The 72,089-nt window shown below is 37.7% G+C and overlaps 3 protein-coding genes across 3 annotated transcripts; 1 reads left to right on the top strand and 2 right to left on the bottom strand.

The window, feature by feature from the left end:
• Positions 1-15,828: 15,828 nt before the first annotated feature.
• LOC146625377 (cadherin-10-like) lies at positions 15,829-34,535 on the bottom strand. The gene is made up of 11 exons (XM_085362027.1): positions 34,326-34,535; positions 27,516-27,810; positions 25,496-25,615; positions 24,205-24,372; positions 23,882-24,063; positions 23,021-23,274; positions 21,900-22,036; positions 21,684-21,805; positions 20,553-20,661; positions 19,635-19,886; positions 15,829-16,319 (listed from the first exon to the last, which is right to left on the bottom strand). Exons 1-11 carry the CDS (start codon positions 34,533-34,535, stop codon positions 15,829-15,831), a joined length of 2,340 nt encoding a protein of 779 aa, XP_085218153.1.
• On the top strand, positions 34,534-38,325 carry LOC146625376 (uncharacterized). The gene is made up of 6 exons (XM_085362170.1): positions 34,534-34,581; positions 35,471-35,597; positions 36,205-36,267; positions 36,849-37,041; positions 37,159-37,291; positions 37,888-38,325. Exons 1-6 carry the CDS (start codon positions 34,534-34,536, stop codon positions 38,323-38,325), a joined length of 1,002 nt encoding a protein of 333 aa, XP_085218296.1.
• Positions 38,326-38,549: 224 nt separating this feature from the next.
• Positions 38,550-40,343, bottom strand: LOC146625375 (uncharacterized). The gene is made up of 5 exons (XM_085362169.1): positions 40,289-40,343; positions 40,140-40,205; positions 39,906-39,952; positions 39,592-39,740; positions 38,550-38,872 (listed from the first exon to the last, which is right to left on the bottom strand). Exons 1-5 carry the CDS (start codon positions 40,310-40,312, stop codon positions 38,550-38,552), a joined length of 609 nt encoding a protein of 202 aa, XP_085218295.1. The 5' UTR covers positions 40,313-40,343.
• Between the last annotated feature and the right edge of the window lie 31,746 nt (positions 40,344-72,089).

Genomic DNA, 72,089 nt, shown 5'->3' with positions numbered 1-72,089 from the left:
TTATTTTTAGCAGACACATCATGGGTTTTTGAGGATGCCAGTTTTCCCATTTCTGACACCCTGCTGTCTCGCTTTTGTCACTTTCCTGCCATTCCCAATTTTGTCATTACACCCTCCTGCTGCTCAGTTGCCACCCTCAAGCTCCTTTCTTGACATCATCATGGTGCTCATATGGCACACACGAAGAAAAACCAACACACACACACACGAGAGTGTGCATTTATATCTTGAAATGTCCTAACTAAATATTCAGGCCTTTTAGCTGTATTTAAATAAGTGGACTTAAGGATTAGGCATGTTTGGTATATTAACAGAATCAGAGCAGGACAAAAGCATATAAGAGGCTTTTATTCTCCCCCTCTCCCTTCTTTTATAATTCTTATTCGTCAGGAACCTGGAGGTCAAAGCCGCGAAGAGACCAGCTATGAGTCGAGTCTTTTAGTGAGTGGATAAAAAATGTGCAAGGATAGTTAATTCGCTAGTACAAAATAGAAGAATAATGACAGATAAATACTGTTCATGGCAGGAATTTTAAGTAAAGCAAACAAAAATACTGAAGTAATTGCTTGACAGACAGGCCTAGAGAAACTTTTTGGAAATTGGACAATAGGTAGTTGTACTGTAACTCATCTCTATATGTTACTCTTGTACTAAAATCCTGAATAAGATCCCATCTAGTATTTTTTATAAAAATAAATACATTTGATCTACTTAGCTCATCAGTAAAATAAATGGTCGAGTTGACCATTACTTGGTCTGCACTTGCCAGTCTCCGGGACCAAGAATTTTAAGTACTTCTGAAAGTTTTTTTCCTAACTACTTCATTCACCTCTCAACTATATCTTTTGAGAGACAGCAGGTAGATGCTTGAATACCCCAGGGAACTTTTCTTCAGAAACAGAACAACAGAAATGTCAGTTCATAGACTCTGGGCTTTGTGGCTAAACAAAATCAAAGCTTTGAATTTTGTTTTCTTCTTTTTTGCTAACCTTGGGATAAACACCTGGGCAGATTTCTTTCAAGATCATAGGACTGTTCTGTTTCTGGTCTGGCTTTCTTTGCAGTGATTGCCACAAATATGTATTGCCGTGAACTGGATTATGAAAAGGCGCTAGTTAGTAAGAAGAGAAGAAACTGCTGTATTGCGGGATGTCTGTGTTGAGCTTTGGGCAACCCATGGAGCATTTTATCTGGCTGTGCAACCTGGCCGGATGGCATTCTCTTGGCATACCATCCTTGTGGCTGGCCACTTGGCTTGTGGCCCAGGGATATTTGGCCTGCTGCGCATAGCAGAATCACCCCACCCCCCTAATTCCCATCTTTACCTCTCTCTCACTCTCTCTCCCTCTCCTTGCTCTCTCTGGCCACTTGCCTAAGGACAACTGCAGTGCTTTGTGTGGCCTAGCGGGTCTCTTTATACTGGCTTTGTGGCCATGGCTGGTGGGAACACAGTGCCATGATAGCTACAGACAGCCACGCAATTATACAACATAGCCAGTCAGTGCAAGGTGGTTTTGCATTGCATGAGGGCCCATCAGCTGTGACTTACCAAGGCACTGGTGTAATTCAGTTATAGGGATGGCCTTGGGTAGTGCAGAATTAGGGGACATACAACAGCTTATTATCCACCTCTCTGACTGTCTATCAAACTGATAGCTCACTCTTAGTGGCATCTCATTGACATTGTATTAAATGTCCTGTGTCTGCCCTGCTTAATTGAACACAGAATTACCCTATTTGGACACGCTTAGCAGAATGGAGCTTAACGAACGTAGAAAATAAAAGATGAGATCCGAGCTGACCTCTGGAACACACTCCATACAACAAAAGCTTGGGGCTGCAATCACAGAGATTGTCTAAAGAAGGAGGAATATACATTTTGTAGTCTGTCATGTGCTGGCACTGCACAATACATAAACTTGATGATCATTCATATGTTCTATGGTCAAGATTTTGTTACATTACAAAGGTGTAAGATGGTTTGAAGAAGTACAGTAAGGATCCTAAATGTTATAAACTTATGTAATTTATGTAGCTTTTATTTAGGTTTTTTTTAATGGGTTAAAGATGGGTTAGTAAAGGCTTTTCTAGGCAGATTCAGAGAGGTCACATGGACTGATATCTCGTAAATTCTTCACTGATGGAGGGTATCTGTCTCTTCTGTGTTTGCACTGTAAGAGGGGTCAAAGTAAGGACAAGTCAAAATCAAGAAATGTAATCATCTCTACAAAGGGTATATGGTATGGGGAGCGTTTCATCTGTGTATCCTGAAATAAAATGTCGATGATCATAAACATTGATGGTGCAACTGATATACCGCACCTAATGAAAAGGCCTCCCGAACTATTGCTGCAATTTCAGCACCTTGTGTTGCATGGCCACTGTTTTATCATTGTTTGAAGCACTGAAACTCTCTCTTAATGAAGCGTGAATTCAATCGCTGCATGGCAGAGACCTAAATGGAGAAACGGTCATTCATTCATTCATTTTTCATTCATTTATTTATTCATTTTCAGGCACAACAAATACCTATATTGAACATAAAATACACAAAACAAAAAACAAAACTTGCCTGAAAAAGGAGTGGGACGAAGAAAACTTATTAAATCCCACCCCTATACTCACTCATCAACAAAAAAAAACAATAAACTTCCCGCAGCTACGCCCATCATTGCATACAGACCCATCAACAGCCCCGGGCAGATACAAGCATCTAAGCGGCAGCTCGCAACCAACAATTAGAGCCTTCATAACTGAATACAGAATATATAAATTATAAATTGCATTACCACAGGTAACAGGCAGTAATAACTACAAGTAACAGACACACATACATATACATACATATATATCTACACACACAAGTACATATATGTACATACATACGCACACTTTATTTTTTATTTTTTATTTTGGAATCCATACCAGCAATGGTAAGAGGACAGACATTACAGAGCACACTAAAACCCATCATTGAGTATACTGTGACCAGACCAACTGTTTGTAGAGAAATTTAAATCTATGAATATTTTTGCATTGTTTCAATTGTAAACTCAGACTGTTCCAGATTTTCACACCACATACAGACACACAAAAACCTTTACGGGTTGTTCGAGTTCTGGGTAATTTGAATTCTCCAAAGCCTCTCACATTATAAACCTTTTCTCGAATTTCAAATCTAGTTTGTAAATTTGCCGGTAAAAGTTTAGTAAAAGCTTTATACAAAATTATGGATGTATTGTAATTAACCAGATCCTGGAATTTAAGTAACTTTGCCTGAAGAAAGAATTTGTGAGTATGATCTAGATAACCAGCCTTGTGAATAATACGCAGTGCTCGTTTCTGTACTGTGACTAATGGATTAGTTGTATTTTTATATGTATTTCCCCACACTTCCACACAATATGTAAGATATGGAAGAACCAGGGTACAGTACAGAGTACGAAGTGCATCTTTATCAAGGAATTGTTTCACTTTGTTCAAAACTGCGAGGCTTCTGGAAATTTTGGTTTTTATGTGTCTGACGTGGGGTTTCCATGAAATTTTGTTATCAATTATAACTCCCAAAAATTTGTTTTCACTCACATTATCAATTGGTACACCTTCAATGATAATTGGTAATTCTATATTATATTTTAAATTACCAAAAAACATTGCTTTAGTTTTATTTATATTTAATGATAATTTATTTATGTCCATCCATTTTTTTATTAATTTTAGCTCCCTGTTTACAGTCATTACAAGATCAGTATAATCATCGCTACTGAAAAATATGTTGGTGTCATCTGCGAACAGTATGAGTTTAAGTACTTGAGAAACATCAAAAATATCATTTATGTATACATTGAAAAGTTTTGGTCCCAACACTGACCCTTGGGGAACACCACATGTAATACCAAGTTTCTCTGAATGGTAATGCCCTATGCTAACATATTGTTCCCGACCTGTTAGGTAACTTTTTAACCAGTTACCAGCTTTCCCTCGAATACCATATCTTTCCAATTTATCCAGTAAAATTGAGTGATTGATTGTGTCGAAGGCCTTTTTGAGATCAACAAAAATACCAACTGCATATTTATTTTTATCCAGTGTATCAGTAATTTCTTCTACTGCCTCAATTATCGCCATTGAAGTGGTTCTTTGCGTTCTGAAACCATACTGACCAACATTTATTATTTGATGTTTTTCAAGGAATTTTTCTAATCTTGAATTAAAAAGTTTTTCTAGAATTTTTGAGAATTGAGGCAGTAGAGAAATAGGCCTATAATTGGTAAAACTGTGTTTGTCATTACTTTTATATAGTGGTATTACTTTCGCAATTTTCATTTTTTTTGGAAAACAACCGGACTGAAATGATAAATTACAGATATATGTTAAGGGACTAGCAATATTCAGAATAACCTGTTTAACTACAGACATATTTATGTCATGATAATCCATTGAAGACTTACTTTTACATTTTAATGTGATATTTATTACTTCTTGCTCATTTGTAGCTGAGAGGAACAGTGAAAAGGGATTTGATTTTATATTACTGATATTTTCATTTTTATGACACGGGATGTCCGCTGCTAGTTCAGGGCCAACATTTATGAAGAATTTATTGAACCCATCGACAATATTACTCATGTTGTGATTTTCACCATTTGCATCAGTAAAATATTCAGGATATGATGTTCCAGAAGATCCTTGTTTAATTAAGTTGTTTAACACATCCCAAGTTCCTTTTATATTGTTTTTATTTTCATATAATCTTCTTCTATAATAAAGTTGTTTGCTCGTTCTTATAATATCAGTCAATTTATTTCTATATGCTTTATATCTTTGTTCCACTTCTTTTGTTTTTACTTTGATGAACTGTTTATACAGATTGTTTTTCTTTTTGCAAGCATTAATAATTCCTTTTGTGAGCCAAGGACTTTTTATCTTTTTTTTCTTTGTCATGTGTTCGTTTACAGGACAATGTTTATTGTACCACATAGTAAAAATATCTAGAAAATTATCATAAGCCTTGTCCACATCTGACTCTTCATACACCGAACTCCAATCTTGTTGTGCTAAATCGAAATTGAAGGCATGAATTGCTTCTTCATTTATTGTTCGCTTTGCTATCATGATCTTGGTATCTATTTTTTTTAAATCACAGTCACACAAAGTAAAAACTGGTAAGTGGTCAGTTATATCACAGACAAGCAGACCACTATTAATTTGGAAATCCATGACATTAGTAAAAATGTTGTCAATAATAGTGGCGCTATGTGAAGTTATTCTGCTTGGCTTTGTTATTGTTGGATATAGTGATAAGCTGTACATTGTGTCAGTAAAGTCATCAATGGCTTTTAACCTTGTTGGATTTAGCAAATCAATGTTAAAATCACCACAGATAAATAGTAATTTTTGGTTCACCGAAGCAAACGTTTTTTCTATCCATTCATTAAAAGTGTCAATACTTGAACTGGGTGTCCGATATATACAACTTATTATAACATTTCTCTTTTTTTCATTCATGATCTCAATAGTCAAACATTCCAAAATTCCATCAATAGCCATAGACATAGTTGTTACAACATTATATTTTATAGAGTTATGAACATATATAGCAACCCCGCCGCCCGCCTTATTTAATCTATTCATGTATTTTAAATCATATCCATTCAAACAAAAATCTATTCCTTTATCGACATTGAACCAAGTTTCAGTGATGGCTATAACACTAAAGGGGCGAGAAAATTGTTGCAAATAGTCCTTAATGAAATCAAAATTAGAGTACATACTTCTGCTGTTAAAGTGAATTGATGAGAGCTTCCCGTCTAGGTTAATTTCTTTTTCATATTGTTCCTGAGTGAAATAATTACAATTTTTAACAAAAGAAGAGAGAAAGTTACTTTCAGAATCTATTTCTGGATCTATTATATTATGCTCCTTATATTCACAATCTAGATCAATTACTTTCTGTTGAAGAACTAATTTCAACGTGTCCATGTCATTTCCTGGTGTAATTGATACATTGGTGTCAGTTATACTTGTCCAGATCCTCCATGTTCCTCACTATCAGTACTTTTGCCTCTTCTGGTGTCCCGTTTAGCTTAATGAAAATCTTACAGTTTGTTACCCATGTATGTTGTATTTTACCGTTCTTCTTCAGTTGCCTTGCCCTCCTCGCGATGTCTGCGTTTTTTCGTGTCAGATGCTCATTAATGAAAACGTCCGTGCCTTTCAGTTTGCGTCCTTGTTTCAGCAGTGCGACCTTGTTCTTCCGATTGACAAATCTCATAATGATGGCCGGCAGTCTGTCACTCCTCCTGGGCAGTGAGTGACATGCTTCTATGTGCTCCAGGTCCATCTCTATCCCCTTGCTTTGGAGGAAGGACGCCACCTGTTGCTCTACCGAGCGGGTCTCCTCGTCGCTGGGCTCCCCGACGTTCCCGGCCACCGCGCGCGCGTACGAGCGCGGCTTGATTTTAATACCGCTGATGACCACGTCGTTCGTACGGGTGTACTGCTCCAGCTCATCCACCCGCCGCTCGAGATCCATGATCCGTCTGTCCTTCTCGGCATTTTGGAGGCGTAGCTGTTTTACCTCCTCCAGAAGCCCCAGAAGCAGCTCCTGCTTCCTCCTATGAATGCATAGGTTTTCAAATGTGCAAAATCAATTTGTGGTCCTCATATAGATAGAAATGTATCACATCTGATAACTGCAATACTTACAAAGTCATAAGGTGGGTAATTATTTACCTTCTTGCCAAATTTGCACTAGTATAATGTGCAGAGGGACTTTCTAGGTTACCATAAAAATTAGAAACACCGGAAACAGCTAGGTTGTTTCATTTGCAGAAAAAGACTGTTTACTATTGTATGGGAGGATATCCGTAGGATTACTTCTTAGGATGACATATGTGGCAGAGATCCAAGAGGCCCGAGGCCCTGACATGATTTACACCTACTGGCCAAAGAAGTGAAATGCACTCCATGAGCATCTGGCAGCACAAATGGACCTGTTGCTGATGGATGAGATGCTGCCCGAATGGCTATCTGTAGATTGGACAGTCCTGATCCTCAAGCATCACCAGAAGGGACTCGTTCCACCCAACTATGGTCAATAACCTTTCTCCGCAAGGACTGCACTACCAGAAGGCTACATTGAGGGCTTTGAGGATATATACAGCTGGGAACCATGAAGAGGCCACTATAGGAAAGCCGCAACCACCAAATTTGATCACATGCTTAGTGAATACCTTAGGCAGCAGAAGCCCGAGCAAGAAGAGGAACCATGATGGAAGGACAGGCTCCTCCACAGCAGCATTCAAATGCTAATTTTGAATTTGATGGCAGCAAATCGCTTGCCATATGATTTGATGAACATGGCATAGAAAAATTGTTAATAAATTGTTGTTATTTTATGACACATAAAAGCTATATGTGTGTAGGTACAGTGGGGCAAAAAAGTATTTAGTCAGCCACCGATTGTGCAAGTTCCCCCACTTAAAATGATGACAGAGGTCAGTAATTTGCACCAGAGGTACACTTCAACTGTGAGAGACAGAATGTGAAAAAAAAATCCATGAATCCACATGGTAGGATTTGTAAAGAATTTATTCGTAAATCAGGGTGGAAAATAAGTATTTGGTCAATAACAAAAATACAACTCAATACTTTGTAACATAACCTTTGTTGGCAATAACAGAGGTCAAACGTTTACTATAGGTCTTTACCAGGTTTGCACACACAGTAGCTGGTATTTTGGCCCATTCCTCCATGCAGATCTTCTCGAGAGCAGTGATGTTTTGGGGCTGTCGCCGAGCAACACGGACTTTCAACTCCCGCCACAGATTTTCTATGGGGTTGAGGTCTGGAGACTGGCTAGGCCACTCCAGGACTTTCAAATGCTTCTTACGGAGCCACTCCTTTGTTGCCCGGGCGGTGTGTTTTGGATCATTGTCATGTTGGAAGACCCAGCCTCGTTTCATCTTCAAAGTTCTCACTGATGGAAGGAGGTTTTGGCTCAAAATCTCACGAGACATGGCCCCATTCATTCTGTCCTTAACACGGATCAGTCGTCCTGTCCCCTTGGCAGAAAAACAGCCCCATAGCATGATGTTTCCACCCCCATGCTTCACAGTAGGTATGGTGTTCTTGGGATGCAACTCAGTATTCTTCTTCCTCCAAACACGACGAGTTGAGTTTATACCAAAAAGTTCTACTTTGGTTCCATCTGACCACATGACATTCTCCCAATCCTCTGCTGTATCATCCATGTGCTCTCTGGCAAACTTCAGACGGGCCTGGACATGCACTGGCTTCAGCAGCGGAACACGTCTGGCACTGCGGGATTTGATTCCCTGCCGTTGTAGTGTGTTACTGATGGTGACCTTTGTTACTTTGGTCCCAGCTCTCTGCAGGTCATTCACCAGGTCCCCCCGTGTGGTTCTGGGATCTTTGCTCACCGTTCTCATGATCATTTTGACCCCACGGGATGAGATCTTGCGTGGAGCCCCAGATCGAGGGAGATTATCAGTGGTCTTGTATGTCTTCCATTTTCTGATGATTGCTCCCACAGTTGATTTTTTCACACCAAGCTGCTTGCCTATTGTAGATTCACTCTTCCCAGTCTGGTGCAGGTCTACAATACTTTTCCTGGTGTCCTTCGAAAGCTCTTTGGTCTTGGCCATGGCGGCGTTTGGAGTCTGACTGTTTGAGGCTGTGGACAGGTGTCTTTTATACAGATGATGAGTTCAAACAGGTGCCATTCATACAGGTAACGAGTGGGGGACAGAAAAGCTTCTTACAGAAGACGTTACAGGTCTGTGAGAGCCAGAGATTTTCCTTGTTTGAGGTGACCAAATAGTTATTTTCCACCCTAATTTACGAATAAATTCTTTACAAATCCTACCATGTGGATTCATGGATTTTTTTTTCACATTCTGTCTCTCACAGTTGAAGTGTACCTCTGGTGCAAATTACTGACCTCTGTCATCATTTTAAGTGGGGGAACTTGCACAATCGGTGGCTGACTAAATACTTTTTTGCCCCACTGTATATTAAGGTTTTAGAGCAGCATGCTTCAATCCATACTGTGCTCTTCATAAACACGTTTATTCCAGCAAGCTAACACCAAGCTACATGCTACATTACCAGCAACGTGCCACCCAGTTAAAACAAGAGGATAGAGGATTATTTCAAATTCTTGTGGACTTTTTGCTCAACCATCAATGATTTCTCTAAAAAAAATTATCGTGTATAGACTGGACATAAATAATTATTGCTGTGAAATTTCAGCTTCATATATAAAAATACTGTCTGTTGACCCTTTTTTCCCCCACACTTTTTCTACACTTCCACACAGTTTTTGTTCTGTTTGGGTTTGATTATGTAAGGATATTTTTGCTTTTGTAGTAAAACTTGACATACACTGTTAAAAAATGTTAAAAACAATAATATTTTGGCAGCTGGGGCGCCAGAAAAGAACCATGAAATAACAGACTTTTACCATCACATACAAATGCTGCATACATTATGTAGTTACTTGTGTAAAAACTATGAAATAAACTGTATGTGTGTTTGATTATATTATTAGTTAATCATGACTGGAATTGCAGAAAAATCCACTAATCCACACATTAAGAAAATGTCAAAATACTTGCCAATAATTGTCAATACTCATCAAACTAGTAACTAGGTTTCAAAATACATTGATCTAATGATGGTTTTTGATTATACCATGTCCAAATGTTAATCCATAACATTTTCAAGGAAATTACAGGTAGTTTTTCAAGATAATTTGAGAGAAAATGATCCAGAAGACAAAGGAAACTGGAGCAGCTAGCTTTAATCAAGTACAAATGAGAAAACACTTGTCCCGGTTATTGTTAAAAGAGAACATGTGATGCCAGCATCAAATGGCATGTATTTATTAAAAACTACATAACTATAACTAAGAATAGCCCCAACTTGTAATATTTTGTTTTTGTGTGAATGTTACGTAGATATAAGCTTTAATGAACTGTAAATGATTCATTTTGTTCCATTTTATATAGCAACCCAACTTTGTCCCAAGTACAGCTACAGTATATTGCTTATGCTGAACAGGCTACAGGACAGGCAAGTGCAGCCTATTAAGTTTAAAATGTATATAGACTCAGAACAACTCCCTTTGTGTGTTTTGCATTTTGGAAGATGCCCTGTTTACAAAATATTGGAGCTGCTTTAGCTTAGTGTACAGCTCATATGACATCAGAAGACTTCTTGCTGCTCCCCAGTCCTTGTTGAAAGATCTCTAGTGCCCTCTGGTGCTTGTGTGCTATCCTTGCAAACTTAATCTTATAACCCAAATGCCAGACTGAAACACTATAGGTGTGAAACAAATGCACTGAATCAAGTTTTTTTATGTAGTTGTGTTGACGTTGTAACTTTGATTGTTCAAATTAGTAGTTTTTCAAATCTTATGTATTTTTTCATAGACATTAAAATTCAAGTTGAATTTTCCATTCTAATTATACTTTTTTTTTGAGTAAGTAATACTGGCCATAGACAAATAAAGCATTCAGCAGTTTCACTCTTCTAAAAAAATATTTCATGTTAAATACATCTGCATACATCTGGTTGAGGTTCTGTTTCCCTCAACCAGATTAGATGCCAATTTTACTTTGGTACTGTATCATTTACATAGTCGCCAGGGCGATAGCATTGCAGAAAACTGCATACCTCAGATAAAATATCACATATATTGCACAATTGTAAATAAAATCACAAAAGTAGTGCGTCATCTGAATGTTGTTGTTGGAGTTTTCCAGGAGATGGAGCCAAATACTAATTGAAGATGTCTCTTGTTCACATGGTAATGTGCTGTATTCTTAAAGCACATTATTGAACAACATTTTCAGAGATGGCAGGTTAATACTGTAATTCCTTCCACAGTACTTAACAAACCAGCACTGCTGGACAGTACTGAATATCTGCTTGAAAAATTCCCCATTAAAAATGTCATGATATCCCCAAAAAAGTGTAGTAAATTGTGTCTCAAATCCACACTAAATAAACTCTTGCATACCTAATTAAAAGAAAAACAAAAGACAGGCGCGTGTGCACCTGTATTGTATTAATCCTGACAGGAAACCATTTCATTGGCAGTGATTAAAGAGTCATTACGTATCATCTCAGGTGCTATATGCGTGTTTGTATGCATGCACGCAACAGAGATAGCATTCACCATTTCTGAAGGCAATTACATTTCCCTTAAGGAAATTATCCACATGGGTTTGAAATATGCAACAATTTGTTTGGTCATTAAGATGCCTATTCAGAGCTGCTTTTGCTTGTAATTATAACAAACTAGGCAGTATGCCATGTCACTGATGCATTCCCTTGTGCTCAGAAGTAATTTTCCTTTCCTGAGGGGAAAAAAGCTGCCTTGTGGTTTTTTTTGTTTTTTATTTTTGTTTGTTTTTTTAATGTTCAACCCACGTCCATGACTACTAGCCAGTGATGCACTGAAATTGCTCTAAACCTGGAAAAGTGGCTCAAAGTTGGTAACCACTAAAAACACGCTCAGGACAGGATCTTATTAGACATAAATTACGTGAATAATTTCCTACTCATTTCAAAAACACGTGCTTTGAAAATGGTTCATAATCTCAAAAGTCCACACCTTATAATAGAAACAAAGCAGGTGTCATCACATGTCAGGACCCCAGGATTCAACCAAGCTTCACAGAATTATGTTCTCCTCACAAGGCCATACAGGGTCATGCTGTGACTTCTCTGGCTCACATACATGTGACAGTCTGTCCTAAGGTGTACAACCTGGCAACAAGGGGCAAATCTATTTCTAATCCAGACCGAATATAAAATGGATGCAAAACATGAAATTTCGAACAAAGAAAAAGTAACATCAATATAGGTTATAGCCTTAGATGTTGGTTTTTCCAGCACTACATGTTAAAATAAATTCTGTTCATGATTTCTTTTAAACATTCCACAGCACATTTCTGACATCAGTTCATAGTGGCACATGGGTGTTTTCATTTCTTTCAGTTAGAGTACTAAAGTGGGTTAACTTAGGCCTTTACAAGAAGCCAGATGGACAGTTACATCATCAATGTGTGTTGGGGAATAAAAACTGAAACAAGTCTCTTTAGTTACAGTTTAGCCATGAAACACAGGCAGCGTTAGTAACTGTCTGCTTGTTGTTTGGGAAAATGTTGTGCAAGAAAGGACATTTTCTAATAGAGCAGGCACTGGTCAAGAAAAAAAAGCCTCAGGCAGTTCGCCAGTGCTGTCACATCTTGTCTGCATACCAATATTTCACCTGCATTATTGATTGCGGTACTTTGAATCTTTTAGTCTTTCTAGCCACAATAGACCCATAAAACACATCATGCATTATGAATCATGACACGAGGCCTGTCTCTTACAAGCCTCGCAGGGGGCACAAAAACATCCTCAAAGCTTAAGACTTGAAGTTACTGCATTAACCTGGTGCCTGCAGCCTGGTTGTGATGATCTTTGAGCAGCTGGCCACAAACAATGGGATAGCACCTTAGTAAGTTGGAGCTGAACTTAAGGTCATGGATGTAGCCACTTTGCAGCAATGAAAATGTTGAAGAATAATCACTCCACACTGGGCACATGTGTCTGCACTAGAGGCCAAATGCAGAATATTTCCTTTGATTCATTGCACTGGTCAAAGAATGAAATTCATTTGAGAGGCAAAATCATTTCACAGGCCTGCTTTCCATTCACTGATGAACATTTATGACTGTAAATTAGTGTATTTAGAATGGTTTAAACCCTTCCAAAATGAACTAAATCTATCAACAGCAGAAGAAAGATGTACCAAGCATCTATGCATTGGGTTGAAGTGACACAAGTTGAACTAGGGCTGGGTTAGCACCCTTTGTTTCCCAACAAGGTGTAACAAATCAGCGTAACTTCTGTTTGAACAGGTAGTTTCTAAGAACCGACAACTATTCGTTACAGCAACCTGGCAGGAAGTGGAAGGTAAAAATAATAATAATAATAATAATGGATTGGATTTATATAGCGCTTTTCAAGGCACCCAAAGCGCTTAACAATACCACTATTCATTCACTCTCACATTCAGATGAGAGAAATGTGACAAGTTAAAACAGGTCTATAAGGTCTACAGCTCTATAAATGTACCCCTGCAAATTCTGTGGTAAAACACTTTTTTTTAATCACATTTTGCAATATTTGCTATGTTTAGCAGTGAATGTGACATTATATAAATTATAATTCAAATATTTTGTGCTCCTAAAAAAATGTCTTTCATGGATCATGAATTTCAAGTATTTTAACCCAAGATCTGATGTGTAGGAAACATTTATGTGTCTCAAGACATTTGTTATAACCATATTGACTTGCTATCTGCTAGATCATAATCTGATCACAACAGCAGGCTGAAATACTTTGTTTGATGAATAGCACCCATCATTATTAGGAGCTGAAAGGTGATCAATAAGAAAAACGTATGATTACAATTATGCAGCAGTTATGCTATGTGCTGTCTCTAAATCATTGTGGTCAAAACTACGCCGGAAAGTTAACAAGAGTTGCTTGCTTATGGTTTTGTACAGACCTTGGATCCACAAGTCTATTTTTTCTTTTTTTTTTAAAGTTAACAAACTGTCTGCTCTCACGTACAGAAAAGTCATGACCACAGATAAAAGGGCAGACGCATTGTTTCCTTATGTTGACTGCAGTCTTGGAAAGCACATTGCACTTAACAAAGTGCCTAACACAAAATGTCTACATCTATTAAATCAAATAAAAGTTAATCCAGTACAGAACATGTTGGAGGTGTTGGTTGAACTTTTTATGAAGTCTTTGCACAGAATAGAAAATTTAACATCTCTGCTTTCTACTCACTGAAGGTTTTATAGCTCTTATATTGGATTTATTAGCTTGCACATAATCACCACTTAACATTATGCAATTAATAGCTGCCTTATGAAATACATCTTTGTTGTTAGGGATGACGGACAGCTTGTACATAACTAAATAGTTGGTACTTCTACAGAGTATTTGTAGGTATCTTTCAAAATGGTTTTAAATATTGGAATTTTCAGTTTGCATAAGAACCATTGAGCTGTTTTGTGCTATGAGAGCTTCAATTTTCATGTCTTTCATTCTGATATGGTAATAGCTATGATAGGACGTATGATGGTATTAAGCAGCCATTACTGTAGAGCCATGCAACTTCCCTTTGCTCAGCTTTTCTTCAGAGGTAAGTTACTTCAGTTGCACCTCTATTGTTGTCAAGAAGAAATGTGTTGATCTGCAAAAATGTTTCAGAACATAAAAATATAAATGACCAGACAGGCATTTGACAACTGTTTTAATTTGCAAGTACTTCCTCTTGGTGTGGTTGGAATACTGAAAAGTGCTTAAAAGTAGGACGGCACCTACATAACTGGCACTACAGCAGTGAGATTGTAGGTGTTAAGATCTGTAACCTAATGAAGCAACATAAGAAAGACATTGATGGGAGGTTCTCCAAAGCCACCCACTGTTACCTTCTATTAAAAATAAAATGCAGATCAGTGTGAAATAAACTACATAGAGTTTGGTGTAATGTTTCTAGGAAAACGCAGTTTGCTGCCCGCAAGGGAAAGGAAAAAACAAAACCCAAATACATTTTCAAATCCAAACTTTCGTGAAAATCCAAATGAAAATCAGAAGAAGTGAGTCTCTGAATTGTGTACTTTTCTAAATACTCCATATTTCTCCAAATACAGATTTATCAGGATGGTGATTTATAGCACAACTACCCGCTTCTTACACTGTCAGTTATTTTACACATCATATCTGCCAAGCCCAGTTTAGTACCTCTTACAGATTTGTTCAATTCAGACAGTTTGTCAATATCAGATCCAACATGTTTTTACTCAGTGAATAGCTACAGTTCTCTGGTTATTTCTGTATTTCATCACAAAAGCAGTTTAATGAACCACATTAGTTGAAATTACGTAACTGGAAATGTGTGGTTTCTTTTTTACATTGTTTTATTAAGAAAATAAGTATAAAAATATAAATATAAAACAATATGACTCAGCATTCAAACAGCATGAATTCAGTGTATGACAGTTTTCTACAACATACACTTTCCATTACATGTTACACCTATATGATGAAATGAATTCACAGTTTGACAAATAAACTGCACCAACCATTCACATGAACATTGCTTGTCAAACAGATATAGCAAATAGTATATAGGATGTCCATCGTTAAAAACATTTTGTACATGTACAGTATTTAATGGAGCTGGCTCGAAAAGCCATTCGACTCCATCCCTATCCCACCCAAACCCAGTCCGGTACCATTAAACATTGACAGTATACAATACTACTATCGCTCATGTCAATTACAAAACACATTGTCCACATCATTGTTCACAAAAAATCCTAAAATTCAAAGGCATCTTTACTGATTATGACCAAAAACAGTAAAACTTTGAGATTTATACTGTATCTCCATTAAGAGAAAATTCTGCACAGTTCAAGTCTTAATTTTCATTTTAGCATCCACATGTGGATAGCAGTGATTTTTGTTTAAGTGTGTGTGTGTGTGTGTGTGTGTGTGTGTGTGTGTGTTTATTTTTGTGCCTGCACACACATTTATGAGAATCAAATGGACAACTAGTTAACTAGCAAGCTAGCTAGCAAACTAGACAAACAGATAGATAGCTTGATAGGCAGACAGACAGTCAACTAGCTGGCTAGCTAACTGACTAGACAAATAGCTGGCTAGCCAGATAGCTAGATAAACAGACAGAGAAGCATGGACTTGGAAAAGAGAGACTATCTTTGTCTAAGTTTCTCTGCCAGGGCTCTTCCCTATGTACATCTCTGCCAACTTTTTGAATTGTGGTCCCCAGTTGCTGAGGTAATCATATTCCTGGTCCCCCTCAGTGGCAGCGGACTCCAGGGAACTGAGGGATTCTGCCAGTGACCCAGTACCCTCATAAGCATACGTGGCCAGGGAGTCATAAGGGGGTGCTGTTGGATCTGAATCATTCTCCTGAAGCCTCCCATTAATGAAGTCCCTGACATCCGTGTTATCCTTTATAGGTGATGTCCTCCGAAAGGGAAACAGCATTTCGGGTATGATGTCCCTGCGTAGCTTGTTAGCATCCATCACCTCTGGGTTGCGCAGCGTGCCAATATCAAAGGCCTGAGTGTCCTCCTCTCCACCCCCTTCATCGTTGTAGCTGACAACGTTGTCTCTGACATCCTCTTTGGAGATGATCAGAGGCTCCTTCTTCCTCTGTCTCCTCAGGGCAGCAAACAGCACCACAATCACTACACAAGAATCAGCGGGAAATGCAGAGAGAGAAAGCACAGCATAAGATGTCTGCCTCCGAACATGTGTCATGCATTAAAGAGCACAGGAGAGCAAAGGCACATAGGGGAAACACATTTGCTACCAGTGACAAATCCTCAACACTGCCTCAGGCATTCACCTCCTATTATTGAAGATTCAGTGAAAAAGCTTTTTATTTCTTTCCCCCTTGAATGTTACATTCACTGTACAAAATGCACGATGGTTAGAGGACCCTTTTTCATTCTCTAACATGCATCCTCATCTTTTTTTCTCCCCAGTAGTAAAAGAGAATAGGAGATTGCAGAGTGAGCATGTTTTCAGTGAGTGACAGTTTTGGAAGAAATGTATTATTTTAAATTAACCTGCTATTCATCAGATAAAAAGATAACACAGGTAGCATAGTATTCTACTTCCATCCCACTTGGACGTTAATTTTAATGCCTTCAGGCTATATTGCTGAGTAGTGTACTTTAGGAACATTTGTGATTGACCAGCGTCATTTTTTAAGGAGATGCAGCAAGATATGGACCAGCTATGACGAACTGCTCCAGCTCAGTGCCTGTCTTTTGGAGTCAAGCAGAGGTGAATGAGACAGTCTGTCAGGGAGCTTCAAGCGCGAAAAGTGTTGGATAATGAGCAGATGTCATGATATTTTGCTCAAGAGGAGAGTGCAGAGTTTAACCTTCAGCACACTAAATTTGTGCAATGCGGTCTGCCCTGACAGAATTTAAAATTTGGAATTAAAGCAGACAGACACAAGAAAATCTGGTAGCTTGTATTAGAAATTTAGTCACTCGAGGAACACACCAAACTCCAAAGCAATATTTTGACAGAAGGAAGGAGGAAAAGGGTCAAATTCATCTCATGAAAAAGGTTAGGGACAGAGGAGTAAACACATACACATTCATGAGGACAGATCTGTACTTGTCTTTTATTTTGCCCTCAGCAGTTTGCAAGGAATCCTAAGCCTTAAGTGCTTCTATCAAGTATTATGCTGACAGAGGAGGTAAGGTTCAGTGATGGTTGAAACCCATTACTTATTGGACATGCACTTAAAAAAATACTCCTACATGTTTTTTAAAATTCTCCTCAGTAGAACTGCTACTGCTGTTCCCTGACTGCGGATCACAAGGACTTCTGAAAGAAATGCTTTATTACTTAGGAAGGAGCATACAACCTTACCTCCCAGAGAAATACCGACTGTTTAGTTAAGTGGTTTTTTGTCTTAATGAAAGGTGCCTAGAAGCACCATTGTACTCCTTTTTGAGACAAAAGTAATTATGTTTGATTGTTCACATTTTAAAAGGAATCCAGAAAGACCCCATGTTGCACTTTGCTACCAGTTATATAATTTAAGATATTTTAAAGATTTTCTCAGGGTCCTTGATTCTATTTGTTATCCATACCAAATGTAATAGTCTGTTCAAATGTCTAAAATTGCATAACTCCTTGTGTTCTCAATAAGCTACTTTGTACCCTCAATTCTCCTTAAGGAGAACATTACAGTGGGTATTTTTGGTGTTAGCGTTTTCATCTCATTTAGTAACACTAGTTTAACACGTAACTAAGTTTCCATGACAACTGGAACCACCTGGTTTAAGTGCTGATGTGTGGCATCCTTGTACTGGCCACATTTGTTTGCATGGAACATGGTCACTGGTATTACAAAGGCAGGTTTCTATTTTAAACCTTTTTTGTATAAGCCATCTTCACTATGGTTTGCAAGCTTTTTATGGTCATCAGCCAGCTCATATGAAGTAGACTGAGGCACTTCACTCTGTTATTGTTAAAACAATCTGTAATGTTTGACTGTGAAATACTTAAATCAGCTATTCTTTAGTGCAGGATTTAATCATTGTTTTAACATATTAAGATGCTAAGCTGCTGCCAGTCAAAGTGGAGTCCCTAGATAGAGTGGCATCTTTTAGGGAAAAAAATTTGGGAGTCCAACCTTTTAATCAATTCCCTGTTTATAATGGCAGACCTTGTGATAGAAGAGAGATTCGGTTGTTCGACTCCATGCGGCCACTTAACAGCATGTACTTGAGCAAACAAGTCACTCTGGTCCATGTTATTGACTTTTTCAGCCAAAATTGCCTGCAGCATGATGCGTATAAGGCCTGCCTGGGGTGATAATTTTGCATTTTGGAGTTATGGTAACTGCTAATATGCCAAAAGAACAGCAAGTTCTCAACATAACCATGGTAGCAATGGTAATGAGGTTGGATAAGAAGTAGACAGATAACTAAACATGTGTACCAATGGGTTTGATGTGACCTTCAAAGACAGGTAAGCCTCGATTTAAAAAAACAAATGAATAAAAAATCTTCACAGACCTCTTCCAAAAAACAATGAATAAAAGTAGGATCAGCCAGAATTCTGTTCATTTCAATAAGTGCTTTACTTGTAACAATGTTTCTTAAATCCAGTTTCTTTGTTGCCACGTCTCATAAACCAAGAGTTCTTCCATGGCAACAGATGTTCTTTAGCTAACCTGATGATGCTGTGGTTTTCTGGGTTTCCACCAGAAAATCTTTTACTCCCAGCAGGTTTTACCTGGATCTTATTTGCTTAAAATATTATATTGTTTTCTTCACAGTAATCTCACTTTAAAGTCTCCTTACTGCTTTTATTGCTCACATCTCACCCCTATATTACACTTAAAGCACAATAATGTCTTGCCTTGTACATACACCTTTACCCTCAGTGTTTTTCCATCAAGTGGATACTTAAAAATATACTGGTTTTCTACTTTTTTTTCCACTGTTTGATTTTTGCTCATTTGTAACTAGATATGTTACACCCCTACTTTATAGAGTTGTGCAACTTGTTAAAATACGGTAATAGAGATGGAGCTGCAGCTGTTTTTATTTTGAATGATTTATAATTGTTTTCACTGACTTGAATTGAATATGAGAACCGAGTTGCTATTATTTGCACTGAATACTGTTGTGCCTAAATGAAGAAGCAAACATTACAAGAATAAGAAGTTAAAGTTTTCATGATCCCATGAACATCCATTGTCAGTGACCAAACTGGTCACTAACACAATAAAGCAGGCCTGGCTAGTTACCCTAAAGGGAAGTTAGTTTAAAATTATTATTATATTTATTTATTGTTTTATTATTTTTGGTCAAGACTTTTTACTTCTTTCATTAGACTCACAAAAAGCAGAGAGAAACCCCCCCCCCCCCCAAAAAAAAAAAACAGATTTCATAGGCACCTTTAGGCAACTGCTGTTGTGATTTGGCGCTATATAAATAAAACTGAACTGAACTCAAGAGTGAACTTACTGAGAAGGATGATGACACAGAGCAGTATGGCCACTAGAGCTCCAGTTGTGAAACCATCTGAGAAGGGCAAGACCTCAGGGTTACACGACTGCATGTTTCCACGGCTGTCACAAGCACACACGCGCACGATCAGTGTGCTGGTGCTGCTCTGAATGGGGTAGTCGTTGTCAGAGATCACTACAGGCAAGAGGTACATGCTCATCTCACGGCGGCTGAAACCTCCCCTCCGTGTCAGGATATTGGCAGTGTTATCTGTGGAAACATTCAGACCTTGTCAATGACGAGATTTTAGAATAGCTTTCTTTTTATTTCTGTAAATAAAGGCTTTTATTATAAAAGAGCAAATTGCAGCTTATTAGGTAATTATAGACATCTTCATTCAAAGGCACAGTAACCTGGTCCAAGTATGAAGTTGTGTTTGTTTGTTGAAATTGTGAATATTTGTCCTTGTTATGAGTCTGTTATGTCACATTATCTTACAGTATACATGCCATTATTTAAAGTCTTAGACTAAATGGAGAAAACTGAAAAAACATGTAAAGTTTTCAGACCTGTTACTGCATGGCTACTGAACAACCATTGCATATCTTGTTTGAAAAGCTTCATGAGCATTTCCACTTTCTTGAAAAGCAAATATTTTCTATTGTAGGGCAGATAAAATTAAAATCTGTTTGTAACACAGTGCAGTCCAATATATCTGACTGTGAAGGTTGGCATTTCCACTGTGCCAATTATCTTTCACTGCACAATAAACAATCAACTAGAGCTCTTCAAGAAAGAGTACAAAAATTACAACATCAGAAAAAAACCCTGTAATCGCACAAGGCTTTTGATTTTGAATCATTGTTTATTAATGAGGATGTATTTATGAATATTTCTAAGAGTAAAAATGGTAAAAAAAAGAGAAGAATATTTTACCTTCCCTGTCATCAATGGTAAAATTGGGATTGGTGGGACTTATACTAAACACAAACTTGTGTTCCACGAGAGATTCATCTGTGTCAACAGCACTTATTGTCTGAATCAACTGTAAAAAATCAGAACAAAAGGTTAGGGCAACGCATTAGAAAGCATATGAATATATGCAATTAATATCGTAAAACACTGGAATAACTTTTAAGACATTTGTCAGTTTCAGGATTTGGGATATTTAATGAAGCACAAATATGAATTATGAAGTAGTGTGGATGAGAATTGGTCCATTCACATGGCTACAACTCAAACTCTAAATTTAGACATTTAGACAGGGTCAAGATGACCAACTTAAGTTCAGTATCAGAATAGGGAAGAAAGGTGATGTAAGTGAATTTCCACATGGCATGGTTGTTTGTGATACATGGCCTGGTCTGAGTATTTCAGAAGCTGTTGATGTACTGGGATTTTCCTGTATAACCTAGAGTTCACATAGTATTTTCTAAAAAACGGAAACTATCCAGTGAGCTGCAGTTCTTTGGGAGAAAATACCTTGTTCATACCAGAGGTCAGAGGAGAATGGCCGGACTGCTTTGAGCTGATAGGAGGGCAACAGTAACTCAAACCAAACCAAGGTATGCAGAAGAGCATCTCTGAATGTACAGCAGCAGAAAACTATACCAGGCACCACTTCCATCAGTTACGATTAGCAAACTGAGGCTACATTTCGCATTGTCTCAACTAAAGTTAGACAATTACAATATTGGAAAAAGGTTTCCTGGTCTGATGAGTCTTGATTTCTGCTGCAAAATTTGGATACCAGGGTCAGAATTTGATGTAAACAGCATTAAATTTCCATGTCAGGTGCTTCCAGCAGGATAATACACTATCCCAAATAAATAAAGTAGTTCTAAAGCAGGGTTCCAACAGCATCCCAAGCCAATACAAGCAGCAGATTTAAATGTAATTGTGTCATGAAAATTGTGTCTGGGAACACAGTCGCATCTAAGTATTTTCTGTTGTGTGAATACTTATGCAATATATGCAGCTGACGAATTTGACCCTGTGCTTCAGTGCCATTTATATATATCCTTATTTTGCCCATGAAACCATGATAATGACGGAAACCACTGATACCTGTCCTGCCTTGACATTCTCACAGACAAATGTGTCGTAGGACATGGCAAACTCGGGGGCGTTGTCATTGACATCCAACACCTTGATGAACACTGGCACTCGAGTTGTCTGACGTGGATTATCTAAAATGATTACATAAAATAATTTCAGTTATTTACGGCACAGATGAAAAATTATTATTATTATTATAAATTGGATATCAAAAACAACAATTACTTATTTCTGTAGCCACCACAGAAATGTTGTGCCATTTGGATGTTTCTCGGTCCAGTGCTTTCAGTGTTGTGATGGTCCCATTCACAGAATCAATGTTGAACAGCCTCTCCAGATCTGTGTGTCGATCAATGGAGTATCTGCAAGAAATAACGTAGTTATTCATACCAGTGAGATAGAAGTGCTCACAAATCTCCAAACAGACCAAATCATGTTAACTCTACAACAGATTAGTGTTATTGTTGTTGTAAAATGAAGACCAGTTAAAAGTCATTCTGCTTGCACGGGGCTGTCTTTATGAGAAAAAACACACTAACGTCCTTATCTACTTAAAATTGTGTTTTACAAAGTGCATTAATTCCTGCAAAAGAAACTGCTTTCCAGGCTCCCCATTGTCAAAAGATGATACATCTTTCTGTGAGCCTGCTCATTTGTCATAGTCACCTTTCATACACAAGTGAAACTGGAATATGCAACACAATACGCCATGTGGCACTGGCCAAGAGCAGCATATCTCTGTGTCAGAGATGGGCAGGCGCCATATGTGTGGAACGGCGGCGCTGAGCTGTGTGAATCGATACAGCAAATTAGGCTCTTTCACTTTGACTTTGTGCAGTGCCACAGAGGGCTTACATAATTCCGGGAAATAAACAGTCTGTATTCACTTCACAATGCTGCCGCCATCTTCCACTGGGAAATCACCAGGAGGGACCCATGAATAATATTCTCCCCCCCTTCTACACTGACACATGGCTTGGCTGATGGATTAGATTTAACTAAGTGGGCACATTTTAATCCTCACTCTATAAAACTGATAAGAGGAGACTTTGTATTTCGTCCATGTGTTGCTTGTTTTTGCATTGATTTTATTCTGGTATAATTAAAGCTGGGACAATGAGTTTTGAAACAATCAAATTACTACAATAAAGCATTACACCCAATTGGCTGGTTAGGAAATCTTTGCTTAACAGGCCATTGATTGTTTTGCAAGTTTACAAAATTGCGAGTACCTAATTCCAGATGAAAGGGAATTTGTTGTTGTAGGCTAGGAAAGCTATTTGGCATTTTACTCAAAGAGTCTGGCACAGTGTAAGGCCTCAGCACTTCTGAGCCCTGTAGCATACTTGACTGGCTTGTTGTCAGCATCTGGGTCCCTGGCTGATACCACACCAACGAAGCTGCCAGCAGCCGTGTCCTCGTGCACCTCGATGATGTAAGGGTTCCTGGTGAAAATTGGGGGCTCGTCCACATCCTCTACCGTTACCTTGACCGTGGCGTAGTCTTTGAATTGCAAACCATGGATGAACCTTGCATCCAAGTAGGTATTTTTCACCTCCACTCTGAACTCGTAGTCCCTCTTAGTTTCATAATCCAGTGGCTAGAGATGAAAGCACATCAGAAGTCAAGCTGTAGACGTTTCCATTTAAAAAGAAAGGGGGAAAAAAACTATCTGCCTCCAGGATTTTGATGTGCAATTGATTGCTTTTCATTTGTCTGCCTTTATCTTAATCATATTCCAAATTCTAGGTTACAAATCCAAATAAGGAATACTGATCTGGGGATCTTTTGAGAGAATTTGTAGCACAAATATTTATATTATTCCTTTTACTACCTTAGGGTGATTTTACATTTCAGTTCAAAAATAGGCTGTCATATTCTTCTTACATCAAAACTGCTAACTAATATCTAATCTGAAACTATGCTGTCCTGACTTACTGTTTGAAGTTAAATGATCTTTATTTTAGATATTTTATATATCTTATGTCAAATTAAAATCAAAACCATACTTTTGGGCTATATTTCAAACTTTTTCCCAAATCTGGAATATTCAAACCAATTACAAAATGTGAAATAATGTAACTACTATTTTTGTCTGATGTTACAGCTATGACATTAGCTGGTTACTTGAACAGTGACTGTGGAAAACACATATAAAATAGTATAAGAAATAGAGAGAAACAGAAGATGAAATAGAATTGAGGTACCTTTTTTATTATGATGACTCCCTCCTGTGTGATTTGGTCAGTGATAATATTAAAAATGTCATGACCACCAACTATGGTGTACTCCATCTCAGCATTACGGCCCACATCTGGATCATCAGCCTTAATTCGCCCAATAGCAGCTCCAATCACTGTGGACTCGACAGCAGTCACACGGAAGGAATCTAAACATGACATTAAATGGGTAAATCTTTGGTTGCGTGCTTGCTTCATTAATCCATGATCATTTTTATTGTACATAGATACAAAACTCTTGTCTTAAAATGCTTTGCAAAACAATAAAGTACAAGAGGGAGGCCTCTTACGATTCGCAAAGCGAGGCGGACTGTCGTTTACATCAGAGAGAGTGATGCTGACTGTAGTGGTTCCTGAAAGCCCTCCCATCTGCCCAGCCATGTCTTTAGCCTGGATCACAACCTGGTAGTTTTCCTTGACTTCTCTGTCCATACCAGGGAGAGCTGTCTTTATCGTGCCTGGAAATAAGAAAAAAGAAAAAGTTAGTCACCACTTTTGCTGTTTTAAAGATACATTTTATTTTGAGAAATTATTTCCTCTCTTACTGTAAATGCGATGAGATTATTATCAATTCTGTCTCTGTCGCAACCATGTCTGCTAGAAAATTACATTTATATGCCTCTGATTTAGTTTGCCAATTAAGTTTCCAAGGGAAATCTAATTGCTGCCCGGATTATGTTTCTTGGCAATGTTTTTTTAGTGTCAGAAGTGCTACATTTGTATACCAGATGCACGATGCAGTACTTTTCTCTGTTTTTTCTTTTCTTTTTTATGATTACACAATATAAGCATTTTGTTTAAAGTCCTTAATAAATGTAATTTTAGTTTGGTTTTACTTACTAGAAATAAATTCTGTGACAACCTCTGTAACATTGTTGAGAACAATACCTTTCAGGGTCAGCCTATGGTTGGAAATAAGGAATTTTAACCTGCTTTGTGAATACAGAGCCCAGTTGTTGTGATCGAACTTTCTCAAATCATTTTCTTCTTGAATTATAAGATAATCGCTCTGTAAATAAGACAGTGTGCAGTTGTTTGTTGCTTTAACAGGGCTTGGTTGCATCAATCTCTGTTTCCATCTGACACTGAGTGAATGCTTAGAGATGAAATTGACATTGATTGTCCCATCTAGCTCTGTTTGGTACGACAGCCTATCAGCCCACTTCCCAAAATGTCAGGCATTACTTATATCCAATTTTAGAAATGCTGTACGTAAATAATGGGACTAATGGATTTGAAAGGTTTTGTCTTATTAATATTTTATGACTCACAGACAAAATGTTTGGTTTCTTCCATGATATATGCAAGATGAAAGATTACATGGCTACAAGTACCGCAGTGTTCTTGTAAATATTAAACTCTTACTTTCCTGACAGAAAACTCGAACATGAACACTTTTTTCAGCCAAACACAAACACAATTGGAAATTTCAGCTGAAATTAGTGGAAGAAATCAATCTTGCACTTATTTGGATTAATAACCCTGAGAGTCAGATGAATCCCCCTTCTTCCGATTTAATTCTCACACACATTGCAACACATTAGAAGCTGCTTCTAAGAGATCCTGCTGCGTTTGGCTTACCATTTTCAGAATCCACAGAGAAGTAGGGCTGTCCCTGTAGAATGCTATACACAAGCTTGGCACTGTTCCCATATGTTTGATCATCAGCATCAGTGGCAGTTACAGTGACAACAGATGTACCTGCAAAACAAACATCGAAAGTCAATTTTAATTGATTCTGTTACTGCGCTTATTAAAACAAGACATGATCAAGTAACTGAGTCAACTTTTGAAATTTACTTCCATTTGTATAGAGAAAGTTTTCTGCAAATTTGACACTCATTTCCAGAAAGCCAGTTGCTCAAAGTGACCATTATTAACGCCATCAGTGCCCTGATATTGTTCGTATTTATTCGACGACCGGGCCTCTGAACAAAATCAATTTTCTCCAAAAAAGCAAGCGTGCCGAGATAGGCGAGTGACTAAACAGTGAATCAAAATTGATAACCTACACTTTCAGACTGTGATTAGATCTCATCTGGATCCACAGTCAAAATTATTACTTTGATTAAACCCAGGTAATGGGTCTAATTTAAATAGCAGTGAGACTAAAAAATGATGGTTTGTCAAGCCTTAAGGAAAGAATACTCTCTCTGTCTCATAAATCAAACCTGGTATGAAAAGATGTAGTAATAACATACACATTTAGTTTTTCAATTCATGCCATGCAGTTTTGACTAATGACACGCCAGCCCGTAGCCATTTTGCACACCAATTACTGTCATAAAATATTTTGTGAGAAGCTGAAACTATAATAATAATAATAATCCCCCAAAAATGGAAAAGGTTTCCCCCCCTTTCTGTTAACAGCCCAAAGTGTGGAGAGATAAAGGTACAACTGACATGCTTTTATGCTCGTCTAGGTACAATTACCACTCAACTAAATCATTTTTATTTATGTATTTTTTATGCGACTGAAAGAGTGTTTGCAATTACTAATTACCACCAGGACACATACACTGGGGACTCTAAAGATGTGTCTAAAAAAAAGTTCAAGCTTCGAAAGAACTCAGTTCCTCTCAGATATGCTGTCACTGAAATCACTTCCATATTAAGTCCTGTATAATCCACCCAAGCGTTTCAGTAGTGCTACATTGCGAATACTGTCCTTGGCATTCAGGAGACCTCTGCCGTGTCCTGTTTGGGTCTAACGGTCTCCGTGCATACTAATGAACCCTCGAACATCTGTCCCACTTAGTCCCAGCACTGATAGTATAAAAGGAGGCTGCTGGTTTTTTTTATAGCTGGGTGACTTGGCTAACCAGTGTGTTCAGACTGAACATATAAGGAAGTTTATTAGTCCAGAGGTGGGTAGCGGTGACACTGAGCCATCCTTTGAAGCTAGGACGTCTAAGAAAAATGCATTATGAATTCCAAATGGAATATAATTTTTTGTCATATAGGCAATTGGGTTTTGATTTACCCTTGATTGTTCCCGTGTATTAATTTGTGGTTGCATAATTGAGGATTGATTTCAAGTTGCATGCATTACTTTCGTAAGCTTTGTTTATATTCATGCCAACTGGCTTATTTATATTACTTGAATGGAATGAAGTGGAGTGCAATGAAGCAAATCCTTAATTGGAAAGACTGTGACAATCTAAACTTTTAATATTTCTACCGCCTATTAAAAATGGCAAATGGCATTACTTGTTATGAATGCCCAATGAGCCTGACCGCGTGAATAACAATCGCAAAACAGCAAATAACTGTGAAAAAAGTGAACACAGCGTCACATTAAACCAAACCAGCTGACTGATGAATAGTGGCTTGCTTTTTCTGCATTGCTTGAAAATTGTTTTGCCATATTCTATTAACATTATAATGGCATCAATTCTCAGATAAATAAATGTGGACTAATGGTTTTCCTTATAGATTTAGAAGCTAAATATGATCATTAGTTAATTGTTTAGTCCAATGGGGATGCGATTTTTCAGAGCACAAATGGCCAGTTTTATTTTGTAGCTATCCAGCCAATTAACAGTTGTTGATTTAATTTTGTCCATTAATCAGTGTTAAAATTAAACGAACCATAACTTACCCACTTCAGACATTTCAGGCACACTAGCAAAGTAGATTTCCTTTGCAAACTTTGGGGCGTTGTCATTGATGTCATGAATTTTGATATTAAATTCAGAGTCAGGCTCCAGCTCTGCATTGGTGTTTCTGTCCAGAACCTTTGCGTTCAGTGTGTACATGGCTTTTTCTTCTCTGTCCAGCCTCTTTGTGGCGTGAATATCCCCAGACTTCTCATCAATCAGGAACAAGGTGCCTGCCCCATCTCCAGTCAGGATGTACTTCACGTTGCCATCGCCCTTGTCCATGTTGGAGTGCAGCTGAAAATCAGAGAGATCCATATTAAAAATTGAAACGAATCTTAAGACAGACCTGTACAAATTGCGTTATGTTGTATGGGTGTGTAATTGGAGGAATTGCACACTCTTCCGTCATGGACTTCAGGCTGACAAGAAAGCTTCAGCTTTCAGTAAGACGCATTGATTTTGTGTAACCAGTGGCGATAAAGTACAAAGCTATTTAAAATTTAATTCTACTTTTGAACACTTCTCCATACAATAACAACAGTGCTTCTCAATTGCTAACATCAAATGTAGTTGCTGTTGTTAGTTTTTCAAGCCTTTGGAAATGATCTAGAGAACTTTGCTTCTACATTTCTCCCTAATTAGATTTTCTTTAACTTTAAACAAGAAAAAAAAACCACTGCATGCACTACTGGTAGGAGGGAAATGATTTTTTTTTGTATTGCCCTCGTCTTTCTCAAGTTGGCCAGTTTTTCCTCTTTTGCCAATTTTGACTTTTGTTCCTTTGTGAAATAATTGTTGAAACCCACGAAGGAATCTGGTTCAGTCTTTGAAAATGGTGCCTTTGCACCCAGAGTATCAAGTGTGACGCACTCCATTACTCCAAATCAAATTAGTCGTGGATTTTTCTTCCAGATTGTGCCTTTGAAAAATGATGAGAACCTGACCCACAGCAACAATTGCTAAAATTAGTCACCTCTGACCTATCCATCACCTTGAAGCATCTCCTAAGTGTCACAGACGAGTAATGGTGGCATACTGTGACAGACACTTGATTCAAGCTCATTACTGTACTGGATCTGTCAGCAGATATATTTAGAGCACTATCTCATGGGTTCACATTTTAAATGACAAGTAGTTAGGGACACAGAATGTACGTCAGTAACTTATTAATATTAATATCTGCATGCTGTGAAGAAACTAATTATTTTTTCCTGCAGTTGGAAGAATAATGTCAACAGTACAACTCCGGATGGAAATCAGAAATGTATTACCAGAGTGGTAGCTATTCTCAGGTAGAATTAAAAAATAAATAAGGATGCATGTGAAAACAAGATGCTGTCAAGATAAGATAAGATAAGATAAGATAACTCTTTATTGTCATTGCACAGTCATACATAGTACAGTAGTACAATGAAATTGGAAAAACTGTCCTACGTCGGCACTACATATAACACAACACGACACGATATGACACATCACAACGTAACAAACAACACAACACAGTATATTAACTTAGTATAAAAAAGAAGAATAAGTGTATGTGTATTGCACACTGTTATTATTGCACATTAATTATTATTGCACCTTGTTATAAATATAAATATTATTGTTATCGTTTTAAACATTGTTACCTCCCCCTAAAAAGTCCAGGGAGGTATCCAGTCAGGTCAGCTATTTACATTGATCAGGGCTATTGCCCTGTTGTAAAAGCTGTTCAGATGAACAATAGACACAGCATTTGGCACTGTGTGGGGAAATATTTTCAAGCAGATGATCTCTATTATCCAAAGGCTATTAAAGAGAAATATCAGTCAGCTTGAATTTTCACATATATTTGCGTTCTGAGACAGTCTGTTCATTGTTGGTGAATGTGAGCCGTATGCCAGTGAACCAAGGATTTAAGATGTGTTATGGATGTGAAAGCTGCTACTGCTATTGACTATGAATGACAGTGTAATTTTAGCAGCCAGGAAACTGTTTGTGTGAATTTTTGCATTCAAATAGGCTTCATATGTTGGCTATGCGCAATTGCACTCTTCAAAAAGAATCTATATTTCCACAGTCACCTTATCGTTAAAAATAATTTTTCATATATTGGCATATAGGTTATAGGAGGGTTAGCTCACTACGCATCACTGGAATCCTGTGCAACATAAGAAGAACATATTTCATTATTGATATTCAAAACTGTGACTCCTCGCATACTCTTGTGTGCTAACACTGTGATAATTAGGCCAGCGCAATTTCAGACCATGTCACACAGCAATTGCATTTTTTTTTTCATCTTTTCATGATATTCTCACATTTTTTTTTCATCTGATTATTACCATATTTTTCAGGCTTGTTTGTTAATCCAGTTAAAAGAAGGCCGAGAAGCAAAAACAACAAACAATGAGCCATCAAAGGAGCCTAAACCTGTGCAGCCAAGCTGTCTCAAAGATAATAGGAATTTTACAGTCTTTGCAGAGCCCTGTATTTTACATATTTCCCTTAGTCTAAATTGAACCCCCACCTCCCACCCAAGCCCTTTCCCTGTGCACTTGTGCCAATTATTGGATGTCGACATAACGTTCCCTTCATAGCCATGGGTAAAAGAAACATTTTCTCCCCATGGCCATATAGATTTCTGACTTAGTGGAACTGCAAATAAGGAGGGATTCTGCACAAGTAAGCAATGTTAGGAAAAGATACCACAGCATCTAAAAATAATAGTGTTTCTGTTCTCCTGTTGTCAGCAAGGCAATGAGCCAAGAACATGGGATTTTAGGATTTTATTTCTTTTGGGATGTCCTATAGAAACTGCACTCAGTACTGTAATGCACTTTAATCATATATATATATATATATATATATATATATATATATATATATATATATATATATCTTTTTTTTTTTGAGAGAGGCATGAGGGGTGTTTTTTCTTGAAGCACACAGTTCAAGTGTGCTAGACTTTGCATCTAACATGTAGCGTAAATCTAGTACAGCTATAAAAAAAGGAAAAACTTCCATTGACACTCTCGAGAAAGTGTGGCACAAAGTGTTTTTCACACAGCCCTTACAAAATCTAATGTTTGCACTGCCACACTATATTTGCAGAGATTTAGTGGCTCTCCTTTCAAGGCCTTGCAGCACAAACACAACGTTTTCAAGGCCTTACAACAGAAGCACAGAAGAGAGCCTTGATGAGTTAAATCGCCTTGCACAAACACTGAGGAATTGTCAGTAAAGCACCAAAATCATTGGCAATTCTTGTCAGGTCTCTGGTAAGCATTGCTTGGTGCTGCAAAGAGGAGATAGCAAAATAGAGTGTAGAACGGTTACAGAATAATCACTCGTCCTCCTCTCCCCCCGTCTCTTAAGACATAGGCAGGAATTCTTTACTATTAGAGCCATGTACTATAATGTGCAATATGTTGGTTAGAGGTACAGCTTACAGTATCTCTGTTGCGCTTTGTGTTTTTTGTAACGCACATAGGTTCGGCAAAATTCATGCAGAGGAGTGTTAAGCAAGGCCTTTCAAAAAGCCAAGGATACTTATTGTCAAAATATTAACACCACAAAGTGAGCTACCTTGAAAGTTTTAATTTAGGCAGCACATTTTGTCTACAAGGCACAAAAACAATGCAGTGTACCGAGCATTTAATAGGATTTTGTTCACTTCAGACACACCACTCATATGCTGCACAATCCAAAGTTTGCGCTTGTATTGCTCAGCATTGCAAGCGTTCACACTTCACAGCCCTGCTTAAGAAGTAGGGCACCACAGCTGCAGACAGCGAGTGCTCACACTCATTAATGCCCCCATTAAAGTCAGTTAAAATGAGATTTGGTGGATTTACACTTGGATTCTACACACTCGCGCTACATAGAATATATAAAAACATAAAGTACACTCTGCTTTTTAGCAACTTGACAACTGCTGCCGAATCTGGCTGAAAATACGACTTTAATAATGAAGTTATTTGTCTCCATCATCCTGTGAGGTATCTGACTGCACTATTCATTATGTAAGCCTCAAAGCTGCGTGTCTTTTGAAGTCCTGATAAGCAATATCATCTGCATTTATTATAGTGCATTTGCAGCCGTGCACTGCTTCCTTTTCAGTTGAGACGTGAGGCATACGAGTGTGAGACTGTTCTTTACATCACATTTGATTGCCATCACCAAGAAATCAACCTCAAGTGAGAGTTAGTGAGTGTGTGGGGGCTGATTGGAGAGCTTTGATTGAATGTGAAATAAACAAGTTCTGCTACAGTGCGCTACAAAGGCCATTAAGTGATCTTTATGTGAAAGACCATCGAGGCTTTGGTGGCTTTGTGCTGGGTACTGGAGTGCTTTTTACATTTTCTTTCTTCCCTTCATACCTGTCTGTCTGTCCTTCTTTGTCTATTTTTTACTTCTACCTTTAACATTGATCCGGCTTTTTTTGATTGATCTTTGTTTTTCTGTTTATCTGCCTTTGTCTGTCTCTTTCTTAAGGTCTCACATTTTTTTTGTATTAGTCTTGTAAGGTTACAATCTATATATCCAATTCTTTCTTTCATTCTTTCTTTCTCCTCATCTTTTGTGATTTTTCATATTTTCTTTTACAGTCTTGTGTTAAAGCTAAATCTTTCATTATTTTTCTTTTTTTCATATTGCTCTTTTTTTGTTCGTCATTCATTCTTATCATTCTTTTTTATTTTATCAGGCTATCACCATCAGTTTTACTTGTCAGTCTTTTGTATTGTATTTCATATAGTCTTTCCGTTTTTTCATATCAGTTTTGTCCTATATTAAATCTTTTATATAGGTCAGTTTTTTGGGCCATTTTTTGTATAGTCTTACAGTTTTCCTTTCAGTTTTTATTGTCAGTCTCTGGTTGCAGTCGTATATTAAGAGTATCTTTCATATAGACCTTTCCATCTTTGGCATTGTTTCTGTTATTTAGCTTCCATATGATCTTGTTTGTTTTTCATTCAGTTTCTTGCGACAGTCAGAGGGTCTTAAGTTATTTTGATCTTTCATATTTTTTTCTTATTTTATTTGCAGTTCTTGGGTTTTTCTTTCCTGTCCATCTTTTGAACAGTCAGAGTTACTCTCTCAGTTTTCTGTATCAGTCTTTTGTATATCTTTCTATATAATCTTTGGCATTGGTCCTGCTTTCTTGTACTGACTTGGGCCCAGGGGGTGCTTGGTATGTTTGCTCGATAAATGAGAAAAATTAGTGATTAAAGTAGGGTTGAAAGTAGGGCACTGATTAATTTTTCATAGACAACTAATTGATTGATCTTTTAACTTGTTCACTCTTAAACTCTCCTTAAAGGCTATGTGCCTTCATCTTAACTTATTATTTGTCTGTTTACCAGTCTCTGTTACCATCACAGTTTTTTCCCTGTGGTTAAACTGATGGAATTAGTGATTTGTGTCAGCTTCCTCTGTAAAGCAGAATGGCAGCGTGTGCTTGCCCTATTTTCCCCCTCCAGTAATTTATTATAGGCTCATGTTTTTCTGACAGTTTAATAGTGAATGATATTGGACACAGGAGGAGTGCGGAACCGGTGAGTGTGATTGCTGTCATGCCACAGAAGTTGGGTGCCAGAAAGCATCAAAGAGTCGAGAAAAAGCCACATCACACCAGTCACCGACATATCACTGGATGGCCCCATTTATAGTTAGCATTTCCTCTGCTGCTTCATCACATAATACAACAAGGTGAATTTCAGTGGCCTTCTTGATTGATATGTTTTCTTCTTCCTCCCTCTCTTCTTTTTTTATTTTTACTGTTCCTTTCTCTTCACCACATCAGAATGATGGTTTCAGCAAAAGAAGTTGTCATATCCCCCGTACTCAACCTTGCACAAGACACTTGTTTACTCCAGAGAATGAGGTGTGTGATGAAAGCCAGCTTCCTCTTAGAAAATTGGCTGTCGACAGTCACCTCATTTCCCTCCCTTGAGTTGATAACTGCAACGCTCCCCATCACACCTGTCTTTATGGTGCTAGCACGGGTGAGCTGACAAAGAACTGTCTGAAGTAGGTGGGTGGAGAAGAATAGCATTGTCCCAAAACTTTTTGGGGCGATTCTTATGAGAGTCTTGCAGGAGCCGAGTCTCATGTTTTTGTTTGGCTTGGATTTGCTATGGTCTTGACCTGATGTTGATATTAAATTTGCACTTGTTCTATGTGCTGGTGATTTACAAGCTGCATAAACTCATATACGAATTTTGAAGTGCTCCTTAGTTTCATGGTGAACACATGTACAAATGCCATAGTTTGACTCCAGTAGGTGCCACTGTCTATTCATTTTTATTTCTGTTTTTCTTGTATTATGTATCACCCATCACTGTGTTCTTGTACATCCATGCCTATTTCAACAAAATAACCATTTCCTGCCTCCTCAAATTTGAAGGTAGGAATGGTCATATTGTTGAAAAAGGCTGGTCCACAGGCTGTTTCAGCTTCTATATGCTTTGACTTTTTGTCTCATTATGATCTCACAAAAATTATTATAAAGCCAGAAATGGTTGTTTTTGGTATTACTGTTAAAATGGGATGTTATTGTTATATTAATGCTGTCTGCCACATAAAAAAAATCTGTACTTTTATTTTAGCTGTAATAGTATGTTTACACTGCACAGGGTAATCAAGAAAACCATGGAACAAGTGAGGTTGTGTACACTTGTTTCTGTCTGATAGCTCCAGTAACTGTGCCTGTAACAGCCAGATTTCTGGCAGCCCATTCATCTTCAGCCAATTACATCAAACACTACTTCGACAAGCTAAAACTCCTATAATTAGTCTACAGACAATGTGGTTGGACGTTTTACCTTGCCAACATATTGATGGTCGTTTCCTGTATATTCCTCGAGCAGAAAGAATTGATTCCACATCCATCCACGTTTGGACCGCTGAAGAATCTTACCATCACTCTCTGGCATCCCAAACAGATTCCCAATATTCCCAGGCGCAAAAGGAAGGGCAATAGTGGGCCAGAGGATAGAGAGCATGAGGAGCAGCAGAACTTGATTGGTTATCATGGTATCCAATCAGCTGGGAAATGTCCTGAATGACTTCCGAATTATGGTGATAAGCTTCTGAGAGGATCAGCACTGGAAGGTGGTGTCATCAGAACAGACATTGTATTCCTTTCTTTGATCTCCTTTAGATCCCTGTGAAAAGAGGAAACTGTATTCAAGAAAAAGACCATGACACCTATCTATCACTTTGACAGTATACAATTAAAACAGTCAAATAGCATGTGCACTTGTGAAAACAGCAGCTTTGCAAGCCGTTGTACTCTGTGTACAATGACTTTTCCTTCAGATTTCCTTCAGATTTTGCTATACAAGGCCAAGAGCTGCACTAGTTATTCAATCACCTTAAAAGCTTCAAAGCCATGATTTAATGTTGAGTACGGTGTACATTTTAGGACATCGTCAGGTATCAGAAAAAAAATTGTCAGGTGTCAGTTGTCAAAAAAAAAATTGTCAGGTATCAGAAAAAAAATTGTCAGGTTTCAGTTGTCAAAAAAAAATTGTCAGGTATCAGAAAAAAAATTGTCAGGTTTCAGTTGTCAAAAAAAAAATTGTCAGGTATCAGAAAAAAAATTGTCAGGTTTCAGTTGTCAAAAAAAAAATTGTCAGGTATCAGAAAAAAAGTTGTCAGGTGTCAGAAAAAAAGTTGTCAGGTGTCAGACAAAAAGTTGTCAGGTGTCAGAAAAAAAATTGTCAGGTGTCAGAAAAAAAGTTGTCAGGTGTCAGAAAAAAAATTGTCAGGTTTCAGTTGTCAAAAAAAAAAATTGTCAGGTATCAGAAAAAAAGTTGTCAGGTGTCAGAAAAAAAGTTGTCAGGTGTCAGACAAAAAGTTGTCAGGTGTCAGAAAAAAAGTTGTCAGGTGTCAGACAAAAAAGTTGTCAGAAAAAAAATTGTCAGGTATCAGAACACAAGGTACCAGAGAGAAAATCTTCCTGCAGGTGGCGCTGTTGTCATGTCCCACCCGAATTGATTTCCAAATACGTCATCAACGTGTGACCGTGGGAGAGCGTAAGGTCATTGACCTCACCGGAGTTTTACCGTGGTTCAGGCTCCTAACGACACAAGGTAAGTTTAACTTTTTCTCCCTTTTGTTCATATTTTTGCCACAGTTGTGTTATATTAAGTTGCAGTTATGTTGTGAAAGTTACATATCAGAGACGGAAAGCCAGTTTTGTACGAAACCAAATCAGTACTATTTTTGTCTGGCTAATTCATTCTAGCTAGCGACAGTGGTGAAACGTGATTCAAATTTAAACTGTTCAGTAATTGTTTTGTATACATTTCAGCAAATGGACAAGCTGAAAGCTTACGAGCAGCTTAAAAAAGACCTTGAAAATGGTAATCCAACACTTTATTAAACTTTTTGGTAATGCTTGCAAGTTAATTTTTTTAACTGCAAAGAACCCTGACAATATCATGCTTTAATTATTTAACATTGTATGGTATTCCTATTTACTTCTCTTTATTAATATGCATGTTAACAGACGTATATAGTTATTACTTTATGATATTGTTGGAGCGCCCGATTTAAAAAAAATAAATAAATAAAAATGACAAAAGATAAATTTCTCACAAAATTAAAAGATTGCAATTTAAAAGTTAGATAGTCATGTAGGATCTGTCTCCTACAGTCAATCTATAACTACTTACCCTTTTAAAATTTTATTTGAAGGTGAGATTACCCAAAAAGGCTTTGATAACAACATAAAAAAGCTCCTGACAGCAGAAAAATCAGGTAGGTTTTGATACTTTTGAACAACATGCAAAACAGTCTCCTTTATTTAAATCAAATCAAATCACTTTTATTGTCACATCACATGTGCAGGCACACTGGCACAGCACATGCGAGTGAAATTTTTGTGTGCGAGCCCCACAAGCAACAGAGATGTGCAAAACACAACAACACAAACGAGCAAAATACAAGAATGGCTAATCTGAACTAATAAATATATGTACAATATATAATAGTGTATGCATTTCTGGATGTGTATACTAAATATTTTCCTGTGTGTGTGTGTGTGTGTGTGTGTGTGTATACACATTTTTACAAATTAAATAGTAAAAAAATAATAAATAAAATATATAAAAATATACAGAGTTGAATATGTGCAAAACAAGTGGCATTTATATACAGTGTGGAGTGCATAATATCATCAGACAAAAATTGTAAATAAAGTTTTTCATTCTTCACTATTTGGTACTCAAGTTCCTGGAGTAAACCTAGATATTAGTGATCCAGCAGTTAATAGAAGAATGATTAGCAGTAGCTGTATGTTAATGTATGTTACTTTGTGTTTCTTTTTTTTTATCCCCAAGTGTATCTTCCACGTGTTCCATATGTGGAAGAGGCTTTAATTACATACAGTGAGGACAATCTACTGGGAGAAGGAACATTTGGCAAGGTATATAGAGGTTCTTTTCATGGTACTCCAGCAGCTGTTAAAAGGATCATGTGTGGCCAACAAGGGATGGAGGACAGCGACATTCATCATGAGATAAATGTTTCACTGTAAGAACTTTGACACACTTTTTTTTTTTTCATTGTCAAAATCGATTCTTCCTCAAGCTGTAACATAATATGCCTCTATTTTGTTTTTTTTATTCGGACATGTTTCTGTTTTATTAGGAGACTGTCTCACCCCAACATCGTCAGACTCATAGCAGTTCCCCGCACTGAGTCCTGCTTTTTGTTGGCAGCTGAATACATTCATGGCGCAACCCTGCAGCAAGTGCTTCACACAGACAGCTGCTTGGTGAAGGTACCAATACTCATAATTTTATGTTTAATACATTTAGGTAGATGTGAATTATCTTAATACCCTCATATTAAAAAAGAACTTTTTATTGCTGGCATTTGTTTAAATATGTACTTGAAACCATCTTTGTGTACAACATATAAAAAGACTGATTCCTTTTTTTTTCTCTCATGTTTTCAACCATTTAGAATTACCAAAATGATCTTTAATTGTCAAATGCCAGAAAAGTATCAACTTAGTAAAAGAATAATCTTAAATTTTTAATAATAAGCTCCCTTACTGTTTTGGTAGAATTGCTTTTTTTACTTGGATGAGGTCCAGACATTTTAGGTTTTCTTCTACAATATTCTTACAATATTTTTCAGGAATTTCTGTCCAGTCCTCCAGACAGGACTGGTGTAACTGAGTCTTAATTTTAATGTTTGGTATAATAAACAATCTCAGAATAAATCTGCAGTGATTGGGTGATCTGGGTGCTAAAAGCTTTGAGGGTTGTTTTTTTTCCCCCAATTATGAGCTGTGGTCTTTGGAATGACATTTTTGATAACATTTGTGAAATTTTAGACAACCTGGTAAGTTCTCATATGTATACCTTATAGGTTCACCACCCTTCTAAGAAGGCAGTCCTGACAGACTGGGGCATGGCAAACATAAGAGACACTGTGATGCTTCGTCAAGGGAGTAAGTTCACTGCCCAGGCTACTGGTCCAGCTGGTGGCACATATCTTTACATGGCCCCTGAATGCATACTGATGTTTGAAGAGGCCTCGTTCCAGACAGACATGTGGTCCCTCGGAGCCACATATCTGGAGATCCTGATGGGTTCCGCTCCGTGGATGGTTAAAAAACAAAGAGAACTGGCTGCACTAATGGCCACCAAAACCCCACCACATGCCCTATCACATCTCAGTGACAAAAACAGTTTTCTTGGTGGTTTGGTGAGCTATGACCTAGACTCAAGGCCTTCCGCATCTGATGTTATTAAGTTTCTCAAGTCAGGCCTTGATCTTACGAGCCGATATGGCTACAAGTGGTAATGTTGCTACAGTCTGCAGTTCAAAAGTCTGTCCATGTTAATTATGTTCTACATTATTGTTAACAAAAGTTGTGGTAAATGAAACACTGAATCATTATGAAAGATGGCACCTTGTCAATTGTATTTCAACATTTTATTGTACATTTTGTTGGTCAGACAGTTTTCAAATTACCTGTTGATTTTAAACAAGGATAAATAAATGTTAACAAACACTGTTGTATGATTTTATTGGTCATTGGAAATGTTTACTGGTGCACCTTCCATCCTCTCTCTCTTCAGAAAGATGTATATGTCATTTGCCTCGGCAAACGTAGAAGGTGTAGGAACTGCATTTCTGTTCATGGCAGTTGTGAACTCTTGGACTAGCATGAGGTATGCAGCAAGGCAACCATCAGGTGTGCAGGAAAACTGGCTGTTTTCTAAAATGTTCTGGCACATGTCTCTGAATTCCTGGTTTGCTACCAGTGAAGGCTCTTCCCTCTCACAGATTAATTGCTTGGCATAGTCTAAAAGGTCTGGGTCAACAATGTGCAGCACATTGCCATATCCTGCGAATGAAAGACAATATTGAAAAGATGTTCACTTTGAATGTTAAAAATAAATGAAAAATGACAAAGCTGTTCTAGAACCTGTATAAGAAGCAGTCAGTGTTTACAGATGTTATTACAGAAACTTAAAGATGGAAATATCACTCAAACATTTAGATTCATTTTTAGTTAAAGGTGTCAATATGAAGCCATTTTAGTATTGACAGTAGAAATTCAGAAATCTCTTATTGTACTACAAGTAGGCTTCTTCGGAAGACACAAAAGAGAAAGCACATTATAACAGTTTTACACTCATTACACTGGCTTCCAGTATATTTTAGAAAATTCATTTTAAAATTTTAGTAATGACTTTCAATGCTCCGAATCGTGAAGCTCCTGCCTTAATTTCTGATCTTATAGAACCCCACGCTCCCTCTCCCAGCCTGTGATCATCTAATCAATGGCTGTTAGTAGTCCCACCAGAAGACCAAAGGCAATAGATCTTCCAAAGCGGTGGCTCCCAGGTCATGGAATGCTCTGCCTCCATCATTACGTTTCCTTGATTGTATTTATTCTGTATGTTCGATTGTGCTGTTTTATGTTTATCTGTTTTATATTGTTGTGAAGCCATTTTGTGGTTTTTTATCCTGTGAAGAGTGCTATATCAAAGTAAAAGTAAACTAATGAAAGTTAAAAAACAAACAAAAAAATAAAACCCCACAGGCTTTCAAATGACATACCAGGAGGTGGTGAGGTAAACAGAAGGTCGGGTTTCCCAAATGGACCAGGTGCATTGCGTTGCTTGCGGATGTCATGGGTGTTCCAAACTGTTTGCTCCGTTTTTAAGTCTCTTTGAAGCAGTGGCAAGTGTGAGTACTGCAAGCAGTTGCTATGAAAAAGGAGAATTAAAAAATTTATATGTTCATCTGCTTCTTTGAGGTAGAATAAGTAAAAGCTAAATTTTAATCAGTACTCAAAAAACAAAGGCATTCCTAGACCACATACTTTCATACTGCTGCTTGATTATTTTTCATGTCTAAAAATATTGACATACATGTGCACAGGATTGTCCAGTTCAAGGATCCCAGACTCCATCATGGCCTACGCATGTTGTTTTGAAAAAGACATAAGTTGTGAAGGTGAGAATTTCATTAGTGAAAAGGTACAGATGTACATAAACACAGATTCTGGCCTTGTGTTTTCAGATAAACTAATCCATCGTATGTTTAACGAAATTTTGATGGCTAGTCTTTGTTAATAGGTTTTACAGGTGAAAGATTTGCTTTACCTCAAATGTTGTCAGCCATTTCTTAATCCATGTCCGCTTTAAAATACTGTTGAAACATTCAGCTCTCTAAACAACAGAAACATGACATTATCAGTTTTGTTGTCAGGTTGTTACTTTAGAAATAGTCATTTACCAGCTTAAAGACATACCTGGTTGTGCACTGATGTCCCCATTCTGAAGCACCTCCATGCCTGATTCCCAAGATCTCACATGTGAAATGCCATCTGCATTTGACCCACAACAAGGTTCTCCTTTCCTCTGTCCCCCCGAATCATTTGAGGACAGCCTAAAGACACAAACTGAAGATAATTAGTGAATGATGAAAAAATAAATTTATTAACAAAATGTAATCTTTTTTAACCCCCCATTTTTTTAGTATATTGCATACCACCCTGTTCTTGAACAGCCTCAAAGAAGTATCTGGCCACAAAGTTTTGTTTGCGGTTGGATGTGCCCACCTTTAGCCATAGAACCTTCCTGGAAAATCTGAAAAGAAAGAAACAGAAAAGTGGCCACTTGTACATATGATTTAATCATGTTTTGGCACTATGTTTGGTTTTTGTTACATTCCCCAAGAGTATGCTGGTTTTCCATTGTATTATGTCTAGGCGTTGTTTCTGGTTCCTCCGGCCATTTTGACTGCCATAGTTGTGTAGGCTTACATGCCTTTGGAATTGAATGTGACTCTTGACTGTGTTCAGACTGACGCGAGGGGAGAGCTGCCTTTTGTTTTGTAATCCCTTGTATTCTCCTGTTTATGTGTTGGTTAGGTAGGTTATCGTAAATTGTACATTTTATTTTCTTTGGAGTTAAATTCTGTTTACTTTATATCAGGGATGTTTTGTTTGTTGTGTTGGTCTTGGCCCTCCCTGAAATTAACTGCCAGTCTGAAATGGAACTTTAAGACTAGCAGGAAATAAGCCTTTTAAAAACCGCCATCTTGAATCCTCCTTCACTATTCATACTTTATCTTGGTCCCTTAGACCAGGCTTGGCCAAATCCAGACCTCGAGGGCCAGTGTCCTGCATGTTTTAGATATCACCCTGGGTAAACACACTTGAATAAAATGATTAGTTCATTACCAGGCCTCTGGAGAACTACAAAACATGATGTGAGGGTAATTTAGCCATTTGAATCAGCTGTGGATCAAGGACACATCTAAAACCTGCAGGACACCGGCCCTCGAGGCCTGGACTTGCCCATCCCTGCCCTAGACTACTCAGGAGAGATAACACCTCAGTTTACCGCACATCCTTATCTTGAAGCAACTTTGTACTATCACTGAATATAATAAATTAAGTAGCGAATGCCATATTCAAACCTACCCATCAATCCCCAAATGTATCCACATTCCAAAGAACTTCAGTTTATCATTGCCTATATGAAACAACAAATAATAATTACAATTTGTTTCAACAGAAGTACCATCAAAACATGTTTGGAAGGTTAATTGAAAAGATAAAATAAATACCATCAATGTGCCATGTGTCATTTGGACCACGGCTGATGTAATTCCGACGGGGAATTTTCTTCTTTCCAGGAGATCTCCTCTGAAGACCACTTGCATCCATATACCTCATTATATTAGCAACATCGTCTCTACAGTAACAATAGATTTTACTATGAGCTCAACAGTAAAACAAGAGAATACTTGATTATATACACACTATTTAACCAACCTGTAACAAGGCCGCACTCCTCTGACATCCCTTACCCGCTTTACCATTGCCCTGATTCCTTGTTCAGGAGACCACTGTTTCATCTCACTCTAAAAAACAAACAAACAGACAATTGAATGTTTTTTTTTTTTTAATCACTACAGAAAATAACATTTATTGTTTCTACAATAGCTCATGACACAGACTTCAGGAAAATATATATTTTTTGCACTGATGTTTTAACGCTTACCTCCACAGCTTTGTGGATTTCAGTAAAAGGTCGTTGGGGGCATCTTCGCTTCAACCCTAGAAGTTTTAAAACTCGTCTCAGATGCCTCTCACTGTTAAAAGACAACACAGACTTACATTATATTAAATGCAAACTGCATGTTTTGTCATTTTAGAGAGTTGTCACGGAAACTGTTGAAATGCAGACTTACCTTATTTTATGCCCATATGAATTCAGTGCACAGCTGATTTCCTTTTGTTTTAAGCCTTTGTTGAACAATGTCATTATCATCATATCTTGAAAGGTTAAGTGTAACAACAACAGTCTAATTGATCACCCACATCTTACACTGAACATAAGTAATTAACCAGTAAAGTACTAAATCTTTTTATGTGGCAATTACACTAAAAGCATCGTCTATTCAGTGCCCACAAATAAAACATGTGTAGCAAAAAATACACTTCTTTGATATTAAAGAGGTGAACAGTAGTTAATAAATAAGTTGTACTTTAGTCATTTATTTTTAATGCTCTTTTTTTAATAAAAAAAAAAAAGTATTTTTGGTACAGTCATGGGAACCAGCCAGAGTCGGATACTCCTTTCATCATCGTCAGATGACATATTGCAGCAAAGTCTAAAAACAATAACAGAAAAAAAAAATCGGGATCAAAAAATATCCCGACAGTAGCAATATAGAAAAGAGAAATAAAGAAAAAGAGCGACAGAAAGGATGCAGGCTGCTCGTAAGCTTTCAGCTTGTCCATTTGCTGAAATGTATACAAAACAATTACTGAACAGTTTAAATTTGAATCACGTTTCACCACTGTCGCTAGCTAGAATGAATTAGCCAGACAAAAATAGTACTGATTTGGTTTCGTACAAAACTGGCTTTCCGTCTCTGATATGCAACTTTCACAACATAACTGCAACTTAATATAACACAACTGTGGCAAAAATATGAACAAAAGGGAGAAAAAGTTAAACTTACCTTGTGTCGTTAGGAGCCTGAACCACGGTAAAACTCCGGTGAGGTCAATGACCTTACGCTCTCCCACGGTTACACGTTGATGACGTATTTGGAAATCAATTCGGGTGGGACATGACAACAGCGCCACCTGCAGGAAGATTTTCTCTCTGGTACCTTGTGTTCTGATACCTGACAATTTTTTTTCTGACAACTTTTTTGTCTGACACCTGACAACTTTTTGTCTGACACCTGACAATTTTTTTTTTGACAACTGAAACCTGACAATTTTTTTTCTGATACCTGACAATTTTTTTTTGACAACTGACACCTGACAATTTTTTTTCTGATACCTGACGATGTCCTAAAATGTACACCGTAGTTGAGGCTTGTCTAAGAGCCGTAAGCTTAAGAATAAATTAATATAGTGTCATCATAAAAGAGTGTATATGTTTTTCTAGTAAAATTGAACTTATCTAATGATAAAAATAGAGATGAAGCTAACGTGGTGGAACTGATTTGACAAACTTCTAAGTAAATGATAAATGAAAGGCATGAAGTATAAAGAATTTCAAGACAATAAACATAATAAATGTATCACCAGATGACTTCGGTAATCTAAGTGCATAACCAATGGAGTGGATGTCAAGATCAAATTCAGTTTAATGAATCGTGCTTCTTGTTTTGTATCAAAATGATCTTTGACTTTGACATATTCATTATGTGATAGGGTTTAATGACATTCCTTTTTTTTTCTTGGAAGCAGTTATTCAAGTACTACATTTTTACTCTTAAGTCTCCATCGCAGCAACATTCCCCAGAGACCAGAAGCATTTAGAAATATGTCATTCAATCGTGATGGCCAGAAAAGCAAACAAACAAACAAAGTGGCTTGTGCTTTAGAAAACTACATAAACTTTAATGGAGGGACTACAACACCAGTGATGTATGAGTGGTCAAGCAGTGGTCGTCTTGACTTTAGTCGCTTTTTCACTACAGTGGAAACACACTAAGCCAGCAATGATTAGCCTGCAGGGAAACTTTGCTAGGTCCTATTAATTTTTCAATGGGCAACTCCACATCCTTTATTACCAACACTGGCATCCTATCGAAATCATCTTCCTGTAATCAGCCGGAGCAAATTTGTATATTTTTTTTTTTAGATGCAGATAATTTAAGTTTAGTAAATATGGTAGAATTCACAATCAGACATATCTCTTCCACACCCTGCATCTTAAAGGACTGTGGTGCGCTTTACTAATTATAACTTGCATTACTGATGATATGCAAACACTGATGAGATGCTTCAAAGACGGTGAGCATGTTTAAACAGCTTAATACAGGCACCTCTGGGAGAAGTATGCTTCTGACATGAGCAAAATATATTACCCCAACATCCTCTGTAGATTTTTTTTAATGTTCTGCTTCACAGTTGTTCACTTACATTTTACAGCTGCAGAACAGACTTCCACTAACATATGTATAAATGGATCGTCTTGCTAAAGGGAAGTCTGTCTTTTTCATCTCTTCCATCCAGTTCACCCTCCTTACCCACTTCCTCTCAATTTTTAGCTCTACTTAATTTTTGCATCCTTTACTGATGGCTAATTTCATAGATTTTTATTCCCTGGAGATGTTTTGATGCACTCCAAAAGGAGAAAATCCATATAGACATACACAGAATTTCCCAAACCACCAAAATTATCCCCAGGTGTCTGTCAGGCTTTGTGCCTGTGAAAAGGTATTTTGTGTTATTGGCAGTCTTCTTCCAATACTTCACTAAAGGCTGTGTCCCCACTCACTGGTCCTGATAGGTAATTTGGGTGTCTATGCATAATTGATGGTCTTTTGTAAGTTAATCCTAATAAATCTTACCTCTCTTCCTAAAAGAACCCATTTAGCAGTGTCCCTTTATAAAGGTTAAGGTACGAGAGTTACCCCAGCACGCACTCGCTGTGTACCTCAGGGAACGCTGTTTAAAAGCCCATGCGAGTCGATGCCTCTGCTTTTGTTCAGAGAATTTAAAAAAGGACTGTGAAGTAAGTCACATGAACAAAGGATCTATTAATGTCAGGGAACAAATTAGTATTATGTTTCTAATGATGATAGCGAAATGGCAAATTTAAGTACACGCAGTACTGTGAATAGAAAATCAAAACATGTAGCTGATAGATCTTAATTTGAAACATTGTATTTATTCTCAGTGACTCGGGGAGTTTAAATGAATGAAATCTGTTACGTCAACAGTAATTCTTCAATAACTGATCAAAGTTTTTTTTAATGTATACGATATATGGATGAGGTAGAGGAGAAAGCTATTAAAACTATGTAATAACTCTAACACAAATTTCATTGACATGGTAGGACTGACCCAAAGCTTTTAAGAAACTATAAAGATGTTGAACAACAGGCTGCACATATGAATGAAATCCAGCGTTCTGCAAGTACAGAGACTTTAATTTTGTCCAAGTATTGCCGCAGTAATGGAGATGAAATGTAGATATTGTGGTAAATTGCTGATGTGCTACATTTTTTATGTTAGTTTCTTGCTCATAATGTGACATTAGTGTGACACGTGCATTGCCGAAATCAGGAAACGCCGCCTTGCAATTAATCTAGTCTGATGCTTGTGATTGCATTTTCTAATTATCATCCCAGCCTGTCCTTGAGTTTTAATAGCATTCTGGATATTAATCTTTGATGTGGTGTGCCTATTAAGCATTAGGCCAGTGTTTCTTTTCAGAATTCTTCCAAACACTCCATTAAAGGATGAGCGAGCATGCTGAATGTATGCCAGATCCTATATACGCAAACTAAATTATCCCAGCTTATTCAACCTATTAAATCGTGGAGTTTATTAAGAAAAAGTTGTTTATGATTAGATTAACTTGTAGGCAGCTTATATGGCTTGGCATTAAGGCACACAGATGTGAAGGGACAGAATTACTTTTAAGTGTTGTCTAGGGTTGTTATTCTTAATCTTGGCTAAGACACAGTCTGGCAGTTGCTCTGCTCTGCTCCGTTTCTGTAATCTGCAAATTATACATTCTTGTTTTGCTGAATAAGAATATCTTTGATCAGATATAAACTAGCTGTTCATCAGGATATGCTTCCTAGAAAAGCGCAGGCTTGCACATTAGTCTGTGTAAAATTTTATGCCCCCGAAATTGAACATGCAGGCTTGCCCATGAAGCCCAAACCGAGCACGCTAACCTTGCACTTTTATTCTCTGACGCTAGTGAGACAATAATTATAGATGCAATATGGCTAGTAAACCTCTTTAAGAGTTCTCTGCATAATAAACTGATAATCCTCTGTACATGGGAGAATATTGCTGCAAACTTTGGCACTTGAATATGACTGTGGTTACTATTTACTGCAAATGTCTGCAGTGAATAGACTTGCCATGTTTTAATAAGTATATAAGGGATTTAGCTGTTTAGTGAAGATATAAGACACAAAAAGGAGTTAGAAACCGCCCTACTTAACCAAAAATTCATTTTGGATGACATTGATTTATCAAATGAAAATAGTCCCCCAAAGTAACACAATACATTTACATTATCCATGAATAGATGCATTGTTACATAAGGGTAGGACAACATAATAAAGACTCAGCTACACAAAAGCTACACAAAACCTCCTACCTCCTACACCAATATTGACCCACTTTGAAACCACAGACTTTTAGACCCCATCAAAATTCTAGTCTTATGTTGCACAATCAAGGAATTCTGCGCGTGAATATATTTTAAAAGTGCTGTGAATAAACACAGGCAGAGGTGGAGTAATTGGAAAAAGAGAAGACTAAGATGGAGAGAGGGCACAGGAAGGCGGCAAGGTCATCGAACTGGTGTCATGATTAGTCTTGGTGATCTTTTGTACTTACACTGTTTGTCCAAGGGCATGATTTATAGCAAGCAAATGCTGTATTTTTTGCGGTGACAAATGCTAACCATTTATGCGAGGTTGGTGCTAGAAACTAGTGTTATGTGATTGGCAGTTTGAGTGGCTCCAGTGATTGCTTGCCGGTATTGACAGAGCAGCACGGACAGAGTATAAATCTAGCATGAGGGGCGTTGATGCACCAAGCTGCTGCACCTGCGCAAACTTCCACTTGGTGGAGCCCTAGACCTTCCCAAGTCGGCCTCTGCCGGCTGCAGTCTTTGGCAAACCTCAGCAAGCTTTACTCATGTTTTGAAATCCTCAAAGCAATTTTGTGATACAGTGCACACTTCCGTGTTGAAAAGCTACTCTAAGGGGGTTGTGGATGCAGGGGCGTTATTCTTGAAAAGGGTGCGTTGACAATGAAAAGGTAACAAAAAGAGATTAAAAGAGGAAAAAATGTTTATGCTGAGATGCATCTAGGAGAGTGTAACTAGGTAGGAATGAAAGTCTGACCAAGTCATTTTAGACAGAGACCGGAAAGAAATTACAAATACTAGAATTTAATTCAAAGCGAGCTTATTACAGTTCCCATTTTGTTGTGAAAATGCACTCACTTCCCACTCTTGCTTCTCTGTTTGAACATATGTAGTGTTTTTCAAATATGTATTCATGTCTGATTCTTTAAAGCCAGCTTTGCAAATGCTCATGAGAGCCTCTTCGCCTCTGTGGGAGAATGGATTTCCACCTCTTTTCATTCTAATGCTGAAAGGTCGCTCCATAGCTGACAATAATTCAGGGACCGTGTTAGTGGCTAATTTGCACTAAACAATAATGGTGTTACACGGGCATCCTGGCGCACACGACTAAACCCTCATATATCACTTTGGTGACTGTGAAGCCGTCTGCGTGTGAGGCAACACACTGAGGGAGTAGGCTGCTGCTGTTGCTGCTAGAAAGGCTGAAAAAGAGAGTCAGGGTTGGATTAAGTTTGTGCTGTGGAGGACATGCACATATACGTACACTGTAACACTGTTGGCTGCTCTTGTTGCGGTGCTCGAACACCATCATAAACACCTTCATGCATTTTTAGAGATATGAATGGTACAGTGCCTCTCCATCAAATCTGCCCACAGCACATCACAAGTGTGAGCCGCACTCACTGGCTTTCAGCAGACAGACAAATACATCTCCACACACACACATAGAGTCATATATACAGCAGAAGTGCACTTAGGTGTATGCATAGGCTATACTCATGCATATAAGCTATGCAGGCAACCATGGGTGCACAGTATGGAGAACATCGCACTAAGAATAAGTGACAAAGTTTGGATATCAGACTACTAAGTATTTTACATAGTCATAGTATCTTACAGGTACATATTATCTCCTGTGTGACAGGTGTCATGGGCTGAATATTTTACAATGTCAAAAAATATAATGAATTTTAAAAAAGCTAAAGCTTTTTAAATTTTTTTTTAAAGAAAGCACCCTAATTGATCCTTAAGTTTCATTTGTAAAAAGGCAAAAAAATTGGAATCTACTTGGATATCACAATGTGAAGTTTCCTTGATTTTCAAGTCTTCCTTGTACATTCAAGAAAATTAAAAAAAATAATAAAACATTTTAAGGTATACAAAAAATAAAATACAGCTAATTTGATTCAGCTGTTTTCTAGCTCTTTGAAGTTCCAACACTTCTTTTCCTGAGATATCCACACTGCTGCATTAGTCTGGCTTTGTCACAGTGCAAGGAGCAGATCATCCCCTGGAGTCTGAGAGCAGACAAAATATAAATATACCCTTAAACATTAATCAGAAAAAGCCCTTACCTTTGATTCTCACAGCTTAGCATCCATCTGTGTCACTGAGTGCACGGTACTGTGTTCCTACTCCTTAGCAGTGCTTAGCGGTGGAGACTCTGACTCCTCACGGCAGTGCTTACATTCCAAGACTGACAACAGCACAGCTGGTGCGAATGTGTATGGGAGTGTGTGTGAGTGTGTGTGCGTGGAAAAGAGAGAGAGTCTCCTGCTTACTTCCCTCCCTCGCTCTGTGCTTCGCTCTTTCTCTCTTCCCTCCCTCGCTCCATTTCTCCTCCCCGCTCTCTGGCTTCTCTCCCCTTTCCTCCTCTACACTTTCTTTCTATCATCTCTTCTTGCTCTGTCTGTGTCTCTCTTTCTCTCCCTCCCTTCCCTTCTTTCCTCCCCCTCCCCTCCTCTCTCTCCCTCTCTCTCTCCCTCTATCCCCTCCTCTCTCTTTCTCTAGCCGTGCATCACTTCTGGCGGTGGATGTCACCGAGGCTGAAGCTGAGGCGACTCTTCCCCTGATTGGCTGCCATTCACAAGTTAGCGATAAAGAAAAAGGGAGAGAGAAAAACGAGACAAAAAAGCATGGGGGGGAGGGGGGGTGGGAAGGGGGGGGGGGGGGGGGGGGGCTAGAAAATACTGCACTTACATCCCAGTGAGCATCAGTTGACTGTGGAATAGAGAAACAGGGGAGGTTAGAGGCTGAAGAAGAGGGTGGACTCTGGGGAGGCATACAGTTTTTTTCCTCCTCTTTTCTTACTGTGAATGCATCCACAAAGCTGTGCGTAAGGGGCGGCACTGAAAGTGACTGCTCCGACGGATTGACTGTATGATGTTTGATGTCTAAAGCAATCGGCCCCATCTAATCTTCTTTCAATGACGGCGGAATGAAGGAGAAAAAGGCCATAACTTGTAAATCAGCCACGCAGCGAGGGAGGCTGGGGGGGGTTGCATTTGTGCCCTGTTCATCTTCTTCTTCATCTCTCATCCCACTGACTTGGCCAGCAGTATGTGGCAGGTGCACCGGCAATCCAAGCGCTCTGTCATCTCTTCTCATTACATGCCCCGTGTTGGATGCATATCAATATATCTCAATACAGTATGTGCTATTGAGGGTGATATAGCATTTTAATTCAACTGAAGGAAATAGAAACGGGACCAATTTGTCATGGAGGTGTTTGATGCTGAGGGGTGAGACAGAGAGGGACAGGGAGCCATACCTTATTATAGGTGCCGATACCAATCCCCAACATGTACCTTGAGCAGATAAATGGCGGGATGGAGTGACTTTGAAATGCATGGGATGCCACCCAGAGCCGCCCTGTTGATGAATAATTTAAGAAAAGCAGCGATTTTACTGGCCAGCCTCATCTGAGCTGAAGTTTTATCTCCCAATATCAGTGTGAATAGATTATCAGCTCAAACTCTGTGCACCAGATAAATAAAAATGCAAACAGGCCAAACTAATTAACATCCAAATGAGCAGTGTGGTAGCCTCCCTGTGATACCAAGCCAAGTCCTCACACATCATAATTCACTTCCTTGTTGTGTTCGTGGTGCTGAGGGATTAAGAAGTAGGTGTGTGTTTGTATTGGTAGCATGTTTGAATGTGTTAGCTTGTGTGTTTTATGCTCATGTATGACTGGAAGGAGGCGAGGTGTGTCATGTTTACTTATATGCATATGTGTGCAGGAAGGATATACATGTGTGTTTGTGTGTATACATGCCACCGTTTTGTGTGTGTTTGTGTGTGTGCGTGTTTGTGTGTGTGCGCGCGCTAACAAGCTACTAAAAATGGAGGCTATTTTGTACATCTCTGCATAGAATTAGTATTAATTTATTTGCTATTTACACCCCTGGGACGTTAATTACGCTGTTGTTACGCAGCCCAAACAACTCTGCAAACATCAGAGAACAAGAACAAGCATTGTACCCAACTGTTTCAGAAAAATATAGAAACATATTTTCAGAGCCAGAGTTCCTCACTACCTTATAAACACACACAAACAAACCCTCCAATCTTCTCATCTTAATTTCACAGGCCTTCCAAGCAAACAGTTTCCAAATTCCCATTGTTTTTTTTTTCATTCCCTCCTGATGAAGACTCCATTACATTAAATCAAAGTTTTCCAGGCTGAGGAAACAGCTAGCTTAAGTAAGGGTGTCTCCTGATCCTCTCCCAATTCTCATTGTCAGCTCCCATCAGCATCACGAGCTTGTTGCACTTGCATTCACCTCCACAGTCCTAGCTGCTGCTGATTAGTTCTCTGATTTCCCTCTCCTTCCCAAAGGAAGGCACAAGTGCGGATGTCTACCCACTGTTTGCTGTGCTAGCACAACAACTGCAGCTGCAGATAGGTTATTGATATAGCTCTGCCAATGACAAGACCACATTAGCTGAGCACTGAAAGCTCACATTTCATCTTCTGTCGGGGCTTTTTGCGGTTATATGAAGATATTTTACAAAATGGCAAAAAGGTTGAGTGTGCAGCTTTCTGTTCCTACCTTCCTTACATTAAATGTTGATTTCATGTTTGACATTGAAAGGCTATATCTAGCAGTAGATTACGACTAGCAGACTCTCACCTTCATCTTGCTCATGTGTTTTAATGCTTTCACTTCAGCAGTTTTCCATCATCCACCCACTGTTATTAAGTTAATAACTTTTTACTTATTTCCAGTTTTCCAGTACTGTGCAAAAGTGTTGACTCATTCCTTATTTATATACACTTTGCTAGAGAAATGGGAAATAGGTGCAGCGATTTATGACCAACTTTAATATTTAGAAGCTTTCTTTTATTTTTTATTACTCTTAAACTTGAGGTTAGTTCTTTAATTCGTTTCCAGGAATTCTTCTTCAGTTTCTAGAAGGGCGAAGCTCTTTTGGATGTTGGCTGCTTTTTGTTCTCTGTAAAGAAAAAAAGGGAAATTGTTCTTATATAAAGCTTTCCTACTCTACCTGAGAACTCAAAGCACTTCATACAACTTGCCTAATTCACCCAGTGCTTGTATGAACACTCATTCATACAGGCACATTGTGCTTTCCGTCTAACATTCACGCATATTCTCTAATGGATCGATGGAACTTGGGATTAGTATCTTGCCCAAGGATATTTGGCATGTAGATCGAACTACCAACCTTCCAGTTAGAAGATAGCCTGCTCTACCTCCTGAGCTCTATCAAAATGATCCAACACTGCTTCAATAATGTATGTTTTTCTATCCAGGCATGCTTTTACTGTGTTTTTCGCATCATATTCTTTCTGAAAACTGAATATGTTGCCAATCGGATGGTTTCCAGATTGTGTTGCATGTATTGTAAAAATCTGATGGTATGTTTTTTTTCTAGTTCATCAAGTTTGAGAAGATCTTCAACACCACTGACTGAAATGCAGCCCAAAACCATGATAGAGCCTTTACTATGACTCATTGTTGCACCTCTCTCTTCACCTTGTCCATACATATCACTGATACCAAAATCCAAAATTTTAAAATTTAGATTTATCTCTCCAGTTCTTGTGCAGTTTGTCAGACATCAACCTGTTTCCTTTACTGAAGAATGAGTTCTTGACAGCTGCCCTTCCACTGAGACCATTTCTGAAGAGGCTTCGTTGAACAACAAATTGACTTTGAAATTAACTTTCAGGTCGGGTTCAAGGTCTTCTGTGTGTTTTGTTTGTTTTGTTTTGTTTCCTTATGTTTTAAGTATGTGTCTTTAAGGTCCTGTTATTCTGCTGCAAATAGTTTTTAGGCTTCCACTTCCTATTTTCTCCCCCACTTGTCCAGTTTTTTAAGGACACGCTACACAGCATGCCAAGATATGCAAGTCTTTGGCTAAACGCTCTTTAGGAGAAATACAATTTTTAATGCCTGTCATAATGTGTTATATTTCTAGATTCAACTAAACTCAGGGGTGACACAATGTTAAAGTAATTGTGCATGTTGCCTTGTCTCGTATTATGTTATATAGGCTGTCTACATCTACATATAGGCATCTACTTTGGTGATCCTGCCTTTATTACAAAATCTTTATTCAACACAAGCGGTTCTCTCATTTGATCAATAAATATAACCCCCATTTTCCCAATATGTGATGCTAGTAACTGGAAAATTGTACTATTTGACTGCTTGTAGCTCACTGCCGCTTACACTTAGAAATCATCTGAATGGTTCCCGTTCGGTCCTGCTACATTAAGCAATGCATGACTGTCATGACTTTGACTTGTTACTGAATAAATCTAACTAGTTTGCAAGCTAGCAATAATTCCATCAATCCAGTGTCAGACTAATGAACCAGTAGTATCATTTCAGTGTTTGGAGTTGAAAAGCAGGTTTGAAAGAGTAGGGCTCCTTATATTTCGTGCATTTATTTGCAAGATTCTGCTGATAAATATTAATTAACACAGCAATCAATGACACAGAAGAAACCGGAAAGACTGCAAAAGCATAAGATACCGGACATGTTGATGAGATGAAGGGGAAAAAAAGAGAGTGATGAAGGTGGCAAAGGGAGCGTGGTTACTGCCCACTGTGCCTGAGACTGTATCTGCATTATATCCGTCTGTTGTCAAAATCAAGTAATGGAGGCCTAATTACCACAGAGATTAATGCATATGTTTCTTGGTTATTACAGTGAAATATATAGCCTCAATTTAACAACAAAAAGGAATGTTATCACTTTAATTTCTTGTATTAATGCATAAATATGTGTTGTTTTGGTACTGTTAGACACATTTTTATAATTCAGATCTAAAATGATGCGAACAAAAGGATTGAATTAAACTGGTTTATATAATCACACAAAAAATGATTTTTGACACACATTTGCAGGAGAGACACACGTGGAGTCACACAGAAATGGACAGGCAATAAATACAGAAGGAAAAAGAACATGAATGGTAGAGGAGGACAGAGAGAGAAATGAACAGAAAGAATGTGATTCTGAAGGCAGAGAGACAAAAGGAGAGGAGAGAGAGGAGGCAACGGAAAGCAGAGAGACTGAAAAGCAGGCTGAGAGAAAAGGCACTGGACTCTTAAAATGCAGATATGTAGGGAAAAGAAGTAAAACAATATTTATATAAATTTTGGAGCAATTTTGAAGGAAAAGAATGGTTAAGAGTGAATCATTGGGAGAATGAATGACAGCTCGCTAGCCGTTAGCTAACACCCAGTGGATATAAATGGTCACCCAATGGGTGATATGCTCATCAGTGTGCACAAAGGTACTGTATGTACTTAGGCCTCAAGAGCCCTTCTGGTGCTGGCAGACACATAGAAACCTCCTGGCAGGGTGCGCTTTGTCAGTGTGCTTTACCTCCACTGCTATATCTCCATCCTAGGACAGCATTGCAGTGATTTAGTATTGTTAAATAGCTATTTTTGATTCTTAACAGTTATTATAAGCTTTAAAGATTGGAAAATAAATTAGCTTTTGTTTTATTAAACATGTAAAGCTTGTTAACTCATTCACTGCCATTGACGTCTATAGCCGTCAATTGCAGTGCATGAGTCAATGGGTTTAACTCATTCACTGCCAATGGCTGGCAGTGAATGAGTTAATTAGCATAAAAAGGGTAAAAGTAAAATCTTCCAAAAATAGAATGAAAGCTTTCAATTTACCAGTTGTCAATACAAGCAGCTGATATGAGCTTCCTCTGTATGGCGGCTGGCTCAGCCTTAGAGATAGGGTGAGGAGCTCAGACATCCAGAGGGATGGATGTCTGAGGTGGTTTGGGCACCTAATTACAATGTGTGTTAGGTGCAGATGTTGGAGGTTTCCGAGTATGCCGAAAGGGGATGGGATCCTGGGGTACACCGAAAACTTGCTGGAGAGATTATACATCTTATCTAGCCTGAGAATGCTTCAGGGTCCCCAGGAGGAACTGAAAAGGGTTACTATATAGAAGGACATCTAGAATATTCCGATTAGTTTGCTACTACCTCAACCTGACTTCAGAAAAATGGAAATTGAATGAATACATGAATGGATAAAATTACAATACATGTCAAAAATCTGGAATGTTGTAGAACTACTGAATTACAATATGGTTAGTTATGCAAGTTTAGTTTTATAACTGAAATTGAATTTGCACGTAACATTTCAAACATAAAATTATTAAAATGGTTAATTTCAGAAAAATCTAAGCATAGACATACTGTAAGGCTTATTTGGTAAAAATAAGTACGCCTAGTTTACAGAACCTCAAAATACATTAAACAATGAGTCACAGAGCAAACATTTATTGGAATGAGGTAACCTTGTCAGTATTTTGTGAAATGAAAACTGAAAATAGGTAAAATATCTGATGCATATCTGTGAAAAACATCAAGCAGAAAATATTCTTTTTACATGCCGAGAACAATAATAATTCGTCCTTATTCCACTTGAAAAATGTATTCATCTTGGCATCATACTGCAGTGTTGATCAAGTAAATGCTGTTTCTTTTTCCTTTTTTTTACATGTAAAGGATATATTTTATTGTAGTATGTCTTCTTAGTCTTATCCTTACAATGTCATCTAATTGAAATTGTTCATTTTTACTAGCTGGCTACTTATTTAAAATATGTATAGTCTGGATCCAGTGTTTATTACTGTAAGTGAGATCCAGTGTTGTAAGTCATTCATGTTGTTGTCTAGAAAATGTAAACAGAAACATTCAATTTTGATAATTTCTTATCACGTCATGAATTATTATGACAGCTTATGCATAACATTTTACCTAACCTCCATAAACTTTGCTAAAATTTGCCTGAAGTGCACACCCCAGGATGCTCAAGTAAAGTACTGTTTTTACGTTTGCAAGCATTCATAAAATATTTTTCTGTAGACGGTACTGTGCGTAAATTAGTTTTATTATGGTATGACATTTCAAAAGAAAGGAGATAAGTATTATACGGTCACTTTTTCTCCCGTTTAGGATTCTGATTCTTGTTAGGTGCAGCGGGTGTCTCTATTTCCCCTGCAGGGGTGTAATAATCTGACAAAACTGTTGCTTCGTTAGAAAGAAAAGCAGTAAATTAATGATGCAATGTATTTGATAGAGCTCCATCATTTTCAGAAGCTGATTGGGGTTGCAGGTTATTATATTGTGAATGTCAGATCCATTCTCTCTGATTAGAAACCATGGAGCATGTAAACACAATACCTTGTACCATCATTTGATTTAGTACACACAGTACAGTTGTTCCTCCCTGGCATTGTTATGCCATCAGTTTTCCTTTCAAGAAAATGAATACTCAAGGAATTTGCAATAGTTAAACAGCACTGGTCAGTACTGGTTATGTCATGTTTCATTCATCAAGGTTAGCGTCAAATACCTGATGGATTGATCCTCCCCACTGATTTTAGCACTGCATCTTGAAACTATACAGTACAAATATAGAACTTCCCCTTCATTTTCAGGACTTGTGCTGCATGGGGGGATGGTCTGGATCCTGTTCTAATGTCACTTTTCATTATGCCACCAAGCTTCAGCATGAAAACTCCCTCTAACTAAATACAAGAGAATCAAAAGGATTCTGAGTGCTAGTTTTTGCGTGACACTTAAAAAAATACACAAAAAACACGTGTCTGCTAATCTACATTAGAATTTTCTGAAAAGGTGAGTTCGATAGATTCTGATCTCAACTTTTTGAATTGCTGTTGCTATTTTTGACATTGTGTAGTTAGAACGCCTTGCTATGAAGGGCATCTCTAAAGAAATGATGTTCATGTTTTTTTCTGGCATTGCAAGTGGTGGAGCAGCAGCTGTGATGGACTGATAGAGTTAAACAACCACACTCCTGAGTGGGAAAAAAAATATCAACCCTAACTCAACTGTCATTCACTGCATGATTCACAAGTTAGAACTTATTGTCCATGATGTTGTAAAACAGAGCCCAGTCATTTTCACACATTCACAAACTCTCCAAACCTTCAGTAAATGAACAGGGTCACTGAATTCTCTGTCAGGAGATTCACAGATGTGGGTAAAAAAAGGCTGATGAGTTGTAGGAAAGCAGGAAAAAACATCATCTTATGAAATAACTGTAGTGGAATATGTATTTATTCTTTTCTTTTGTTTTCGTTGTTTCATTTTTGACAATATTTCATGTTTAAATGGAACCTCTGTAATAGCACAGTAGGGGGATTTAATTCTGCCATATTAAAATAATATTTAACAATTTATGTTGTCACATCTGAATTAGATTTGATCTTGAAAATACTGATCATATATTCTAAGGAGATTGGAAAGAAAAGTGTCTGGACTTCTCTAAGTTTCCTTGAACTGGAGGAGCTTCTCAGATGAGAAGTTCCTCCAGTTCTAAGAGCAATTGGTGGAGAGCCCCAGATTTAAGACCTATGGGAGTGTCCCCCAAGAGGGTCATGGACCCTCCTGTTGATCTTCTACCTAATCACACGAGCCACGGTGTGAAAACGGGTGTGGGTCACAATCAGCCAACGCTTCGGGTAAACCCACTGTGAAACCTAGCCCCACCCTATCATGCGATTTCCTGAGCTCAGAAGGCTCAGGATGTGAGTGGGCGTTAAGGCATCTGTGAAGGGATCTCAAAAGTGGATTATAGATGGCAGACAGTTGGTGTTGTAAGCCACCGCCTCTGTTCAAAGATGGTCGTTCACAGTGGACATAGATGGCTTCATTCACTCCTCTTTCAAACCATCTGTCTTCTCTGTCCCTATCTTTGTCCTTATGGAGGACCCCTCCCCAGACCTTTCCCCACAGCAGTTCTTTTTTTCTGGGAAGAGGTACAGCCTCCACAAGACTTCATTGATAGTTTCTCTGTGCATATAACACCACAGACCACATAAAAGACAGTATAGCCTGCATTAGATTATAGATGAGATTACAGCAAATCTACCAATCTGCTGTCCTGACAGAGGTGTGAATAGACACACCTCTATTATGATCTAATTAACTACTGCTAAAGAATGATTTTAATTAACAAAGTGTTTTACTTTTAGAAGAAACTTCCTTCAGTGGTAGGCACAAATCCTCTCTAATGTACGGTGACATTTGTGTGGAGTGATGTCATGTGTAGGAAGAAGTGCTGGATGATGGTTTCACAAGAAAAGCCCTGAGGATGCTCCTGTCCTAGCCAAAGTGATGACACTTCACTCAGTCTGTGAACACTTACTTATGGGAGTGCTCAGCAGGCGATACATCTGCTTTTATTGACTAAATTGGCACTATCATAAAAATTTCACAGTCCACTTCCCCTTGTGGGCTTTTACCAGATTTTGTAGCACAGTCTTCTGGGGACTTTCATTCATTTATGGATAAATAATAATGCTTGGACTCATTTTAATAAATTAAAATTTGCATAACTGTATTTTCTTGTTGTGTATTTCTGAAAACTAAGTAAAAATAATCAATAAAAGGTTACAGATGACAATGTAATGAAAGACACTAAACAGTCAGTGTTTTTTTGTCAGCTAAGCTCAACAATATTCTTCTGTGCAATAAAGGAAGTCTGACATTTGTCACTTACAGTAAATAAAATAAAAGGTCAGCCAAGAAGTCAAAGTATATTTGAAAAGTAATTTGTTCTGATAACTTACTAACTGTAGCAACAGCTAAATCGTTACAACTAGAGAATATAGCAAAGACATTTAATGAACCATTCATAGTTTTGAATATTTTTATTTTGTTAACATAAGTCAAAGCATTATTGCTCCAGTCTTCCTATTCTACATGTTAATGTATGAGATAAACAAATACAAATAAGAATCTTTTTTTTCCAATATAAGTGGCATTTTAATTTTTCTTCTTTTGTACAAAACATTTCTGGTTATTTCTCTTTAGATGCTATTAGGTATAATATTTTCATAGTTTGGCAGTGGCATTGTAGAACCAAGGAGAACAAATATCTAAGACTGTATATCTTGATGATGATATTTATATGATGTGTTGGATGAGACCATTGTGGGTTTAATGAATATAAGGTTTGATGCAGGTTTCTGCTGCAGAGGCAGTGGTATAGAGGTTTGATGTCACACCCACATGGCTCAATGGTTGTCTGCCATACTGAATGTGATACAGCCATACCTAGGGCTGCTAGGGAATAGTGGGTTCAGCTTGACTCCACAAGTTGGTGGCGAGTGGTTCCCGGTGGTTGCTGTCGATCAAATCTAGAGAAAATGCTAAACTGAAAACCTGCTTATGATTGCTGTTTCATCACTATCTGATTCCCATATAATTTGTGTTGTGGCAGCTGCCTGCTTGTTTTCAAACTCTTTCTAATGAATAAAAATAAAACCGCTACAACACTTGAAAAGCAACATTTACACCTCAGCACAGCAAACACATTTCAAGACAACTTGAAACTTACTGTGAACTCAAACAGTCTTTGTTTTTGGTTTGTGTTGCACTTTACAATATTGTTTGGCAAGTAGAAAGTGGAGCGCTTGTAGAGTCATTGTTTTCCATGCAAATTATGGGCAGTCTAAGTAATCTACTGGCGACACCAGCAAATATTAGGTTTTTGCCGACCAGTAAGGAAATAAGTAATTTTACTTAGTCAGTGGTTGTTCCCAGGGGATTACAAACTAGTCTCTAGGCCTCTGTGACTGGTGCTTTAGCAATCAGCTTCCGAGTGACTGCTATCAACCTCTAGCAAAAAATCATTAACTGGTTGGGGTGAGTTTTTGGTCTCGAATTAATATAATGTGTTTAGCGGTCACTTGTGTGCAAAACCGCAATATCTGAGTCTCTCTGGTGTTTTAGGTGTATTTTCTTTTACATGTTGTCTTTCTTCAAAAAATGTTTTTTAGCAAGGCAATCTTTCAATTAGGTTTGATCATTAAAACCACAAATCAGTAATCCATATATGTTTTATGCTACACAAGTTGGTGTTTGCTGACCACCCAGGATAATCACCTGAGTTAACTCTCTGGGATTTTATCTATCTTGCCTTAAATGAGTTAAAGATGTCGTGACATACCAAAGTAGATACAGCGTACTCATAGATGCATATGGTACAACTGCACTTTCATATACTGCAGAAAATCCTGCAGGACTGCCCAAGGAGGTCACCTATAACCGAAGATATAGGTTATAGGTAAACTAACAAATTGTACAGTTCAGCAAAGTTGCCATCGCATTAAACAATGTAAAGCTAAACTATGTCATTTGCATTGAAGTGATATGGCTTTATCTGGTGTGATGTCATCATCTGAAGCTGCTGACATTTTGACGGGCAAAGCTCACTCATGTGTGCCTTCAAGGAAACGGCACCAGTTGTCGTCGTCTTGTCTCAAGAGAACTATTTTTCCTGTCACCTGCTCTGTCAAGTTTTGATGGTATGAGGTAACTTCATCCTTTGTGTTGCACTTGTTACTCTACCATATGATATACCTAGGAACAGTTCCTATTAAGAAGACAATCTTCTAAAGGTTTTTTTTTTCTTTTAACAGCTGTTTACCAGTGTGACTTTTCAAAGCCTAAAAGCAGAGTAAAAAAAAATGATATAAAGTGGTCCCTTTGTTAAAGAAGTACTCAAGTGATTTGGTAATGCACTTCCATAAACTGGGGGACTTTAGAGAGACAGATTTATGATTGAGTGGGGAAAATCAAAGCAGCAAAAGCTGAGAATTTTTTTCATTTCATAGTATTGTTCAGGCACCATAACTACTGGATCCTTTATTTCCCATGTGGCAACAGTGTGATGTATTACTTTAGAGCCACCTCGCCTCATAAATATGGACTTCTTTGAAATCTTACATTTCTAGGTTATAATTAAGTCTTTTAGTAATTATTTTAAGGAATAAGTGGCCAAAGCCAAATGGGTCATTGGCCAATTTTATTTTCACCGTATTGCTAATGACAAGATAAATGAACAGCATGTTCAAAATTCCTAATAATTAAACTGACTAAAAAACACAAACATCACATCATCCTATTCCCTTACAAAAATAATACGATGATCAATACAGACACACGTAGACACACACACACACACACACACACACACACACACATATATATATATATATATATATATATATATATATATATATATATATCTTTTTTTTTTCTTTTTTTTCTTTTTTTTTGGGGGGGGGCAATTCTGTTATCCTTTTCCAGCAAAGCGGGTATAACGGGTAGGTGATGATGTGATTGGTTAATGACTAATACTAGCCTCAAGACCACACAACTCTTGATTCTGAGCTGAAAAACAGATGATTCATGAAGATATTTTCAAGAGAGACAATCCGTTACCTTTCCCTAATCAGTATGTAGAACAGTATGCAACACACAAAAAACACAACCATGTTTAAACAGCCTCTATATTAGACTACACCAAATTAAAAATCCAAGATGCTTCTTGCTTATGAAAAATGAATGAAACAACGAATACAATGGAGGGTCAATTTTAAAGATCAAAGGTGATGGCTTAGTCTTCTCAAGTCGCTGTTAGTGGAAATGGGCTTAAACTAGTGAGGGGGTTTTCTCCTAGCAAGAAATCAGATATAGCAATAACATGGAAGCTACAACTTAAAATTGATTATGCAGGCTTGAGGGCAACTCTCAGGGAGACATACAGCCTCAAATAAGCTGGTGGAAAGCCTCAAGTAACTGAAAAGTCTTTTATCATCATTCAGACGGTAGATGTTGCTATCAGAGCGTCTGTACATGTTTACAAACTGACACCTTAATGTTCACTCGCTACATCACCAAAGTTGTCTCCATCACGTTTAGGAACATCTACCATAAAATTCACTGAAACGCATACACTTCAAGTTAAAGTTAGTCATTGTTCTAGATAGTCTAATATTTATAAATATCAGTTATGTTTATTCTTTCCCAACACGTGAGTAAATATTGGTTTCCAAGTTTGGTTTTCATCAGAAACATCAGAAATAGAGTGGTGGACTGTTCTGGTGGCACGTCTTGATTTCAGCCAGGTTTGGATGTTTGAGGGGACAAAAAATGTTTTCAGAAAAACAAAATTTAAGGAGGAAAATCAAACTGAAAAGATAAAATCCACATATACACACAGTAATTTCTCCTCATGCCTAAATTTGTGCACATAATTCACATCACTCACAATTAATTCATTATAACATTATTTGTGCTTAATATTTTAATAACTATAGATAAGGACAAGACAACAAGACAGACTCATCATTTCCATCAATAAAATTTTAGAAGAGTTCCTTATTTAAAATGGCCTTATCTTATTAAAATGTGACTAAACAAATTTGAATAATCTATTCTATACATTGTGGCATCCAAAACAGACCAGTTGTACAAACATATCATAGTCTTACTGAAGATTTTAAATACAATAACTCAATATCTAGTGGAGTTTCCTCTTACTTACACTATATATGTAGTACATACCTTAAGTGTGATAAGAGGAGTCATGCTAAATACAAGAAATAGAAAAAATTCTGCCATTATGTAGAATGTTTTATGTAACAAAAACTTTATTTAGTTAGTTAGTTTTTTTGTTGTTTTTGTTTCATTATACTGACTTCAAGAAAAGTCAGTGACACCTTAGTGCAAGAGAGCTATATTGTAAAATGTAGTTGCCTGACTTGCGCTACAGCTAACTTAATTCTCTGCAGTGCTATAACACCACCTCTCAGCCTAGATTTCAGTGTTTGTTTGACAAATTAGGCATTTTTAGTTGGACTAGTGTACTTTTCATTTCCTCATAAACACAAGTCAATAATGTATTGCAAATGTATATATCTTAATTGTTGTAATGTCACACAAAGAAGCCACAAATTAAGTTTCCACACTTTTGTTTGTAAGAAACCACTTGTAATGGTTGGGTATTTGATCAAGATACTCTCCTGTGTATATATCCGAACTTTTAAGTGGCCAAATGGAAAGAAAAACTGGGGAAAGCCAAAAAGAAAACTTCCTGGATTCATGTGTCATATAGCCTGGGAGGATCTTAGGTGAAGGAATGGCATAGTCCTGAATAAGAGTATCATATGTTTCACAGTAGGGATGTGAGAAAATATTGATACATTGCAATATTTCGTGCTACGATACTGAATTGATATTCAAAAGCAGTGTTATCGATTTTTTTTGTTGAGAATTTTGAGAAGAGTATTACTTTTATGTGTTGCGTTCAAACTCTGGCCGCTAGTTGTTAGCAGTTGTTACCGCCTTCACTATAACGGAAAAATGAGGTCTCGCAATAACACTGCATGTGCCGTAGAAGTGTCTATTTTGCCAAACCAAAGAAGTACAGTGGATGTGTGGAAAATTGTGCTGACTGAAGAGGAGAGGATACAGCTGGCCCCAGCAGCTTTCAAAGCAGATGTGTGGAGTTATTTAGGATTCAGGACAAAAGAAGGCTGTAAAGACAAAAGCTATGCAGTTTGTAAAATCTGCACCGCCAGAGTCAAATATTTGGATACCACAGCAAATTTACAAGTACATGTGTCTAGACACCATAGCGATGTAGCGTCTAATGCTAATTTTAAAACAAAAGGAGGTGCTCAACGTACAATTGAAGAAGTTAACCTTTCGAAACTACCAGCAACTTCAACTAGTGCAACAAAAATAGCGCAGTCAGTAGTTGTTTTTATTTGCAAAGACATGTGCCCTCTAACTGTTGTGGAGTATAAAGGATTTCGTAATATGATTAAAATGCTGGAGCCCCGTTACACCTTTCCTTCCCGACAACACACCACTCGCTCTGCCAAATTTGTACCAGGAAGTCAAAGCAACAGTGCTGAACTCACTTAGCTCAGCAGAGACAGTTGCTTTGACATGCGACGCTTGTACTTGAGCCACTGAATCGTACATAACTGTTACAGCACATCACGTAACTGATCAGTGGAATCTTCAGTCACACAGATGAACAAATTCCCCTTTTCAGGTTGCACAAAAAGTGTTGCATTGATGGACATTGCAGGGGTGTACTTTCTTTTATTAGCACTTAATTTTAATTACACTTATATATTTTCAGTGTTTACTTTGATGAATTCTTCAAGCAATTAAATTTTTGATTTATATTTGTTTATGTTAAGATAACATAAAAAGTGCTTCGTTTTGATGCTGCACTAAGTAAGACCTCAGTGTTACATTGTTTACTTTTATATGTTAAAGAAATAGTTGATATATCGGTAAAGTGGTTTTTGTTTATTTGACATGACTTCTGACAAGATTTTAATTTCTCCATTTATTTTGAACTTAAAGAGAGAGTGTTTTTGTTTCCTCTAGTGAAAGTGTCCCTCTATTTTAATTGAGATAGCTCATGTCAAGCTCATGTCATTTAACAGTTTGGACTGTTTACTGTGAGTTTTCCTTCCAATAATTAACACAAACACAAATATCGTCTGGCTTTTAGTATCTCTTTATATTGTATTGTCTCCCCTGTATTGTGATACATAATTTATCACCAGATTCTTGCCAATACACACCCCTATTTCAAAGTAGTCACAAATACATTTTAATATATTTTACTGCACAACTCCCTTTAGAACAGTTCAAATTGCATGTATGTATTAACCAACAAATAGGTTTGTGCACTTTGGGTTTGTGTACCAACTTTTATTGGTCAACCATCGTAAATGACTCATATTTTTGACTATATGGTTTTCTTGCAGTTACCTGTTTATTTGTTAAAAGTTATGAAAGACAGTTGAGTTCTTTGCTTTCTTTCCATTCTACATTGGTTGACCAATGTACAGTGTGTTCTTCTATTTGTTATTATTCATATAGTGGATTTTACGTTATGTAACTTTGTTTTGTGAAAACCTACTGTAGGCGTGGACACGTCTATGTGTTGGAGGCTATTATAAACAAAGCCATTCATCTTTTTTTTCACTGCAAACATTTTTTATTGTTCTTGTTTTTGTTCTTTTGTTTCTTTTTATAAAAGACATTGTGCTTCACTTTCTTGGCTCTACATCACCCATGTAGATGATTTGTATGGTCTGCTCTTGCTATAGTTCCTGCCACATGTTATTAAATGGTAAATTAAACACCTTGACATTACCAGTGATACTGGTATACAACAGATTGGGGGTAATCTTTTTGTTTGTTTTGTTTGTTTGTTGTTTTTCCTACAATTCTCTCTCCCCAATGGGTTTAACCCCATAATAATATGAGGCCAGAATAGATTCAGTTACTCAAAAACCCTTTGATTAGAAGCCCCAGTATGTTTCTAAGCTATTGTTCAGTTGCATTCAGTTTCATGCTGTCATTTATTTTTTTTCCTTGGAGGATTGCATGGAAACAGTGTTGCCATGGTGCATTTTGGATAGGTTATGGGACATGACATAAAATCATTGTTTCCAAAGGCCTTATTCCTATTTAATTTTGCGTGAAACAAACAAATGCATGGAATAAAAGAGGCATACACACACACACACACACACACACACATATGCATGTATTATATACATGTGTATAATATATACACACACACACACACACACACACACATATACATATATATATATATATATATATATATATATACATATACATATACATACATCCGGTCTTTAAGTCTAATGTCATTAGTCGTTGCCGGGTTCAAACTCTACTTTCGGTCCCAAAGTCAAAAGAACAGTACGGTAACACTGAGGGTTAGAAACTATCTTCATCTTTCATCTTTAATGAAATGATCAGTGTGGCTGCTCTAGCAGGTGTAACAATTAAGTTTAACACCCAGGCATCCATGAAAACAGGATTTGTGAAGTTAGCAGGAAGGTAGCTCGCTTTCTACCTAAACATGATAAAGCATGTTCTGACTGAAGGATTTTTGAAAAAAATTAAAACATATAGCTCTGTGTTACGCAGTGAGGGGTGGTGAGGGAAACATCAGACTTCACTCTATCTTAATTAAAGTAATTGTTTTATTATCTCTTGCCAACATCATACACATGCAGACAGTAACTTTTCAAAAAGGCTCCCAATCCATTTCCTGCTCCCTTTAAATACTCTAAAGACACACCTTAATACAGACTGGCCTATAGAAGAGCTGCAATTGAGGCAGGCTTCCTCTTTACTGGGAAAACAAGATGGCCACCACAAAGGTAACCTGCAACACTTTGTTACTCAAATGCTTCCCAACACTCTGCTATCCCTTCCGACATAAACGAAGAGAGAAAATTAAACAGCAGTGACATTCGTAGTCTTCCTGAATTTGAGCTAGCTGGTATGTAGTGGCTAGCTACACAGCTATGGTTAGCATAATTGAAACACATTAATGCACAGTGACATCGGAGGATGAATGCTAACTTTTTTCCACTCAATAAAATTTAACGTGAGGGTTCACGATTGTTAGGGATAACTGAGATAATTCATCCACAATACAAGGTTAATCATTAATATACTGCTGCATGGGCTGAGTTGTAGTTACATCGTAAGGGTTTAAATACTGAGCTTTAAAATGAATAGTGGTAATAAACCGAGAGAGCCTAAGAGTGATCACTGACTTTTTTAGGGTCTTGTTTAGATTAAATAGAACAAGATACAAAACATTAAAACAGGTTAAAAACACAACAGCCTTAATAAACGCAGAGTAGTTCAGATCCGGAAGCAGGATTCATACACTTATATTCACTTCAAGACCGGATTGAAAATATTGTATGTATATTTCATTCCATGAACCTTGACTGTAGGATATCAGATATCAGGATAGAGTTTTAACACTGTAATTATAGTCAGTTTCTTATCATCAGTCAGGGTAATACCTAAAGAAATCAGAAATGGGACAAATACTTTTCACGGTATATGCCTCCCCATTTGTTTTTGCTGATGTACAGCTTATGTAGTTGAATCATTTTATTGGATGGTGTGACAAAGTTTATTGACTTGTTTTTCATCACTGTTTGGGTCTGTATTCCTAGCATGACACAAGCTTCAGTTAGCATTCAGAGATATTATTGACAGTTTCCTTTTAAAGAATAAATAAATAAAAAGGTGTGCCTCTAATTGTACATCTAATTGTGACAAAAGTTTCCAGATAACACATATTGAATTTCATATCCATTCAGTCTGTGTATTGTAAGTTAAAAAAAAAGTGCTGCTGAGATATAATTAACTGTGATCTGACACCCCACAACAACTCAGTTTTTTTTTTCACTTTTTAAAGCATTGTGGCCAACAGTCTATATCCTTTACTGAACTCCTCCTTTTCCCAAGTGTTTCTCAGACAGCTAGCACAAGGTACCATGTAAAACTACTTTGAGAACAACTCAAGCTCTGCAGTATACCTCTACTCCTCTTTCTGACAAGTGGTGACACAGTAACTGTCGATCTTTCCTCCCCCATTATGGAGGAGGTTTCACATTTCTGTACTCCAGGCTGCCAGCCTTCTTTTCAGTCTCAGTATTTCTCTTTGAAACTTGCCATACTCAGAGAAATCAAATCATGACGTATCGAACAGCACCACTCTCAAATAGCGGCTTCTTTGACAACACTGCAGACAACTTTCCAAACCGTGTATGGTGTATTTTTACTTATTGTAGCTGGCTGTTCAATAGCACTGGGGAAAAAAGGGTCATTCGAATGGTTGGTCAGGTATAAAATGTATTGAAACTACTGCTCTTTTGTTACATTGATGGCCATTTAGTTAAAAGTTTAACAATTGCCACAAGAAGGAGGGGGTCGTGGGGGGGGTGTTGACAGCTTGGTTCTTTCTCGTGTTTTGAAGGAACTCAAGTCAAACAAGGCTATAGCTTCAATGCACAAATGTTTATACTATGGACATAAATTACACGGTGTCTTACATTTTACTGATACCTCAACATCTTCATTGTGGCTCCATGAAGAGGTCATTTTAAGGTTATTCTTTGCTAGTGTTTTTGAAATCTGAATGCAAATTACGAAGAAATTGAATAAAAGACGTTGAATGTACGAAAATATCTGTAGCTTACTGACTCAGTATAAACACTGCAAATTGTCAATTTCCCAGGGATCTGTGTGGTCATTGCTTTGTATTTAAACAAAAAAGGAACATTTAATTGTGGTGAATGATTAAGGAGATGAAGTACTCGTGTGCTTTAAAGGTATGGATATCTCTCACTGGCTTCCGCATAACCCACTGGGACCTGTGCTGACAGTAGCTGCTGGATGGATTTAACTTCTCTGCCAGATGCTTTTCTGGCTCTGGGGTATTCCTGGGGTAGATACTCATGAGGAACTGGTTTTAAGCCTGTGTTACATGACTCACTTCTTTTTTTTTTATTTTATTTGGAGGATATATTACAGAATAGCTAATTCTCTGGGGCAATTTGGTGGTGATATTGTGCCTGGTGTGCACAGTTCATCATAATGACGCACAGTCTGTGAAAGTTATTTTCAAAAATGTATTCATTTCATTATACTGTGTAGTTAAAAAGAAACCCTCAAGAACTTGGTGATTAAAAAGGAAGATGTAACAGAGCTCCGAGGAGGAAAAAAAATAAAGACTGACAGTTATTTACATTTGGTTTGAAAGCAACAAAGAGGAGCCACTGCAGGCCAAATAAGACCCAAATCGAATATATTATTACACAGCTAAAGTGGAAATTGCGCTGGAATTTAATTGGGATATAAGTATTTAAACTTCAGGCTTTTCCATTAATCCTTCACTATACACGAACTAAATTCACCATAGTCAGCACGTACCACTGCACTGTAAACAAAAAAAGGTATTTAGTTGTATTCTGATTATTCCTACAAGGTACACTGATAGAGAAATTAACAACACAGTATGGCAGTTTGTATTGATTTAATTTGATTGATTGAAATGTTTTTATATCTTTATGTATTGTGTTAAGTTATCAATTTATTATATGTCATATAAACAGTGCAACTTCAATATTTGTTTAAAGTTGCTGTTTAGTGTTACTAATGTCTGTGAAGGTTCTCAGTCATCCAGGTCATCGTAGTCAAAGGAGCTTGCAAAGAAAAGCGTCTGGACTTCTTTAAGTTGCTTGAAGACGTTTCACCTCTCATCCGAGAAGCTTCTTCAGTTCTAAGGTCAAATGGTGGAGAGTCCCAGATATAAACCTAGTGGGAGTAACCCCCCACAGAGGGACAAAAGGACCCCCTGATGATCCTCTAATCGCCTGAGCCAAGGTGTGAAACTGGGCGTGGGTCCCAATCAGCCAGAGTTTCCTGTGTGTTCATTGTGAAACCTGGCCCCACCTTATGATGCGAATTCCTGAGATCAGATGGCCCAGGATGTGAGTGGGCGTTAAGGCGTCTGGGAAGGGATCTCAAAACTGGATTATAGATGGCAGAGAGTTGGTGTCGTAAACCCCCGCCTCTGTTCAAAGATGGTCGCTCACAGTGGACATAGATGGCTTCTTTCACTCCTCTTTCAAACCATCTGTCCTCTCTGTCCAAAATGTGAACATTGGCATCCTCGAAAGAGTGTCCTTTATCCTTAAGATGCAGATGGACTGCTGAGTCTTGTCCTGTGGAGGTGGCTCGTCTGTGTTGTGCCATGCGCTTGTGAAGTGGCTGTTTGGTCTCTCCAATGTAGAGGTCTGAGCATTCCTCGCTGCACTGTACAGCATACACCACATGTTTAGTGTTACTAATGAAGTATTAAACATAGAAGATGCAGTGAGTCACCTACTGTAGTTCACAATTGGATTTTTTTTTTTTTGCACTTTTTAGTCAATATTGATCTTTTCTTGTAACTGAATACAGTTGTGTGGTTTAATACACTCTGTTTACAAAAGATAGGAACACATGGTTTGCATCTAGAGTGTCTGCCATTGTCATTGTGTCATACCCAAAGGTAAATGTAAGTACTATGTCTTGTTTTTTTTGACGTCATTCAGTGCAATTAAGTCTAGGCATTCAGTATTATCTCGTCACCTTACAACACAGAAAAGGAGATGTGCAACAGAATGACAGGCTGTTTGTAGACGTTGAAGCTCTAGCCGCACTTCTGGCGTGAAGAACGATTGCATTACTTGACCAACAAGTTTTGGGTTGTCATCTTAATCAGTGTCATCATGTAAAAGTTTTAACTAAACAATAAAATAAGACAAAAATGAATAAACTAGGTATAGTGTGAAGTAGGGGCAGCACGGTGGCTCGGTGGTTAGCACAGGTTGTGAGCTTCCTCTTGGTATTCCAGCATCCTCTCATAGTCCAAACAAGACATACAATTCTTGGGGTTAGGCTAACTGCGGATTTAGATTGCCTATAGGTGTGAATGTGAGTGTGAGCGGTTGTGTGTCTTTCTTTGTTCACCCTGTGTCAGATCGCTGACCTGTCCAGGGTGTACCCGAAACCTCCTGATAAGGATGAGTAGAAGAGCATGGGTGGATAGATGGATAGATGAATGAATGGGTGGATGAATGGATAGTGTGAGGTACCTTTTTCACATCATTTATTTTGCAATTTAAAATCTTGTGTTGAAGGACGTCAATGGCATAAGATGCAGTGATCCTTGATATTAGACTAACCCAGTCTCTTGGATTATTTAAGCTGATTTTAACAATGATTTTTAATTTTAACACACACCAAAGGACAAATCTGCATTGATTCTCAGTTATCTAACCAATCTTAGGCAAATAATAAGTATTGGCTTGTAATAAGGACACCCATTCTAACAGGTGTAACATTGATTGAAATGCATAGAAATCCATGAAATAGAACAGTGCAGAGGCACAGGGCAATGTTAATTATAATCATTATCCACACAGTTTGCTGAATGATAGTGTTCTAGCAGCTGCTAAATGGAAATCACTGAGGATAATGTTAAAACCAAGATAACCAAGCCCATCTTCATTCCAAGCGCATCAAATGTAGCCTCTTTTTTCAAGCTGCTATGTCTTATAAATACGCACAAGGTGTCCTTTGGTCACTGTGCCTTGATGGACTAGTGATAGTAGCAGGTAACCCACTTTCATTCCCCATTTCTTGTCTAGGGCTAATGTTGTGAATTGGTGTATTTTAATCAAAACTACAACCTACGTTACTTTGGTGTGTAATCCTAGTAAAAACATTTTTTCATCATTATTATCTCTTTGTTTCCCTGCGCAAGAAACAATAGATAATAACTGCAACAATATACACAATTTAGTTAACAGCTTTGCATCCCTATGAAGCATTCCTACACACCTAAATTAATATTGGGTGTGTATGGTTTCTGGTTTTAAGCATGCAAATATCCAGAAAGATTACCCTTATTTTGTCATCTGTTGCAACCATCTTTCACCTTTAATTAGTGCTGTAGGATGATAAAGGGGTGCTAGATAGGTTATAACAAGATTATTAAAACCTGAGTCATCTGCTCCCAGTTAAAACAAATGTGTAACGTGCATATGAATGTGTGAACTACTAAATAGAAATTATACTTTTTATTTCAAGTTAATATTTTAATCACTCTCAACATAGATGTGACAAACCTTGGTACCCTAAGTTTCATCAACATTAAAGCAGTCCTCTAGGACAAGTTTGAGAATAAACATACAGATATAGATATGCTACGTTTATTACTATATAATAAAATATAAACTCTTCTAAGCAGAGAAGTCTAAACTTCCCTCACCCCAATCACCTCTTCCACCTCATCTGGAAGAGGCAATACAATTTTTTTTATATTATATTATATTATATTATATTACATGCATTTTGCTGCAGAATACTTAACCTACACCTACTTGCAGTGACAATTGTATCTACGACATTGGAGTTATTCAGTCTAACAAATTAATAGAATAAAAACCTGATGGCAGATTTTTAACATTTGCAGCCCTTTGCATCCATTCACCTCAACAACACTTTCCCACAATTTTTTGCAGTAATGATTTTTACTCTGCCAACATTATGCTACATTTTATATTTTCACTGAACTCAAGTCAGTTCAGGTTGTTCTTAAGTTTGAGTGATATGCAGTGTGCAAGTGCAGACCAAGGGTAGAGAATGAATATAAAAAGCTCTGGCGTATACAATGGATGCACTTTAAACTGCTGTGGACCTTCTTGTACTTTTCCTTTTTGCACTTACATCTATACAGACATAAAGTGACATCTGAATTGTGCAGTGAAAATTCACCACAGTACTGGAGAACAGCATATACTGTAGGCGAGGATTTACAAACAGCTGACAAATTAAAAGCACAGTCCAACAATTAAATGAGTATGTGAGGGATATTCTTAAAAGGTTGCTGTGCTTAAACCCCTCATTACATATAATAAGGCACAGTTTAGAGATATGTGGATAAAAAACTGACACGGTCAGATGAGTCATCGTCATGCTCTTTATAAGCGGTGAGTGCATGTACAGCTTGCACCAAGAGAGTAGAACAGACCTGATTGCTGTAAGGGTATACAAACATCTTGCTGGCATGGTTTGTGTCCACCCGGAGAAGTGTTCTGACAACCTTTCGATTTTGATGAAACCTTTCTATTTTGATGAGTGGTCTCTTCTAGCATGACAATGCCGCTATCCACAGTGCACCAGGTGTCACTGATTAGTT

This window comes from Diplotaxodon limnothrissa, linkage group LG9 (assembly GCF_057381915.1).
Source record: "Diplotaxodon limnothrissa isolate DT_005_m linkage group LG9, D_limnothrissa_male_GT1.1, whole genome shotgun sequence".
NCBI classification, from domain to species: Eukaryota; Metazoa; Chordata; class Actinopteri; order Cichliformes; family Cichlidae; genus Diplotaxodon; species Diplotaxodon limnothrissa.
The sequence above is the reverse complement of the archived record's forward strand: the minus strand, read 5'-3'. Positions and strand labels throughout refer to the sequence as shown.

Coding starts and splice junctions, on each gene's coding strand:
- LOC146625377 (XM_085362027.1), bottom strand. CDS start 34,535: ATGATAACCAATCAAGTTCTGCTGCTCCTCATGCTCTCTATCCTCTGG. Junction 24,064..24,204: donor TCCGCCTCGCTTTGCGAATC/GTAAGAGGCCTC, acceptor TGTCATGTTTAG/ATTCCTTCCGTGTGACTGCT. Junction 19,887..20,552: donor TACCATTGATGACAGGGAAG/GTAAAATATTCT, acceptor ATGTTTCCACAG/ATAACACTGCCAATATCCTG.
- LOC146625375 (XM_085362169.1), bottom strand. CDS start 40,312: ATGGGGACATCAGTGCACAACCAG. Junction 40,206..40,288: donor GGACATCAGTGCACAACCAG/GTATGTCTTTAA, acceptor TCTGTTGTTTAG/AGAGCTGAATGTTTCAACAG. Junction 38,873..39,591: donor GTTTACCTCACCACCTCCTG/GTATGTCATTTG, acceptor TTTCATTCGCAG/GATATGGCAATGTGCTGCAC.
- LOC146625376 (XM_085362170.1), top strand. CDS start 34,534: ATGGTATCCAATCAGCTGGGAAATGTCCTGAATGACTTCCGAATTATG. Junction 35,598..36,204: donor CAGGCTCCTAACGACACAAG/GTAAGTTTAACT, acceptor TTTTATTTGAAG/GTGAGATTACCCAAAAAGGC. Junction 37,292..37,887: donor CAGACAGCTGCTTGGTGAAG/GTACCAATACTC, acceptor TATACCTTATAG/GTTCACCACCCTTCTAAGAA.